The sequence below is a fragment of the Seriola aureovittata genome, chromosome 24 (genome assembly GCF_021018895.1).
Source record: "Seriola aureovittata isolate HTS-2021-v1 ecotype China chromosome 24, ASM2101889v1, whole genome shotgun sequence".
Taxonomy (NCBI): Eukaryota; Metazoa; Chordata; class Actinopteri; order Carangiformes; family Carangidae; genus Seriola; species Seriola aureovittata.
Window position 1 is genome coordinate 12,077,193 of NC_079387.1, and position 70,113 is coordinate 12,147,305.

At 44.1% G+C, this 70,113-nt stretch overlaps 6 protein-coding genes across 23 annotated transcripts in view; 4 read left to right on the forward strand and 2 right to left on the reverse strand.

The window, feature by feature from the left end:
* The first annotated feature begins 1,062 nt into the window (after nt 1–1,062).
* Nucleotides 1,063–7,293, forward strand: tmtops2a (teleost multiple tissue opsin 2a). The gene is made up of 4 exons (XM_056371023.1): nt 1,063–1,877; nt 3,293–3,618; nt 4,682–4,915; nt 6,771–7,293. The coding sequence occupies exons 1-4, from the start codon at nt 1,514–1,516 to the stop codon at nt 7,008–7,010; spliced, it is 1,164 nt and encodes a 387-aa protein (XP_056226998.1). The 5' UTR covers nt 1,063–1,513; the 3' UTR covers nt 7,011–7,293.
* st6gal2b (ST6 beta-galactosamide alpha-2,6-sialyltranferase 2b) lies at nt 5,495–10,851 on the reverse strand. Its single transcript, XM_056371022.1, has 6 exons — nt 10,722–10,851; nt 9,664–10,295; nt 9,300–9,397; nt 8,305–8,406; nt 7,841–8,015; nt 5,495–6,562 (listed from the first exon to the last, which is right to left on the reverse strand). The coding sequence occupies exons 1-6, from the start codon at nt 10,724–10,726 to the stop codon at nt 6,315–6,317; spliced, it is 1,260 nt and encodes a 419-aa protein (XP_056226997.1). The 5' UTR covers nt 10,727–10,851; the 3' UTR covers nt 5,495–6,314.
* On the forward strand, nt 10,781–40,340 carry mlpha (melanophilin a). Of its 5 annotated transcripts, XM_056371018.1 has the most exons (16): nt 24,724–24,935; nt 25,315–25,919; nt 26,540–26,653; nt 27,824–28,045; nt 28,282–28,394; nt 29,544–29,588; nt 29,756–29,814; nt 29,896–29,985; nt 30,181–30,283; nt 31,902–32,095; nt 33,508–33,588; nt 33,663–33,887; nt 39,431–39,592; nt 39,702–39,758; nt 39,910–39,955; nt 40,161–40,340. In XM_056371018.1, exons 3-16 carry the CDS (start codon nt 26,544–26,546, stop codon nt 40,196–40,198), a joined length of 1,545 nt encoding a protein of 514 aa, XP_056226993.1. In that variant the 5' UTR covers nt 24,724–24,935; nt 25,315–25,919; nt 26,540–26,543; the 3' UTR covers nt 40,199–40,340. The 5 variants fall into 5 exon arrangements, with proteins under 5 accessions (XP_056226995.1, XP_056226996.1, XP_056226993.1 ...); XM_056371020.1 differs by lacking the exons at nt 24,724–24,935; nt 25,315–25,919 and adding an exon at nt 10,781–10,913; XM_056371021.1 differs by lacking the exon at nt 25,315–25,919 and having other exon boundaries at nt 24,722–24,935; nt 30,184–30,283.
* On the forward strand, nt 14,388–16,001 carry trim63a (tripartite motif containing 63a). Its single transcript, XM_056371025.1, has one exon. It carries the CDS (start codon nt 14,440–14,442, stop codon nt 15,448–15,450), a length of 1,011 nt encoding a protein of 336 aa, XP_056227000.1. The 5' UTR covers nt 14,388–14,439; the 3' UTR covers nt 15,451–16,001.
* A 3,470-nt stretch (nt 40,341–43,810) lies between the features above and the next one.
* Nucleotides 43,811–65,621, forward strand: lrrfip1b (leucine rich repeat (in FLII) interacting protein 1b). Of its 13 annotated transcripts, XM_056371015.1 has the most exons (19): nt 43,811–44,720; nt 48,047–48,133; nt 49,742–49,759; nt 50,034–50,081; nt 52,001–52,045; nt 52,777–52,872; nt 54,085–54,162; nt 55,690–55,725; nt 56,703–56,828; nt 57,221–57,391; nt 57,503–57,595; nt 57,868–57,960; nt 58,454–58,546; nt 58,659–58,797; nt 62,862–62,911; nt 62,999–63,116; nt 63,318–63,397; nt 63,698–63,802; nt 64,051–65,621. In XM_056371015.1, the coding sequence occupies exons 1-19, from the start codon at nt 44,631–44,633 to the stop codon at nt 64,159–64,161; spliced, it is 1,677 nt and encodes a 558-aa protein (XP_056226990.1). In that variant the 5' UTR covers nt 43,811–44,630; the 3' UTR covers nt 64,162–65,621. The 13 variants fall into 13 exon arrangements, with proteins under 13 accessions (XP_056226990.1, XP_056226991.1, XP_056226979.1 ...); XM_056371016.1 differs by lacking the exons at nt 57,868–57,960; nt 58,454–58,546; XM_056371004.1 differs by lacking the exons at nt 62,862–62,911; nt 62,999–63,116; nt 63,318–63,397; nt 63,698–63,802; nt 64,051–65,621 and adding an exon at nt 59,665–62,855 and having other exon boundaries at nt 43,811–44,257; nt 44,399–44,720.
* Nucleotides 65,622–67,296: 1,675 nt separating this feature from the next.
* ackr3b (atypical chemokine receptor 3b) overlaps nt 67,297–70,113 on the reverse strand; it is a 4,832-nt gene continuing 2,015 nt past the window's right edge. The window contains exon 2 of one of the 2 annotated variants that reach the window (XM_056370150.1): nt 67,297–69,799. In XM_056370150.1, the coding sequence (XP_056226125.1) occupies nt 68,701–69,783 (1,083 nt within the window). In that variant the 5' untranslated portion in view covers nt 69,784–69,799 and the 3' untranslated portion in view covers nt 67,297–68,700. Of the gene's footprint in view, nt 69,879–70,113 lie in introns of both variants that reach the window. The other variant, XM_056370149.1, reaches the window with a different exon arrangement.

The following is a 70,113-nucleotide window of genomic DNA, read 5'->3' on the forward strand; positions in this document are numbered from 1 at the left end:
TTCACTGACTGTCATGTTTTTGTTCAGACGAAGACTCCTGAGGTCTCCGTAAGGATGTGAGGTCAAAGGTCAAAGCTCTCTCTACCTGAGCACAGGTGAATCAGAGTGACGACACCTGGGCGACGGATCGAGCTGCGGATTTCCTCGTCATGAAGAGTGTCGCTCTTAGTTTCGCCCTTTTTTTAAACAGAGTTCTGAGCTGACCGACTCACTACAGGTCCACTAACTGCACTAACTGAAGTCAGTCAGAACTTCACAAAAGGCCTGAAATAAGAGGCGGCTGATGTGATGACAGCTTGTGTCTGTCCTCGTACTTTAGTCTGGGTCAGTTCACAGCTCTCAGGTCACAAACACTGACCTTTATAAATATATGAATTAGAGGACGGACATTTGTTCTCATCACATCACCCTGCTCTTATTTCAGGTCTTTTTTAAAGGGAGTTCTGAACTGACCCAAAACTCATCTACAAAACATGAAGATAACTGATTTAAAGTCAGCTGATCTGACAGGAAGGTTCACTCCTCCACATCTTTCTTTCCTTCCTCCCTTCCTTGCTTCCTTGTATATTTACAGGCCTTTAACAGCAGGTGGGTGACCCCATACAAACTGACCTTTGACCTCCTGGTACATGTCATAGGTTTTCTCTGACAGATCCCTGGGACCTTCAGATGGCTGCAAGAAAAGGAAAATTCATTTGTGAAAATCAAAGATTGTTCGTTAGCAGTGGTTTGGAGCTGCTAGCGCTTTCAGGACTAGCTTAGCATCCTCACCACTGACACACTGATGTGCTGTTACATGATCAAATATAAATCATTCATAAAAACAAAGTGATAAATGTGAACATACTGTTTTATAATTAAAATGAATAAAAGTCAACAAGGAAAAATAAAATTAAAATGTCAAAAGTGCTGAAACATTATGAAGTTAAATTTTTCTTTATTAGTTCTAATGTGAAATATTGTGTTAAATCCGGGATTAAGTCATTTATTCTGACATATATATATATATATATATATATATATACTGTGTGTGTGTGTGTGTGTGGGGGGGGCACTGGATAAATTCCCGCTCCTCCTACAGTGTGGAGTATTTAAAGCGGCGCAGCGGAGCGGCGCGTCAGTCCATCTGGACGCAGAGGAGACAGAAAGATCTGGTCTGAGTTCAGAGAGGGGTGGGGGAGGGACAGAGGAACCGGATCAGGATCTTCCGCTCATCACAATCTCACCGGATTATTCGCTCACACTTTAATTTCTCGCGCCGCCGGTGCCGCTGCTGCGGCGGAGGATGGAGCAGAGCGCGGCGGGCGGACTCCTCCGCAGCGCGCCGGCGCGTCGCTGCAGGACGCCTCTCCTACAGTAGGTGCAGTCCGAGTCCAGGACCATCAGCATGTGAAGTCCGCTCAGCTTCATTTTGTCTTTCTTTTCTTCAAAGAGAGTTTGGCGCGCTGCGCGTAAAGCCCGAGCAGAACTCTTTGACGCACAGCTGGAGCAGCGCGACCGACGTCGCGGCGACATGTTCTCGGAGGTGAGCGACATCAACCTAACGTCCAACCTGAGCGAGCCGCTGGCCTCTCTGGAACAGGACTGGAGCGACACGCCGCACGTGCGGCTGTCGCGCAGCGGTCACCGCGTGGTGTCGGTGTTTCTTGGCTCCATCATGGTGTTCGGCTTCCTCAACAACCTGCTGGTCCTGGTTCTGTTCTGCAAGTTCAAGACTCTGCGAACTCCCGTCAACATGCTGCTGCTCAACATTAGCGTCAGCGACATGCTGGTCTGCGTCTGCGGCACGACGCTCAGCTTCGCCTCCAGCCTGAGGACGCGCTGGTTGTACGGCCGACACGGCTGCATGTGGTACGGCTTCATCAACTCCTGCTTCGGTGAGTCCTGCTGACCCGGTCTATAGGTCTCTGGTCTCTGGACTCTTGTCTCTGGCCTCTGGATTCTTGTCTCTGGTCTATAGGTCTCTGGTCTCTTGTCTCTGGTCTCTGGATTCTTGTCTCTGGTCTATAGGTCTCTGGTCTCTTGTCTCTGGACTCTGGACTCTGGACTCTTGTTCTGGTCTATAGGTCTCTGGACTTTTGTCTCTGGGCTCTGGACTCTTGTGTCTGGACTCTGGATTCTTGTCTCTTATCTCTGGTCTCTGGGCTCTGGACTCTGGATTCTTGTCTCTTATCTCTGATCTCTGGTCTCTGGGCTCTGGACTCTTGTTCTGGTCTATAGGTCTTTGGACTTTTGCCTCTGGACTCTGGACTCTTGTCTCTGGTCTCTGGACTCTGGGCTGTGGACTCTTGTTCTGGTCTGTAGGTCTCGGGTCTCTTGTCTCGGGTCTCTTGTCTCTGGTCTGTAGATCTCTGGTCTCTTGTCTCGGGTTTCTAGACTCTTGTCTCTGGACTTTTGTCTCAGGTCTATAAGTCTCTAGTCTGTAGGTCTCTGGACTCTGGATTCTTGTCTCTGATCTCTGGTCTCTGGGCTCTGGACTCTTGTTCTGGTCTATAGGTCTCTGGACTTTTGTCTCTGGACTCTTATCTCTGGTCTCTGGACTCTGGATTCTTGTCTCTGATCTCTGGGTTCTGGACTCTTGTTCTGGTCTCTGGGCTCTGAACTCTTGTTCTGGTCTGTAGGTCTCGGGTCTCTGGACTGTTGTCTCTGGTCTCTTGTCTCTGGTCTCTTGTCTCTGGTCTCTAGACTCTTGTCTCTGGACTCTGGACTCTTGTCTCTGGACTCTGAACTCTTGTGTCTGGACTCTTGTCTCTTGTCTCTAGAGTCTTGTCTCTGGACTCTGGACTCTTGTCTCTGGTCTCTTGTCTCTGGTCTCTAGACTCTTGTCTCTGGACTCTGAACTCTTGTGTCTGGACTCTTGTCTCTTGTCTCTAGAGTCTTGTCTCTGGACTCTTGTCTCTGGACTCTGGACATGCAGAGTGAGGTGTGTTTAGTGGTAAAGGTCTGAAAAGGTCCTGAGGTCCTGGTCCTGAGACCAGGTGCTGATTCTTGAGAGCTGCTGGAATGAATCCGGTCTGTGATGAGACCTGATGAGACCTGACGGAGGATTTAAAGGTCAGAGAACAAAGTCCAGGATCAACAGACCTGAACAGGATCAGGATCAGCTGACTGAACCAGTAAACCGGTTCACACTAAACCAGGGTCCTGCAGAGACCGAACCTTTCCTCGAGTCATCCCTGTGTCTGATTTGACTGTAGTTTTGTCTCTTTGTGTCTCTTTGTCTCTCGTGTCTTGACTCGTGTTTTGGTTGGATCTTTGTGGACTGAGAACACTTCCTGTTTCCTGTCTCCAGGTATCGTGTCTTTGATCTCTCTGTCCGTCCTGTCCTACGACCGCTACAGCACCCTGATGGTGTACAACAAGCGGGCCCCGGACTATAGGCGGCCCCTGCTGGCAGTGGGGGGGTCGTGGCTGTACTCGGTGGTGTGGACGGTGCCCCCCCTGCTGGGCTGGAGCAGCTACGGTCTGGAGGGGGCGGGGACCAGCTGCTCGGTGACGTGGACGGAGAGGACGTCTCGCTCTCACTCCTACATCGTCTGTCTGTTCGTCTTCTGCCTCGGCTTGCCCGTCCTCGTCATGGTGTACTGCTATGGACGCCTGCTCCACGCCGTCAAACAGGTGGGTCCATGAATTCATTAATAAATAATAATCAATCAATAACTTATGATTTCTTCAGGTGCAGATAAAATCATTAGAAGTCACTCATGTGTCTTTAACTCCAGTGGGTGGATGTCACTGGATTCAAACCTCAGCTCCACAGTTCAGAGGTCAGTCGGCTGATCTGACTTCCTGTCTCCTTCAGAATAAGACACAGTTTGACCTGTGTGACAGTAGTGTCTTAGCTTTGGTGAATCAATCACTTATCTTCATGTGTCAAACAGATCAAAGTCTTTTCATATAAAATCATCATTAATATTTGAACATAAATCAGGTTGTTTTTTTTTTTATTAAAAAGACTTATGTATTCATTTATTTTCACTTTTATTCATCAAATTTGATTAAATTACTTTTTTTTAACTTTTATTTCATGTTATTTTTATCTTAGTTTTCTGTTTATACTTTTTCTCAACTATTTTCTGTGATTTCTAATCAGTCACATGTTTCTTTTTTCTGAGTGGGTTGTAAACACACAGCTGTGGTGAACATCATCAACCTGACGGGTCAGTGAAGCGTCCAGTCACATGATCAAACTCACATTCCTCAGATTCAAGAGCTGCAGAGACGTGGGAACCTGGACCTGGACCTGGACCTGGACTTTGCTGGTTCTCATTAGCTTTAGAAGTGATTTCAGTGAATGAGGTTAATGAGTTTAATTAATGAACAGTCACTCAACAGGTTTACATCTGACGTCACAACTGAAACATTAGCATTAAATATGTTACGTTTTTTATTCATGCCCTGTGTTTTGTCTGTCAGGACGTCTGATTGGTTCTGCCCTGTGTTTTGTCTGTCAGGACGTCTGATTGGTTCTGCCCTGTGTCTTGTCTGTCAGGACGTCTGATTGGTTCTGCCCTGTGTCTTGTCTGTCAGGACGTCTGATTGGTTCTGCCCTGTGTTTTGTCTGTCAGGACGTCTGATTGTTCTGCCCTGTGTCTTGTCTGTCAGGACGTCTGATTGGTTCTGCCCTGTGTCTTGTCTGTCAGGACGTCTGATTGGTCCTGCCCTGTGTTTTGTCTGTCAGGTGGGTCGTATCAGGCGGACGGCGGCTCGTCGCAGAGAGTTTCACATTCTGTTCATGGTCATCACCACGGTGGTGTGTTACCTGCTCTGCTGGATGCCGTACGGCGTTGTCGCTATGATGGCCACCTTCGGCCGGCCGGGACTCATCAGCCCCGTCGCCAGTGTCATCCCGTCGATCCTCGCCAAGAGCAGCACCGTCATCAACCCCGTCATCTACATACTCATGAACAAACAGGTGAGCTGTCTCAGGTGGAAGATTCTCAGACAATCGCAGGAAACTGATGGTTTGTCTTAAAGTGACAGGTCGGTTTATTCGGGGTTAGTTCAGCTCACAGAGGCTGAGTGATGAGCTGCTGTAAAAACATGTTTTATATAGAAACTCATGAGATTATAACTGAGTGATAATAACAAAACTATTTAAAAAAATTTCAAAACAAAATGGAAAAAATACAGTTGAGAAAAAAAAATAGCCTAAATAATGTTTTTGTGAACAAATGTGCTGTGGTGTAAAATCCAGTCAGCAGTGTATTTATTCTATTTATTATTTTATTATTATTTTTATTTTTATTATTAATTATTATTTAAGTCTCAAATCAAACGTTTCTAAACACTGAAAATAAGGGGTAAAGAAAGTTTTTGAAATAGGCTTCCTCTCTGGAGAAGGAAATACATGTTGTACTTTCTCCATCAGCCTGTAATGTCCATTTATTTATCAGTTGTTTTCTGTTGCTGTGTTTCTAAGGTAAGCTAATTAATTAGCCTGGCGAGCTAACATAGTTGCTAAGGTGAACAAACAGGTGTAACGAGACTCACGCAGCTGTTACAAACTGCTAGTTTTAATTAGTTTGAGTAGAAAACACTGAGCTTTTTATCCAGACATTATAACACTGAACACCGCAGCTGCCCGCTCTCGACAGGAACCTTTTACATCGTTAGAATAAGTGCAGACTGATCTGAATCACCGTGGCAACATGAAAATCAGATATGATCTGTGTTTGACTGTTCTTCTGTTAATTAACCAACTCAGACAAGTCTCTGCAGCGTGTCAGCCGTCTGACCCTCGTTCTCACCCAGGACAGGTTTTGGCAGCGCATCAAGTCTTCCTCCATACGGGGCCTCAGTGTCTGTCTACAGCAGCGTCCTGTCACAGCTGACCGGTCCCACTAAGAGACACGTCCACGAGATCCTTTCAGTCCGCCTTAATCAACGTGAGAAACCACGTCCGTCATTCACACGGCGGTGAACGCATCGTCTGATTGAAGCCTGTCTGGAGGTCAAGTCGAAACCTGAACCCTGAACCCTGAACCCTGAACCCGGGTTAGAAGAAGTTTGTTTAAAACAAGGCAGAAAGTTTAAAAAATCCTGTTAAATTCTTTTTTTTAAGTCTGAACAAAATGATCGATCGATTATCGGTAACCTTCTGTCAATAAGCTTCACATTGAATAAACTAAACATAATTAACACAATCAGCTCCATGAACCAGTGTCTAATATTGCTTCTTTAGGTTAAAACTACATCGCCATGGAAACTAGTCATTATCCTGTTGGAGGCTAAATGTCCCAGCGGCTCCTGAAGGCAGCATGAGGCAGGTTCACTGAACCTCTGAGAAAAGTCGTCTCTCTGTCAGATCTGGATCACGTCCCACACTGGACAGAGCTGAAGCCCCTCAGGGTGACCCGCCCCCTCCTCCTCAGCTCGCCCCCCCCCCCCTCGTTGAGCCTCTGGATCAGGAGCTTCTCGTACAGCAGGGGGTGGTACGCCCCCAGAGTGCAGGCGGCATCATGGTAGCGCTCGTGGTAGTGACAGAGATCTGTGCGACGCAAAGACGGGATGAACTCGTAAACGCTGACCTCACGACACAGTGACATCATCAGCAGAATCCCTGACACACAGGAACAAACACAAACATCAGGAAGTAGAATCAGTAGAAAAGTATTATTATTATTATTATTGTTATTATTGCTATTATTGTTATTATTATGAATGTTATTATTATTATTAACATTGTTATTATTAATATCATTATTAGTAATAATAGTAATATGAACCCTAACCCTAACCCTAACATGAGTCGTGTCTGTGCTCCTCAGTTCTATCGCTGCTTCCTGATCCTGCTCCACTGTAAACACCACCTGACGGAGAACGGACACTCCTCCCTCCCCTCAAAGACCACCATGGTCCAGCTCCACCGCCGAGTCTGTGACGGCAGCCCCCTCGGCCTCTGCCCCGCCCCCGCTGTCACCAGACCCTGTGCGGTGGAGGCGGAGGGAACCAGCTCCGTGGCGTCCGACAAAACGGACCCGGCCGAGCCCCCTGACGTCTCCTCATGAAGACAATTAAAGATGGACTGAAAGCTAAGGGGCATGGCCAACAGACTCCCCCACCCCCTGTGGTGTCATGTGACACGGTAGCCCCGCCTGCTGGAAACCTGTGACTGATGTGCGCTCGATGTGACTTTGAATGTCGGTGAAGTGATGTCACGCCGGAGAAGCTGGAGGCGGAGCCTGGACAGAAGTACAGAGGCCCAGCGGAACCAATGATCAGTCAGTTTAATGAAAACATCAGCTGTAAACACAAACAATTAAAGTTTGAATTAAAAATCAAAGTCCCACATGTTGATGCAGAGTGAATATTTTAACATGTTATTATAATTAATTATTTATTCAAACAAACAAGTTAATGAGTTTAATGAGAACTAAAGTATTTTAGTGTTATAGAAATGATTGAAAGCTGACATCACAGCTGATATCACAGTGATCATAGCTGACATCACAGTGACATCACAGCACTCTACACAGTTTTGTATTAAGGGTCATTGACACAGAAACAGCTGATGACAAGGCCACACCCCCTCTGTGTGTGCTGTAATCTGAGTTTCTGGGATATGGTTAAGTGCATGTTAATCCCTCCCAATGTCTATAAACACACAGGCTCCGCCCACAGGTGTGTTGTCACAGTGCAATACGCAGCGTTCAGGTGACAGTGACCTTCCAACTTTTTATCTAAACAACAAAGACTGAGATGAGACTTGGACTGGACTTAGGACCGGATCAGATCCTGGTCTGGATTACTGACAGGAGAACTGATGAAGCGTGTTCAGGTTCTGAGATTCTAGAACGACGCCTGGTGGCCTCTTGTGGTCACAATGTGTTGCTGGTACCTATGAACCCAGATGAGGGGGGGTTGGGTTGGATGGGTTCCTCTGTGTTGTTCTGAATCAGGTCCCACAGAGTCCAGATGAACTCTGGGTGGAGGATGTAGAATGGCTGCTCAGGTCGGACGCGCCGGCGTTCCACATAGGCAGAGAACAGATCGAAGTCCGGCTTCTGGAACCACTGAACACACACACACACACACACACACACACACACACACACACACACACACACACACACACACACACCCCTGTGTTTCCTGTATGTTTCCTCTTGATGACAAACATCAGACGTGAATCTAATAAACATTGAAATTGAGTGATTCGGTTTTTATTTTAACTATTAGCAGATTAATAATATATAATCAATAATGATATTCCTCCTCCTCAGCAGCTGAGGTCGTATCACCCCCCCCCCCCCCCCCCCCACGTGTGGGGAGAACTGTTCTTTTGATGGTTGGGAGGAAAACCTGGGTGAGGTTGGCTGAGTACGGAGCCGGATCCCAGACCACCAGAGTCATGTCCTGGTACAACGAGCTGCTGCTGAAGTTGTGTCTGGGCCGAGCCACGATCTGAGGACAGAGACAGAGACACAGAGACAGAGGGAGAGAGAGACAGAGACAGAGAGAGAGAGACACAGAGAGAGAGAGAGACAGAGAGAGAGAGAGACACAGAGACAGAGAGACAGAGTCAGACAGAGAGCGAGACAGAGAGAGAGACACAGAGAGAGAAAGACACAGAGAGAGAGAGAGAGAGACACAGAGACAGAGAGACAGAGTCAGACAGAGAGCGAGACAGAGAGAGAGAAAGAGACAGAGAGAGAGAGAGACAGAGAGAGACAGAGACAGAGACACAGAGAGAGAGACAGAGACAGAGAGAGAGAGAGACAGAGAGAGAGAGAGACAGAGACAGAGACACAGAGACAGAGAGAGAGAGAGAGAGACACAGAGACAGAGAGAGAGAGAGACAGAGACACAGAGACACAGAGACAGAGAGAGACAGAGAGAGAGAGAGAGACAGAGACACAGAGACAGAGAGAGAGAGACACAGAGAGAGAGAGAGAGAGACACAGAGACAGAGAGAGAGAGAGAGAGAGAGAGAGAGAGACAGAGACACAGAGACAGAGAGAGACAGAGAGAGAGAGAGACAGAGACACAGAGACAGAGAGAGAGAGACACAGAGAGAGAGAGAGACAGAGTCAGACAGAGAGCGAGACAGAGACCAGGTCCATCACAGAGACAGGTAATGAACACATGAGTCAGAGGACGACAGGTTTCATACCTGATGAAACAAAACAAAGAGGAATGAAAGAAAGGATTTAAAAATAAAAAAACAATGAAAGAAGAAAAAAGAAGAAAAAAATGGACAGGTGAAAAACGGAAAGAGAAAAGAAAAAACAGAAGAAGAAAAGAGAGAAAGAGAAACTGGGTGATGTTCAGTTGAGGTTGGTGGGCGGAGTTTGTACCTGAGAGTTGATGATGCGGATAGTCGTCTTGTTGCCCACGTCCCTCTCGAAGCCTTTGGTGGGGGCGGCATTGAACCGAAGAACTGCATCATGGGAATCTGAGTCCAACAGGAAAAGGACAGTTTGATTAAAGTTTGATTGTCTTTATTTACTTGTCACACCTGAGCCTCACCTGTCTCACCTGAGCCTCGCCTGAGCCTCACCTTCTCGCTGCCACAGAACAGTCCAGTTCTGCTTCAGCAGAATTCATAAGAACCGAAAAACTAATTCTCTTCATCCACCAGCAGAGGGCAGCACCGCCCCGCCCACTGCTCTATGTGGTCTCACTGGTCCCCCTCACTGCTGCTCCTGTATGTGGTCTTACCGATCTCAACCCCCAGCGATGAGTTCAGGAGCGCTCCAGCTGAAGTCACCACGGCACAGCTCTGATACTGAGATCTCCAGAGCTCCTGCAGGGTCAGTGAAGGCACCAGTCGGTCCCAGCCCAGACCGGAGAACGGCTCCTCGGTCCCGTCCAGAGTCCGGATCCTGGTCCTCTGCTTCAGATCACAGTAGAGCTGTAGGGTGGACCTGCGGGCCCCTCTGGGGCCCTGGTACACCACTTGGTGTTTGTTGGAGCTCAGCTGGACCTTCAGAACCTTCTGGAGCCGAGGACTGAGCATCCCCGCAGTCAGGTTCCCGGTCCACAGTCTCTGCAGGATCTCCAGAGACCGCCTCCTGTAGTAGTCCCTAGACCTGGACCTGAAGTCATTCCTCCTCCTCCTCCAGTCCAATGACGGTCCAGCAGGTCTCAAAGACCAACCAAGGGTCCTGGTCCCTCCCTGTATAACAGAAGCCAGGTGGCGGGTTTCAGTTCTGATGAGTCCAGACTCCGCTGCAGACCTGGTCTGAGGTGCTGAGGTCGATCTGAGGTCCAGGATGTGACACAGCAGGGACAGGAAGAGGAGTAGCCAGACCAGCAGGACCACTAGGGTCCACTTAGTCCAGGACTTCATACTGGATTATGGGGGGGGGGGGGGGGCAGAGACAACAGGACTTAACTCTCAGCTCAAAGGTCCACTTATTAATTTTTTTTCTGGAGCTTTCAACCACACACTCACTGCAGAACAAACAAACAAACAAACCTGATGAGAGTTTGAAATCTCCTCTGTCCCTGAATGTTAACGAGCTTCACCTCATTAACAGTCTGACAGAGTCCAGGTCTGAGTCTGGTTACCAGGCAACGACACAAACCCTCTGAGTCTAAACAACGACATGAAGTAAATAAAGCTTGAATAATAGCTCTCTTACTGAGGCCATTACGTCACATCACTGCGTCATTACAGAATCATCATATTATCACTAAGTGACTGAGCAGCACAACGTTAGTCAACAAACACTGATTGATAACTGATCAATAACCATGATCATCAGCAGTCTTACCTCATCAAACAGGAGCTGCCTCCCGGTACGAAACACCGAGGAACACCGAGTAAACCCGAGTAAACCCGAGTGAAGACGTAGCAGCCGACAGGTTCCAGGTGGATGTCATGGACGGACTGAGGGACGAGGACACAACGCCGCCACTCGGAGCGGTGGACAGTCGCAGTATTGCAGTGAAGAAGAAGTCGCTCTGTGAGTTTTAATCTCAGTAAATGTATTCATAGCTTTCTTAGTGACGTCGTTGCTGTGCACGAGCACTGCGCGCGGCTGCGTGGTGTCCCTCCCACCAGACCCTGAGAGGAAGACAGACACTCTGTAACACAGTTAAACATTCATATTATATAAACATTTACATAAATATAAAATAAATATGAATATAAACATTAATAAATATTAATGTTCATATAAATATAAACATCAGTCATTCTGAGTTTCTATGATGTTTCTGTCTGTCATTAAATATAAAAGTTTTACATCAACAGGCAGCTGTTTAAGTCTATTATTGTTATTATTATTATTATTAGAATACTTGTTGATATAATTTGTCCTCTGTGCTGTGTGAACATTAACAACACATTGTTCCCCCTCCCTTAGACCCCCCCAGTTAAAAACTCCCAGAACCCCCGGTCCAGACTCCTGGTCCAGGTCCTGGTTTAGGGTCTGGAGGAGGACCAGGTCCAGGTTCAGTGGTACCTCATGTTTCAGTGCTGATGTTGCCTCAGGTGAAGTGTGACACTTGGTGGATGAAGAGTGGAACAGTGTCTCTGAGTCAGCCTGTGGTCATGTGACTGAACACGGAGAGTCTGGCTTTGATGAGGTCGTTCTTTAGTCTGAATCCAACAGGTCACATGACCCTCCTGTGGAGCTCCAGGAGGCCCCCAACATCATGTTTACCCTGATGGACTCTTTATGTTTGTACTTTTGATTCGACTCAAATTTGTAGTAGAGTTCCACTGTGTTCACTGTGTTTTTACTTCCTGTCTTTGTCTTGTGTTTCCCTCCTTGTTGATTGTCTGTCCTGCCCTCACATTTCACCTGTGTTCAATCACCTGAGCCTCCTGCTGTGTTTAGTCTCTGTCAGTCTGTTGTTCTCCTCTGGAAATCCACTTTGTTCTCCAGTTGTTCAACTTGTTGCTCTGATGTTGCTGAACATGTTGCTGACCATGTTGCTTTGATGTTGCTCTGATGTTGCTGAACATGTTGCTGAACATGTTGCTGAACATGTTGCTGAACATGTTGCTGAACATGTTGCTCTGATGTTGTTGAACATGTTGCTTTGATGTTGCTGAACATGTTGCTTTGATGTTGCTTTGATGTTGCTGAACTTGTTGCTGAACATGTTGCTCTGATGTTGCTGAACATGTTGCTGAACATGTTGCTGAACATGTTGCTGAACATGTTGCTCTGATGTTGTTGAACATGTTGCTTTGATGTTGCTGAACATGTTGCTCTGATGTTGCTGAACATGTTGCTGAACATGTTGCTGAACATGTTGCTTTGATGTTGCTTTGATGTTGCTGAACTTGTTGCTGAACATGTTGCTCTGATGTTGCTGAACATGTTGCTCTGATGTTGCTGAACATGTTGCTGAACATGTTGCTGAACATGTTGCTCTGATGTTGCTGAACATGTTGCTGAACATGTTGCTGAACATGTTGCTGAACATGTTGCTGAACATGTTGCTCTGATGTTGTTGAACATGTTGCTTTGATGTTGCTGAACATGTTGCTGAACATGTTGCTGAACATGTTGCTTTGATGTTGCTTTGATGTTGCTGAACTTGTTGCTGAACATGTTGCTCTGATGTTGCTGAACATGTTGCTCTGATGTTGCTGAACATGTTGCTCTGATGTTGCTGAACATGTTGCTCTGATGTTGCTGAACATGTTGCTGAACATGTTGCTTTGATGTTGCTTTGATGTTGCTGAACATGTTGCTGAACATGTTGCTCTGATGTTGCTGAACATGTTGCTCTGATGTTGCTGAACATGTTGCTGAACATGTTGCTGAACATGTTGCTGAACATGTTGCTTTGATGTTGCTTTGATGTTGCTGAACTTGTTGCTGAACATGTTGCTCTGATGTTGCTGAACATGTTGCTGAACATGTTGCTCTGATGTTGCTGAACATGTTGCTCTGATGTTGCTGAACATGTTGCTGAACATGTTGCTTTGATGTTGCTGAACATGTTGCTGAACATGTTGCTTTGATGTTGCTTTGATGTTGCTGAACATGTTGCTTTGATGTTGCTGAACATGTTGCTGAACATGTTGCTTTGATGTTGCTGAACATGTTGCTGAGCATGTTGCTCTGATGTTGCTGAACATGTTGCTGAACATGTTGCTGAACATGTTGCTGAACATGTTGCTGAACATGTTGCTTTGATGTTGCTGAACATGTTGCTTTGATGTTGCTTTGGTGTTGCTGAACATGTTGCTCTGATGTTGCTGAACATGTTGCTTTGATGTTGCTGAACATGTTGCTGAACATGTTGCTTTGATGTTGCTGAACATGTTGCTGACCATGTTGCTCTGATGTTGCTGAACATGTTGCTGAACATGTTGCTCTGATGTTGCTGAACATGTTGTTGAACATGTTGCTCTGATGTTGTTGAACATGTTGCTGAACATGTTGCTCTGATGTTGCTGAACATGTTGCTCTGATGTTGCTGAACATGTTGCTCTGATGTTGCTGAACATGTTGCTGAACATGTTGCTCTGATGTTGCTGAACATGTTGCTGAACATGTTGCTGAACATGTTGCTCTGATGTTGCTGAACATGTTGCTGAACATGTTGCTGAACATGTTGCTGAACATGTTGCTGAACATGTTGCTGAACAGTGGAAACTCTCTCAGTTTTCCATGAAGATGTTACACAAGCTGCTGTTCAGGCAGCACATGACTGACTGTTTACTGCACACACTGCTGCTGTTGTGTAACACACACACATTAAAACAGACACATGGGCAACATTTGGGGTCAAAGGTTGAGGTGAGTCTCAGATCAGCTGTAACACTGTGTTTGAATCATTGACTTCAACAGACAGGATGCTCTGTGTTCAGTGTGAACATCAGATAAATGAGCAGGACACAGATCAGTCATGAAACGATGGATGTGACGGGAAGTTTGGTAAATTCTCATTCATACTTTTTAATGTTCCCTTGTTTTGGTTTTTAATGCTCTGTGTTGTTTGTATGTTTTGTTTTTTGTTTGTGTGTTCTGTTTGTTTGTTTTTTTTACTTTTGTTTTTGTTTATCTATTCTGTAGACTGTATAAAGGCTTTATGGATACAATGATAAAACTATGAAAATGATAACATGATAATAAAAAGACAGGAAGTGTTAATGTTTCATTCTGACTTTCAGGTGAATGAATGAGGAGACACATCTTCTATGTGTAAACAAACTTCATGCAACATGTTGTTGTTGGAAGTCTGCAGTCTGACGGGGAGGGGGGGGGTTGTTCTCACGGAAAAGGCCAGGCGGTGTTGGGTTGGGTGGGTGGGGGGTGGGGGGTGGGGGTGTTTGACCCTCAGTAAGGCATGTGCAGCAGCAGGAGGGGCTGCTGGGAGTCTATTTTCTCCGAATCACTTTGACAAACAGCCGGCAGGGGAGGGGGGTGGGGGTGCTCCTTCCCCGGGGTATAAAGGCTGGGGGGCTTCAGGCGCCGGCAGATTGACATACAGCACAGAGAAGACAGCCAGTTGAAGACAGAGACGATGGACATTCAGACAGGTCAGGTTGTTCGTCCAGTCAGCGCCATGGAGAGTCTGGAGAAGCAGCTGAGTTGTCCCATCTGCCTGGACATGTTCACCAAGCCCGTGGTCATCCTACCCTGCCAGCACAACCTGTGCCGCAGCTGCGCCAACGACCTCTACGAGTCCAGGAACCCCTACCACTTCTCAGGGGGGACCTTCCGATGCCCAACCTGCCGCTTCGAGGTAGTCCTGGACCGTCACGGCGTGTACGGGCTGCAGAGGAACCTGCTGGTTGAGAACATCATCGACATGTACAAGCAGCAGCAGGAGAGCAGGGAGGGCGGCGGCGAAGACCCCCCCCTGAAAGACAAAGACACCAAGGAGCCCAAGTGTAAGGAGCACGAGGACGAACGCATCAACATCTACTGCGTCACCTGCCAGACGCCCACCTGTTCCATGTGCAAGGTGTTCGGCCAGCACAAGGACTGCGAGGTATCGCCGTTGCACACTGTCTACCAAAGCCAGAAGAGCGAGCTGAGGGCCGCCGTGGAGCTGCTGGCCTCTGCAAACAGCTGCGTCCAGGCCGTCATGTCCCAGATGGACGATACCTGCAAGCTGATCCAGGACAACGGGGAGCTGCAGAGGAGGCGGCTGGGCGAGAGCTTCGACCTGCTCTACGCTATCCTGGAGGAGAGGAAGGGACAGCTGCTGGAGCGCATCAGCCAGGAGGAGCGGGACAAGATGGCCGCCCTCAGAGCACTCGGCGAGCAGTACAAGCAGCAGCTGCAGCTCAGCAGCCAGCTGCAGGAGAAGCTGCAGCAGAGCATGCAGGGCAGCGGCGCCGCACAGTTTCTCCTCACCGCCAAACAGCTGCAGCAGGAAGCCCAGCAGGCAGCCGGAGCGGCCCAGCTGCAGCGGCCCGAGCCGGGCTACGAGAGCATGGAGCACCTGGGCCTGGACACGGAGGAAGTGGAAGCCCTGCTCGCCCACATGGACTTCAGACACCACCACGACGAGGAAGACCAGGAGTAAAAACAGTAAGGAGAGCCTTTTATCAGACTTTCATGTCAGAGGAAGACCAGGAGGCTGACAGAAAGTAAAGACAGTAAGAAGGCAAACAGTGTGTTTTTACTCTCATCCAGAGTCCTGGTCTTCCTCCGACAGTCTGGAAGACCATGAGCCTGATCGAGAGTAAACGCAGTAAGAAGGGACTTTATTGGACTTATCCTGATCAGATGAAGACCAAAACACCAACAGAGCAAAACCACTTGGGAGGAAGACCAGGAGTGGAAACAGAGAGTGACAACAGTAAGGGAAGACTTGGAGCGGTGCAATCTTTAAAGTTTTTTACTGGTACAAAATGAAACATTTTGTATTTGACTTTTTATACTTTTCTATCATGAATGTTTTTCTCTCGTCATTCGAGTCCAGATAAAGTCTGGACTGAGAACAGTTTTTATTTTTCCTTTTGCCTCTTTGTGAAACTGAAAACTTGAACTGCAAACTGCACTGGATTTCAGACTCTGGTATAACTTTGAAATGTCTTTTGAGATGGTGTGAATAAAGTTTGATTTGATTGTTAACCCTGTGTTGTCCTTGTCATTTCTCTGGGACTCTCCACACAACATAAAATAAAAACACGTCATAAACAACAAGAAGAAAAAAAAAATGAAGATAAAAATAAAAACGTAACATAAAGAAAAAAGACGTAAAGAAACTGGACATTTTGTCTGTGACGCTGTAACTTTGAAAAGTCTTTTCAGGGTGTGAATTAAGTTTTATTTTGGTTCTCAGGGACTCTCCCAGCCTCAAACAGAGCCTGTATTTAGCAGTGCACATGTTTTCCTATATTTACTGGGGTCAGTGAACGCCTCCTGGCCTTGTTTAGTCGTCTGTGTAAATGGAGGCTATTTATACTGAGTGCTGAGAGGACGGGAATAGATGTGATGAACAGGGCTCTTTTTTTTGGAGGGGGGGTAGGGGGTGGTCATGTTTCTGACCCTGCTGGACTGAGGCATGCTGGGAAACAGACATGGGCTGTTCTCAGGGCTGTTGGTGGATATGAGGAGGATGAAGAGGTCGACCTGAATCACATCATGTCACACTCACTGTGTGAAGAGGGTATGAGGAGTCATCAGTGCCATGACATGTTCCAGTCAGCTGATCAGTCCTCACACCTGGGTCACCTTTGTGTGTGAGACGAGATCCTGGACTCAGGTTGGATCAGAAACCAGATCCAGAGTCTCAGTCTTTAAATAGACCCAGGGACAAAGGAGAGAAGAAAGTGTATCCTGGTGCTGAGCTCGACCTCTGACCTCCGCAACAGCTGATTGACCATGATGAACCTGCACACAGATTCAGTCCAGAAACTGGTTCACCTGGTTTGTTGTGGTGTCTCATGTCCAGTCCTGTTTGGTCTCGTTTCAACCCTCTGTCTCCTGTCTGTCTTTGTTTTCTGTAGTTTCATTTTGACAGTCAGAACTGGTGGCCATTTTGTTTTCAGGTTGTCTGTCTGTCTCATTCTCATGGACATGATATCTCAGTGACACCTTGAAAGAACTTCTTCACATTTGGCACAAATGTTCACTTGGGCTCAAGGAGGAACTGATGAGATTTTGGTGCTCAAAGGTCAAGCTTTGATTTATATTTGAGTGATTTTCTATGACTCTGGATAAACAGGATGTGACCTGAAAGTGGTCTGAGTGGAGGAGGAGGTTCTGGACTCGTGTCTTCTCTTCATCTCCTCAGATGTTTTCAGTCACGTTGTGTTCAAGGTTGTCGTGTGTTTTCAGTCACTGTCGTGTCTCAGCTTATTTCATGTGAAGTTAAATCTGCTGCACATGTTTCTGTGAGTCTCCTGTTTCAGACATCAGACATAAATACTGGTGTGCCCCCCCCCCCCCCCCGCCCTCCCTCAGCTGCTGCTGCTGGTGGGATGTTCACATACTGAGAAACATGAAGGAGACTCAGAGGATCATGTTGACTCTGTCAGACAATGAACACAGTGTGTTATCTTCATCATCATCATCATCATTATCATCATCATCATCATCATCATCATCATCATTATCATCATCATCATCATCATCACAGTCATATTCAGACGCTGTGGACTGACAGGAAATTAATCTGGATCTTTCTGATTGGATGTTGAGTCTGCTTCTTCACAAACAGACTTTCAAAATAAAAGTCAGGACTGAAGATCACAAAGACCAGCTCTCTTCTTCCACTGACTGTCAGTGTCCTGCAGTGAAGTGGACAGTGAGACATTCACTGACCAGCATGAGTCACAGTGTGACAGTTGGACTGAGAGTCTAAAATAGACGTGACTGATAAAAGAGATTAGAGCAGCAGCTGGACTGAAGTGGGTCACACGGACGATGAGGACAAGGAGCAGAAGCTGGGGGCGGGGGGGGGGGGTATTAAATAGATGAAGATTTATTTAAAGCAGCAGGAGGCTCTGAACTGATCAACATGTTTATTTATGAGTCTGAAGTCATGAGATTAACTGAGGGACCTGGACCTGATCCACTTGATGCACCTGAGACTGGACCTGGTCCTGACTCAGATCTCGTCTTAAATGAATCTGGACTCACTTTTAAACAGTTTTTAGTTTATTTTACATGTTTTCTTGATAAAACCTTTTAGTCAGACTGTAATGCACACTGTGTTACTGTGTGTGTTACTGTGTGTGTTACTGTGTTACTGTGTGTGTTACTGTGTGTGTTACTGTGTGTGTTACTGTGTTACTGTGTGTGTTACTGTGTGTGTTACTGTGTGTGTTACTGTGTTACTGTGTTACTGTGTGTGTTACTGTGTTACTGTGTGTGTTACTGTGTGTGTTACTGTGTGTGTTACTGTGTTACTGTGTGTGTCACTGTGTGTGTTACTGTGTTACTGTGTGTGTTACTGTGTGTGTTACTGTGTTACTGTGTGTGTTACTGTGTGTGTTACTGTGTGTGTTACTGTGTTACTGTGTGTGTTACTGTGTGTGTTACTGTGTTACTGTGTGTGTTACTGTGTGTGTTACTGTGTGTGTTACTGTGTGTGTTACTGTGTTACTGTGTTACTGTGTGTGTTACTGTGTTACTGTGTGTGTTACTGTGTGTGTTACTGTGTGTGTTACTGTGTTACTGTGTGTGTCACTGTGTGTGTTACTGTGTTACTGTGTGTGTTACTGTGTGTGTTACTGTGTTACTGTGTGTGTTACTGTGTGTGTTACTGTGTGTGTTACTGTGTGTGTTACTGTGTTACTGTGTGTGTTACTGTGTTACTGTGTGTGTTACTGTGTGTGTTACTGTGTGTGTTACTGTGTGTGTTACTGTGTTACTGTGTGTGTTACTGTGTGTGTTACTGTGTTACTGTGTGTGTTACTGTGTGTGTTACTGTGTGTGTTACTGTGTGTGTTACTGTGTGTGTTACTGTGTTACTGTGTGTGTTACTGTGTGTGTTACTGTGTGTGTTACTGTGTGTGTTACTGTGTGTGTTACTGTGTGTGTTACTGTGTTACTGTGTGTGTTACTGTGTTACTGTGTGTGTTACTGTGTGTGTTACTGTGTGTGTTACTGTGTGTGTTACTGTGTGTGTTACTGTGTGTGTTACTGTGTGTGTTACTGTGTTACTGTGTGTGTTACTGTGTTACTGTGTGTGTTACTGTGTGTGTTACTGTGTGTGTTACTGTGTGTGTTACTGTGTTACTGTGTGTGTTACTGTGTGTGTTACTGTGTGTGTTACTGTGTGTGTTACTGTGTTACTGTGTGTGTGTTACTGTGTGTGTTACTGTGTTACTGTGTGTGTTACTGTGTGTGTTACTGTGTGTGTTACTGTGTTACTGTGTGTGTTACTGTGTGTGTTACTGTGTGTGTTACTGTGTGTGTTACTGTGTTACTGTGTGTGTTACTGTGTTACTGTGTGTGTTACTGTGTGTGTTACTGTGTGTGTTACTGTGTGTGTTACTGTGTTACTGTGTGTGTTACTGTGTGTGTTACTGTGTTACTGTGTGTGTTACTGTGTGTGTTACTGTGTGTGTTACTGTGTTACTGTGTGTGTTACTGTGTGTGTTACTGTGTTACTGTGTGTGTTACTGTGTGTGTTACTGTGTTACTGTGTGTGTTACTGTGTGTGTTACTGTGTGTGTTACTGTGTGTGTTACTGTGTGTGTTACTGTGTTACTGTGTGTGTTACTGTGTGTGTTACTGTGTGTGTTACTGTGTGTGTTACTGTGTTACTGTGTGTGTTACTGTGTGTGTTACTGTGTGTGTTACTGTGTTACTGTGTGTGTTACTGTGTGTGTTACTGTGTGTGTTACTGTGTGTGTGTTACTGTGTGTGTTACTGTGTGTGTTACTGTGTGTGTTACTGTGTGTGTGTTACTGTGTGTGTTACTGTGTGTGTTACTGTGTGTGTTACTGTGTTACTGTGTGTGTTACTGTGTTACTGTTTGTGTTACTGTGTGTGTTACTGTGTTACTGTGTGTGTTACTGTGTGTGTTACTGTGTGTGTTACTGTGTTACTGTGTGTGTTACTGTGTGTGTTACTGTGTTACTGTGTGTGTTACTGTGTGTGTTACTGTGTGTGTTACTGTGTGTGTTACTGTGTTACTGTGTGTGTTACTGTGTGTGTTACTGTGTTACTGTGTGTGTTACTGTGTGTGTTACTGTGTGTGTTACTGTGTTACTGTGTGTGTTACTGTGTGTGTTACTGTGTGTGTTACTGTGTTACTGTGTGTGTTACTGTGTGTGTTACTGTGTTACTGTGTGTGTTACTGTGTGTGTTACTGTGTGTGTGTTACTGTGTGTGTTACTGTGTTACTGTGTTGTTACTGTGTGTGTTACTGTGTGTGTTACTGTGTTACTGTGTGTGTTACTGTGTGTGTTACTGTGTGTGTTACTGTGTGTGTTACTGTGTTACTCTGTGTGTTACTGTGTGTGTTACTGTGTGTGTTACTGTGTTACTGTGTGTGTTAGTGTGTGTGTTACTGTGTGTGTTACTGTGTTACTGTGTGTGTTACTGTGTGTGTTACTGTGTTACTGTGTGTGTTACTGTGTGTGTTACTGTGTGTGTTACTGTGTTTGTTACTGTGTTACTGTGTAACTGTGTGTGTTACTGTGTGTGTTACTGTGTTACTGTGTGTGTTACTGTGTTACTGTGTGTGTTACTGTGTTACTGTGTTACTGTGTTACTGTGTGTGTTACTGTGTGTGTTACTGTGTTACTGTGTTACTGTGTGTGTAACTGTGTGTGTTACTGTGTGTGTTACTGTGTTACTGTGTTACTGTGTGTGTTACTGTGTTACTGTGTTACTGTGTTACTGTGTTACTGTGTGTGTTACTGTGTTAATGTGTGTGTTACTGTGTTACTGTGTTAATGTGTGTGTTACTGTGTTACTGTGTAACTGTGTGTGTTACTGTGTTACTGTGTTACTGTGTGTGTTACTGTGTTACTGTGTGTGTTACTGTGTTACTGTGTGTGTTACTGTGTGTGTTACTGTGTGTGTTACTGTGTTACTGTGTGTGTTACTGTGTTACTGTGTGTGTTACTGTGTGTGTTACTGTGTTACTGTGTGTGTTACTGTGTTACTGTGTGTGTTACTGTGTGTGTTACTGTGTTACTGTGTTACTGTGTGTGTTACTGTGTTACTGTGTTACTGTGCAACTGTGTGTGTTACTGTGTTACTGTGTTACTGTGTGTTACTGTGTTACTGTGTAACTGTGTGTGTTACTGTGTTACTGTGTTACTGTGTTACTGTGTGTGTTACTGTGTTACTGTGTTACTGTGTTACTGTGTGTGTTACTGTGTTACTGTGTTACTGTGTTACTGTGTGTGTTACTGTGTTACTGTGTTACTGTGTTACTGTGTTACTGTGTGTTACTGTGTTACTGTGTAACTGTGTGTGTTACTGTGTTACTGTGTTACTGTGTGTGTTACTGTGTTACTGTGTTACTGTGTGTTACTGTGTTACTGTGTAACTGTGTGTGTTACTGTGTTACTGTGTTACTGTGTGTGTTACTGTGTTACTGTGTTACTGTGTTACTGTGTGTGTTACTGTGTTACTGTGTGTTACTGTGTGTGTTACTGTGTTACTGTGTAACTGTGTGTGTTACTGTGTTACTGTGTTACTGTGTGTGTTACTGTGTTACTGTGTGTGTTACTGTGTTACTGTGTGTGTTACTGTGTTACTGTGTTACTGTGTGTTACTGTGTTACTGTGTAACTGTGTGTGTTACTGTGTTACTGTGTTACTGTGTAACTGTGTTACTGTGTGTGTTACTGTGTTACTGTGTAACTGTGTGTGTTACTGTGTTACTGTGTTACTGTGTGTGTTACTGTGTTACTGTGTGTGTTACTGTGTTACTGTGTGTGTTACTGTGTTACTGTGTGTGTTACTGTGTTACTGTGTAACTGTGTGTGTTACTGTGTAACTGTGTTACTGTGTGTGTAACTGTGTGTGTTACTGTGTGTTACTGTGTGTGTTACTGTGTGTGTTACTGTGTTACTGTGTGTGTTACTGAGTGTGTTACTGAGTGTGTTACTGAGTGTGTCACTGTGTGTGTTACTGTGTGTTACTGTGTGTGTAACTGTGTGTGTTACTGTGTGTGTTACTGTGTGTGTTACTGTGTTACTGTGTGTGTTACTGAGTGTGTTACTGAGTGTGTTACTGAGTGTGTCACTGTGTGTGTTACTGTGTGTGTGTGTTACTGTGTGTGTTACTGTGTGTGTTACTGTGTGTGTTACTGTGTTACTGAGTGTGTTACTGTGTGTGTTACTGAGTGTGTTACTGAGTGTGTCACTGTGTGTGTTACTGTGTGTGTGTGTTACTGTGTGTGTCACTGTGTGTGTTACTGAGTGTGTCAATGTGTGTGTTACTGAGTGTGTCACTGTGTGTGTGTGTCACTGTGTGTGTGTTACTGAGTGTGTTACTGAGTGTGTCACTGTGTGTGTGTTACTGAGTGTGTTACTGAGTGTGTCACTGTGTGTGTCACTGTGTGTGTGTTACTGAGTGTGTCACTGTGTGTGTCACTGTGTGTGTTACTGAGTGTGTTACTGAGTGTGTCACTGTGTGTGTTACTGTGTGTGTGTGTGTGTGTGTTGTGTGTGTGTTACTGAGTGTGTGTGTGTGTCACTCAGTGTGTTACTGTGTGTGTGTGTGTGTGTGTTGTGTGTGTGTGTCACTCAGTGTGTTACTGTGTGTGTGTGTGTTGTGTGTGTGTTACTGAGTGTGTGTGTGTCACTCAGTGTGTTACTGTGTGTGTGTGTGTGTTGTGTGTGTGTGTCACTCAGTGTGTTACTGTGTGTGTGTATGTGTGTTACTGTGTTACTGTGTAACTGTGTGTGTTACTGTGTTACTGTGTTACTGTGTAACTGTGTTACTGTGTGTGTTACTGTGTTACTGTGTTACTGTGTTACTGTGTAACTGTGTTACTGTGTTACTGTGTAACTGTGTTACTGTGTGTGTTACTGTGTTACTGTGTTACTGTGTTACTGTGTAACTGTGTGTGTTACTGTGTTACTGTGTTACTGTGTTACTGTGTGTGTTACTGTGTTACTGTGTTACTGTGTGTTACTGTGTTACTGTGTGTGTTACTGTGTTACTGTGTGTTACTGTGTTACTGTGTGTGTTACTGTGTTACTGTGTTACTGTGTTACTGTGTTACTGTGTGTGTTACTGTGTTACTGTGTGTTACTGTGTGTGTTACTGTGTTACTGTGTAACTGTGTGTGTTACTGTGTTACTGTGTTACTGTGTGTGTTACTGTGTTACTGTGTGTGTTACTGTGTTACTGTGTGTGTTACTGTGTTACTGTGTAACTGTGTGTGTTACTGTGTAACTGTGTGTGTAACTGTGTGTGTTACTGTGTGTGTTACTGTGTGTGTTACTGTGTTACTGTGTGTGTTACTGAGTGTGTTACTGAGTGTGTTACTGAGTGTGTCACTGTGTGTGTTACTGTGTGTGTGTGTTACTGTGTGTGTTACTGTGTGTGTTACTGTGTGTGTTACTGTGTTACTGAGTGTGTTACTGTGTGTGTTACTGAGTGTGTTACTGAGTGTGTCACTGTGTGTGTTACTGTGTGTGTGTGTTACTGTGTGTGTCACTGTGTGTGTTACTGAGTGTGTCAATGTGTGTGTTACTGAGTGTGTCACTGTGTGTGTGTCACTGTGTGTGTGTTACTGAGTGTGTTACTGAGTGTGTCACTGTGTGTGTGTTACTGAGTGTGTTACTGAGTGTGTCACTGTGTGTGTCACTGTGTGTGTGTTACTGAGTGTGTCACTGTGTGTGTCACTGTGTGTGTTACTGAGTGTGTTACTGAGTGTGTCACTGTGTGTGTTACTGTGTGTGTGTGTGTGTGTGTTGTGTGTGTGTTACTGAGTGTGTGTGTGTGTCACTCAGTGTGTTACTGTGTGTGTGTGTTGTGTGTTGTGTGTGTGTGTCACTCAGTGTGTTACTGTGTGTGTGTGTGTGTTGTGTGTGTGTTACTGAGTGTGTGTGTGTCACTCAGTGTGTTACTGTGTGTGTGTGTGTGTTGTGTGTGTGTGTCACTCAGTGTGTTACTGTGTGTGTGTATGTGTGTTGTGTGTGTGTTGCTGAGTGTGTGTGTGTTACTGTGTGTGTGTGTGTGTGTTGTGTGTGTTTGTGTGTGTGTTGTGTGTGTGTTGCTGAGTGTGTGTGTGTTACTGTGTGTGTGTGTTGTGTGTGTGTGTCACTCAGTGTGCTACTGTGTGTGTGTGTTGTGTGTGTGCTGCTGAGTGTGTGTGTTACTGTGTGTGTCACTCAGTGTGTTACTGTGTGTGTGTGTGTGTGTGTGTGTGTTGTGTGTGTGTTGCTGAGTGTGTTTGTTACTGTGTGTGTGTGTGTTACTGTGTGTGTGTGTGTGTGTGTGTGTTGTGTGTGTGTTGCTGAGTGTGTTTGTTACTGTGTGTGTCACTCAGTGTGTTACTGTGTGTGTGTGTTGTGTGTGTGTGTCACTCAGTGTGTTACTGTGTGTGTGTGTTGTGTGTGTGTGTCACTCAGTGTGTTACTGTGTGTGTGTGTTGTGTGTGTGCTGCTGAGTGTGTGTGTTACTGTGTGTGTCACTCAGTGTGTTACTGTGTGTGTGTGTGTGTGTGTGTGTGTGTTGTGTGTGTGTTGCTGAGTGTGTTTGTTACTGTGTGTGTGTGTGTTACTGTGTGTGTGTGTGTGTGTGTTGTGTGTGTGTTGCTGAGTGTGTTTGTTACTGTGTGTGTCACTCAGTGTGTTACTGTGTGTGTGTGTGGTGTGTGTGTTGTGTGTGTGTGTCACTCAGTGTGTTACTGTGTGTGTGTGTGTGTGTGTTGTGTGTGTGTGTCACTCAGTGTGTTACTGTGTGTGTGTGTGTGTGTTGTGTGTGTGTTGCTGAGTGTGTGTGTGTTACTGTGTGTGTGTGTGTCATGGCCTGCAGCAGTGTGTGCTTGTTGTCAGGAGGACAGTCATCATGTGATCAGCTGATTCTCTCAGTTGAAGCTCAGACGTCTCTTCACTTCAGCCCGGAGCCTCAGAGGAAAACGGTCAGTTCATCTCTCTGCTCTTTAATCTCATTTATTAACTAATGACTTTAAACTGGAGTCACACGTAGTTTAAACTCAATCAAGTCACAGTCAAACCTTTGTCTGTCTTTAATGGTCTAACAGCTGAAATGTGACTTGATATGTTGATCAACTTGTTCTTATTTAATATTTTACTTTTAATTGTTTAATCTGTCAAATGTAAACGAACATCTCAAATACTCAGAGTTAATCAGCTGCTCAGTGAATTAAACCAGTGTATGTTTGTTCAAACAGATTAAATAATCAGTGAAAATCTGAGTGTAAAGAAAACGTCTTCATGTGAGTAAAAGTCTTTTATTTTGAAGGTGTCAATCAGCTGATTGATGGTGTGTTTTTAAAGTTTTAAACATCAGAGACGATAGAAACGATCATCATCAGGGTGTGGTGACCCACTGCAACTGACTCACTCAAACCGCAGCACTGCTAACATGAACATTAACCTAAGACCTGAACCTGGACCTGGAACTGGAACTGGACCGGGACTGGGATCTGGACCTGGACCTTAACCGGGACGGGGACCTGGACTTGAACCTGGACCTGGACCTGGACCGGGACCTGGGCCTGTGGTTCCTAACAGATGAAAGCTGTTCATCTTTTCAGACTTTCCTCTTTTCTTTTCTAAAGATCATCGACTCATTTCACTCCTCAGGACTCACTGGTGACATCACATGATGATATCATCTGTCTTTATTGAACTGGACTGTGGTGTTGGACCTGTGACAGTTCAAATGATGACATTGATGATGACATCACTGATTTGAAATCTTCAAAACACGACAGTTTGTTCAATAACTCCTGCAGCTTCTGACTTCTCCCATAATGGACCTGGACAGTCTTCCATTAGAGCTTCCTGCTGGTCAATGGACTTAGATGGATGGTAGACATTTGTAGTCTGATGACATCACTATGACATCACCTGGACACCGATGACATCATAGTAGATTAGTGACGTATTTCTCTCTTATTTCTTGACATTACAACATTTTTCCTCAAAGCTTCATTTTTATTATAATTTATTATTTTTTATTATTTTTACAACTAAAACTAAAACTCATAATTTACATTATTATATTATTTATATGATGTTTGGCTGCATTTAGTTTTAATAAAGGAACAACAGTAGAACCCTGAGGAACCCCAGCAACTGTTTTCATGGTGATGATGGTGATGATGGTGATGATGATGATGATGATGGTGATGATGGTGATGATGATGATGATGGTGATGATGATGATGGTGATGATGATGATGATGATGATGATGATGGTGATGATGATGATGATGATGATGATGATGGTGATGATGATGATGGTGATGATGATGATGATGATGATGGTGATGATGATGATGATGATGATGATGATGATGATGATGGTGATGATGATGGTGATGATGATGATGATGGTGATGATGATGGTGATGATGATGATGATGGTGATGATGGTGATGATGATGATGATGATGATGATGATGGTGATGATGATGATGATGGTGATGATGATGGTGATGATGATGATGATGATGATGACGATAACGATGACCTGACTGTGTTTGTGATTTTTCAGCGTCATGGAGAGAAAACTGGATCTTACCCGTCTGACGGACGAAGAAGCGAAACACGTGTGGGAGGTGATTCAACGAGACTTTAACCTCCGCAAGAAGGAGGAGGAGAGACTTGGGTACGTTTATCCATTCATCCATTCATCTGTTCATCTCTTCATTTCTTCATTTCTTCATCTCTTCATCTTCGTCATTCATACTCCGTGGTTCATATTCCACTGTGTTTTCAAACATTTGCATTTTATTCGTCTTTGAAAAGAAAAGACTCTGGATCAATTTAATGTAGTTTAATATATTTACACACAGTAATACACATTGTTACACTTCACTACACATTATTACAATTTACTACACACTATTACACTTTAATACACATTATTACACTTTAATACACATTAATACAGATGTAATAACGTTGTATGAGATGATTGGTTCAAACACAGTGGAGTCTTGTCTCTGGGGCTAAATCATGTGATGGAGCCGTGTTAATGAAGGAGCTCGTCTTCAGCTCACCTGTACAGGTGTGTCTGTCTGAACTCAGCTCTTGAATCTTCTGGTTCATGTAAAGGTCGAAGGAATGTGAGCGTGAAAGACGTTGTTGTTGTCGCAGTTGATCATGGCTCAGTCACACGGACGAGAGTCTGCAGCAGAAAACAGGAAGCTCACAAAGACTCCCTGTGTTTCCACTAAAGACTCCAGCTCCCATCAGCCCCGGGGGCAAACTCATAGACAGCTGGAAGAGTCTGGGTCTAAGAACGAATCAGTCAAATCATCACTTGGTTTGAAGTGATGTGAGATTTCTACTGACACTGAACAGAAAAACTCATCAGTGTGAAACAGAAGTCCATGTTAATGTTTGAACGATTCGTCAGATGTTGTTTGAAGTTTGTTTCACTTTTTAAATTCACTTTAATTCATGATGTCAGAACATCCAGAGTCTTTATGAGGACGGCTGTTTGACTTCTGTCTTTGTCCGTTTCTGAGGTTTTGAATAAAGTTTAGTGAGAGCTGTGAATGTGTGTGACTGCCTGCAGCAGTGTGATCATGTGATGCATGTGGAGAACAACAGACCCTCACAGTTTAATGATGGAGTCACATGAAGCTCTGAGAACACACTGTTCATTCACTTACAGCTGCTGCCACATCTGCTTTGAGAGAGAACTTTTCAGGAACACGTCCAGTCACTGTTAAAACTTTATTTATAATGTGTGACGGCACGTCTGTGAGGAATCCGTGGAGCTTTATCTCAGTCCACTTCCTGACCAACCTGTCCCCCGTTGTTGTTTCAGTGACCTGAAGACGAAGATCGAGAAGGAGGACACGAAGCGCGAGCTGCTGGGCTCTGAGAGCAGAGTGTCCGACTCTCTGTGTATCCGCTGCCTGCAGCCCTTCAAGTTCCTGGTCAACAGCAAGCGTCAGTGTCTGGACTGTCACATGTTCACCTGCAAGTCCTGCAGCCGCTACAACAAGAAGGAGCACGGCTGGGTGTGTGACAACTGTCGCATGACCAGGTGAGACTGGGACAAGTGGTGGGGGGTGAGCCTGAGGCCAGTTTTGGGGGGGGGGGCAGGTGAGACTCGGACAGGTAAGGGGGGGGCAGATACATCTCTCTCAGACTAATACACATTGTTGTTGTCGTTGTGTTGCTGTTGTTGTTGTGTTGTTTGTTGTTGTTGTTGTGGTGTTGTTGTTGTTGTTGTTGTTGTTGTTGTTGTTGTGTTGTTGTTGTGTTGTTGTTTACATACAGAGTGTTGAAGATGGGGACTCTGGGTTGGTACCATGACAATGTCAGAAACCGATTCAAACGCTTTGGCAGCGCCAAAGTCATGAGGTCACTGTACAAGAGGCTGAATGGAGACGGTGAGTCATCATCACACCTGTCACCTGTAGATGATTTAAAAAGCTCAGTGATGAATGTTATTTCCAGGTGAGTGATGCACCTGTTGAAGGAACATGAGATGAACATGAACGTTAGCAACAGACAGTAAATAAAGTCTGAATGAATATTTCTTTTTTTGGGGCTTTTTGTGCCTTTAATGGACAGGACAGTAGAGAGACAGGACAGTAGAGAGACAGGACAGTAGAGAGACAGGACAGTAGAGAGACAGGACAGAGAGACAGGACAGTAGAGAGACAGGACAGAGAGACAGGACAGTAGAGAGACAGGACAGAGAGACAGGACAGAGAGACAGGACAGTAGAGAGACAGGACAGAGAGACAGGACAGTAGAGAGACAGGACAGTAGAGAGACAGGACAGAGAGACAGGACAGTAGAGAGACAGGACAGAGAGACAGGACAGTAGAGAGACAGGACAGAGAGACAGGACAGAGAGACAGGACAGAGAGACAGGACAGAGAGACAGGACAGTAGAGAGACAGGACAGAGAGACAGGACAGTAGAGAGACAGGACAGAGAGACAGGACAGAGAGACAGGACAGAGAGACAGGACAGTAGAGAGACAGGACAGAGAGACAGGACAGTAGAGAGACAGGACAGAGAGACAGGACAGAGAGACAGGACAGAGAGACAGGACAGTAGAGAGACAGGACAGTAGAGAGACAGGACAGTAGAGAGACAGGACAGTAGAGAGACAGGACAGAGAGACAGGACAGAGAGACAGGACAGTAGAGAGACAGGACAGAGAGACAGGACAGAGAGACAGGACAGTAGAGAGACAGGACAGAGAGACAGGACAGTAGAGAGACAGGACAGAGAGACAGGACAGAGAGACAGGACAGTAGAGAGACAGGACAGAGAGACAGGACAGAGAGACAGGACAGAGAGACAGGACAGTAGAGAGACAGGAAATGGGGAGGCAGGGAGGGGGAATGACACGCAGCAAAGGGCCGTCTGATGCGGGAGTCGAACCCGGGGCCGACTGCGGCGAGGACTGTGGCCTCTACACATGGGGCTCCTGCTCAGACCACTGAGCTACACGACGCCCTGAATGAATATTCCTAATAAATGAGTGAAAACATGTAACTGAAGCAGGTGTGTGTTTTGATCAGGTGGTCGTGACGATGACACTCAGAGTATGCCGGACGTCCACAAGTGTGAGTCAACAATAAAACACCAACAACAACAAACAGCTGAATGTGTCTGTTGTTTAAACTCAGATGATAAACAAAAACAAAAACACAGCCTGAGTCTTTTGTCACTATGTTTAGACAAATGAAGATTGTTGTTTAAATGTGAAGTCAGTTTTGTTTTGTACCTGCAGACATGTTCAACGGGAACGAGGACGACCATGGCGACGCCGAGGCTCAGCGCTACAAAGTGGTAAATACCTAAACAGATGTCAAAACAGATGTTTGCATGTGAATTAAGCAGGTTTTAATGAAGTTCCTGTTGTGATTTCAGATGAGGAAGAGTAAACGTCTGCTGTCTGTCCATCCCATGGACTTTGACTCAGAGGATTATTTCCCTCACTCACGACGACAGTCTGTCCAGGTACATCACACACCTGTCACACAGTCTGACTCTCATACACTGGTCTCAGACCAAACATACTTAAAGTTTAACAAACTCAACTTCAGGTCATGAGGTCATACAGGTTAAAGCTACACTCTCCCACTCACCTGGTGTCCCTCACCTGGTGTCCCTCACCTGGTGTCCCTCACCTGGTGTCCCATGTGTCTGTTGCAGCAGCCGCAGGAGGATCGATATTATAGGAATGACGTGGACTATGACGCTTACAACCACCGTGTTAACCGCAGGAAGAGTCTGGACCGCTACGCCATGAGACCTGGTTAGTATACACATTACTGCAGTACACACAGTACACAGTACCTGTACACAGAGTACACAGAGTACACAGAATACCTATATACAATGAGAGTATTAGCTGACTCTCTTCCTGTCGGTCTCTGACTCCAGTGTGTTTTATTGGAGCGCACTCTGCTGTCTGCTGGAGGAACTACAGGTGTATTCAACCTGTTTAACCTCAGAGAACCAATCAGGATCAGGGTCAGAGGCCTGTACTATGAAGCAAGTTCAACATATCCAGGATAACTTTTAGTTTTCTGGCTTGACTGAACCTAACAACCTAACCTAACCTATCACCTGGCTCAGTTAACCCTGGGTTTACCTGTCCGGTTACAAGCGCGTTCATGTGAAAGAGGCAGAGTTGTTAATTATAAGCAGCATCGTCAGAACCATGAATGAAGTTCTTAATATGATATGAGAACGACTGAAATGAAAAAATATTATTTCCATGTCTAAGTATAATTTCTATTAAAGTCAGACTAAAATATATTGTAAATAAGTGCATGAATTATCATCACTTTTGAGTATTTTCACTCTTCAGTCTGATGATGAACAAACTGTTATGAACATGTGATGCAGTGAAAACAGTTAATGTCAGACTGTTTCTGCTGCAGAGAGGAGAGGAAGAGGAGAGGAAGAAAAGAGGAGGGAGAGAAAAGAGGAAAGGAGTAGTTGATGTCTAATGAGTCAGTCTGACTGAAATGTTCATTATAATGATGAGATAATTAACAGTGTGAGACTAATTGTTCTAATCAAAGACATCAGAGGTTCAGGTTTCTCTCCAGTCGTGTCACAGTCTCCTCATGTTGTTCTGAGCTCAGTGATGAAGAGGAGAGTAAAAGCTTCATCACTGGCAGGAATCCTCCATTAAAGAATCTGTGTTCAGGTGAAATGAAGCTCTAACAGTTATTATATTTTATTTAGTGATAAACTCTGTAAATTCTTTAGAAGCTTTGTTTTAAAAACAGAGTGACACATGGAAAGACTCAAACAGGAAATCTGTTCCACTGATTTATATTTTATATCCACTGCTCGTTATTATTGATCACTTTATTGTGAACTGTTTTGTCCCTGTCAGGATACTGTAGGAATGATGACTCAGATTTTACAGTGATCTGATTGGTCAGTAGTTGGGCTGTTGACAGGTTTTTATCTGATCCTCTGAAGTTAACCTGCGCTGGAGCAGGTGAGGAGTTCAGTGTAAGTTACCATGGTGATTTACGTCGTAGGACTGAAGACCCAGAGTTAAACCTTAAGTTACCTGATGACCGCAAATCCTGCTTTGTAGTGCAGGCCTCAGGGTCAGGGTCAGGGTCAGGGTCAGGGTCAGGGTCAATGTCTGAAATGTAGCAACAGACATGAGGAATATTTCTGTATCTGTATCTGATGAAACAATACATTATTATTATCATTATTATAATTATTATCATTAATATTAATAATACTTCCATATGTGTTTTTACTTTATTTCAACTGTTGATTTTCGTTTTATTTTATGTAGAATTTGTTTCATTTGTAAGATTTTATTCATCTTTACATACTGACCTTCACGTACTCACCTGTACATACTCACCTGTACATATCCACCTGTGTGTAATCAGATGACTATGGAGACAGCAGGATGGTCCGGACTCGCTCTCTGTCTAAGATCAGTTCGTCGGTTGCTCGGCAACAGTACGTCGACACCTCTGATGAGGAGGAGTACCAGAGACACCCCCCCATGTATCAACAACCCCCCCACCGCCGTAAAAACAGCAGAGCCTCCTCCCAGGAGAACCTCGGACAAGGCCCGCCTGTAAGAGACATTGACCAATCACAATCCACCATGGTCTCTGTTTTTACTGATGACGGAACACAAACACAAACACACACAGACACAAACACAAACACACACAGACACAAACACAAACACACACAGACACAAACACAAACACAAACACAAACACACATAGACACAAACACAAACACACACAGACACAAACACACACAAACACAAACACAAACACAAACACACATAGACACAAACACAAACACACACAGACACAAACACAAACACAAACACAAACACACACAGACACAGACACAGACAAACACAGACACAAACACAGACACAGACACAGAAAAACACAGACACAAATAAACAAACACAGACATAGACATAGACACAAACACACACAGACACAAACACAAACACAAACACACATAGACACAAACACAAACACACACAGACACAAACACACACAAACACAAACACAAACACACATAGACACAAACACAAACACACACAGACACAGACAAACACAGACACAAACACAGACACAGACAAACACAGACACAAATAAACAAACACAGACATAGACATAGACATAGACACAAACACAAACACAAACACAAACACAGACACAGAAAAACACAGACACAAATAAACAAACACAGACATAGACATAGACACAAACACAAACACACACAGACACGGACACAAACACACACAGACACGGACACAAACACAAACACAGACACAGACACAGACACAAATAAACAAATACAGACATAGACACAAACACAAACACACACAGATACGGACACAAACACACACGGACACAAACACAATCAAAAACACACATAGACACAAACACAAACACACACAGACACAGACACAAATAAACAAACACAGACATAGACATAGACATAGACACAGACACAAACACAAACACAGACACAGACACAGAAAAACACAGACATAGACACAAACACAAACACAAACACAAACACACACAGACACGGACACAAACACAAACACAAACACAAACAGACACGGACACAAACACAAACACAAACACAAACACACACAGACACAAACACAGTCAAAAACACACACAGACACAAACACAGACACAGACAAACACAGACACAAATAAACAGACATAGACATAGACACAGACACAAACACAGACAGACACAGACACAGACACAGACAAACACAGACACAAATAAACAGACATAGACATAGACACAGACACAAACACAGACACACACAGACACAGACACAGACAAACACAGACACAAATAAACAGACATAGACATAGACACAGACACAAACACAAACACAGACACAAACACAGACACAAACACAGACGCAAACAGGACATTTAGATTTAGACCTGGCGGACGTCTCTGAATCATCCCCTTTATTTCTTCTGCTCTTAGATCAACGAGCTGAACAAACGCATGTCAGCCATCGAGAGTCTGCTGAGCCGCCTGGAGGAGAAGATGACGCCTGCTGATGAGGTGAGACAGTGTCCTCTGTCTGCCCTGAGCTTCATGTCCTCTGTCTGTCCTTCATGTCCTCTGTCTGTCTCCAGGAGTCCACTCCGTCCAATCAGAACGAGGAGGAGAAGCTGAGGAGGAAGCTCAGTGAGTTGGCGGGAAACCTGAGTGATAAGGGTCTGTCCTCGGAGGACGAGAAGAAGTCTTTCTCTCTGGGTAAAGGTCTGGCTGGAGTCCGGGGTCCGGTGGTCACTCTGGACTCTCTGAAAGACAAAGACCTGAGCTCGTCCAGCGACGAGATGCCGACTGAGGCCCAGAAGGTAGGACCGGGTCAGAACCGCTGTCTCATCAACTGTACTGAGTCCTGGTTTGCTGAGGACCTGAACCTGGTTCTGAGACCAGGTCTCAGACTCTCTGTCTGATCTTGCCGCTTCTTCATGTTTTGTAAATGTCCAGGTTCCTGTTTGTGATGAATTCACAGCATGGCTCAGCTTCCCCCCGACAACAGGTCACACACACCACTACTGTGTGATATATACAATAATAATATACAATGATAATATATAATATACTGTATACAACAATAATGTACAATATATACAACAGATCATAGAATAATAATAACAATAGTAATAATAATAATAAACAATAATAATTTAAAATGTTCATATTCAGGACAAAGAGCTCCAACATAAAATTCTACCAACAGAGATGTTATCAGAAAAGATTATTATTATCATTATTATTATTATTATTATTATTATTATTGAAACGTTAATAACTGATGTGATCATAACAAGATCTGATATCATGGTCAATACTGATCCTGTGGCTCTGAGCTCTGTAGAGTCTCAAAGAGTCTGGATCAGTCCGGATCTGGACTGAAGTAGATTCAGACTGCATGACTGCCTCCTGACTAACAGACTGTCAGCAGCTGCCTGCCTGGACCCCAGAGACCAGAGACCAGGGACAAGAGACAAGGGACAAGGGACAAGAGACAAGTGACCAGAGACAAGAGACAAGAGACAAGGGACAAGGGACCAGAGACCAGAGACCAGAGACCAGAGACCAGAGACAAGGGACCAGAGACCAGAGACCAGAGACCAGAGACAAGGGACAAGGGACAAGTGACCAGAGACAAGAGACAAGGGACCAGAGACCAGAGACCAGGGACAAGGGACAAGTGACCAGAGACAAGAGACAAGAGACAAGAGACAAGAGACAAGGGACCAGAGACCAGAGACCAGGGACAAGGGACCAGAGACCAGAGACCAGAGACCAGAGACAAGGGACCAGAGACCAGAGACCAGAGACCAGAGACCAGAGACAAGGGACAAGAGACAAGAGACAAGAGACAAGAGACAAGAGACAAGGGACCAGAGACCAGAGACCAGAGACCAGAGACCAGAGACAAGGGACAAGGGACAAGTGACCAGAGACAAGAGACAATGACCAGAGACCAGAGACAAGAGACAAGGGACAAGGGACCAGAGACAAGTGACCAGAGACCAGAGACAAGAGACAAGTGACCAGAGACAAGAGACAATGACCAGAGACCAGAGACAAGAGACAAGGGACAAGGGACCAGAGACAAGTGACCAGAGACCAGAGACAAGAGACAAGGGACCAGAGACCAGAGACCAGAGACGAGTGACCAGAGACAAGAGACAAGGGACCAGAGACCAGAGACAAGAGACCAGAGACCAGAGACAGGAGACCAGAGACCAGAGACAGGAGACAAGTGACCAGACACCAGAGACCAGGGACAAGAGACAAGAGACAAGGGACCAGAGACAAGAGACAAGAGACAAGAGACAAGGGACAAGGGACCAGAGACCAGAGACCAGGGACAAGGGACCAGAGACCAGAGACCAGGGACAAGGGACAAGTGACCAGAGACAAGAGACAAGAGACAAGGGACCAGAGACCAGAGACCAGAGACCAGAGACCAGAGACAAGGGACCAGAGACCAGAGACCAGAGACAAGGGACAAGGGACAAGTGACCAGAGACAAGAGACAAGGGACCAGAGACCAGAGACCAGGGACAAGGGACAAGTGACCAGAGACAAGAGACAAGAGACAAGGGACCAGAGACCAGAGACCAGGGACAAGGGACCAGAGACCAGAGACCAGAGACCAGAGACCAGAGACAAGGGACCAGAGACCAGAGACCAGAGACCAGAGACCAGAGACAAGGGACAAGGGACAAGGGACAAGTGACCAGAGACAAGAGACAAGAGACAAGAGACAAGAGACAAGGGACCAGAGACCAGAGACCAGGGACAAGGGACCAGAGACCAGAGACCAGAGACAAGGGACAAGGGACAAGGGACAAGGGACCAGAGACCAGAGACCAGAGACAAGAGACAAGAGACAAGAGACAAGGGACCAGAGACCAGAGACAATGACCAGAGACCAGAGACAAGAGACAAGGGACAAGGGACAAGGGACAAGGGACCAGAGACAAGTGACCAGAGACCAGAGACAAGAGACAAGAGACAAGAGACAAGGGACCAGAGACCAGAGACAAGTGACCAGAGACCAGAGACAAGAGACAAGAGACAAGAGACAAGGGACCAGAGACCAGAGACCAGAGACAAGAGACAAGGGACAAGGGACCGGAGACCAGAGACAAGGGACAAGGGACAAGAGACAAGTGACCAGAGACAAGAGACAAGAGACAAGGGACAAGGGACCAGAGACCAGAGACCAGAGACCAGAGACAAGGCACCAGAGACCAGAGACCAGAGACAAGGGACAAGGAACAAGTGACCAGAGACAAGAGACAAGAGACAAGGGACCAGAGACCAGAGACCAGGGACAAGGGACAAGTGACCAGAGACCAGAGACAAGTGACCAGAGACAGAGACCAGAGACAAGAGACAAGAGACAAGAGACCAGAGACCAGAGACAAGAGACAAGAGACAAGAGACAAGAGACAAGGGACCAGAGACCAGAGACCAGAGACAAGAGACAAGGGACAAGGGACCGGAGACCAGAGACAAGGGACAAGGGACAAGAGACAAGTGACCAGAGACAAGAGACAAGAGACAAGGGACAAGGGACCAGAGACCAGAGACCAGAGACCAGAGACCAGAGACAAGGCACCAGAGACCAGAGACCAGAGACAAGGGACAAGGAACAAGTGACCAGAGACAAGAGACAAGAGACAAGGGACCAGAGACCAGAGACCAGGGACAAGGGACAAGTGACCAGAGACAAGAGACAAGAGACAAGAGACAAGAGACAAGAGACAAGGACCAGAGACCAGAGACCAGGGACAAGGGACCAGAGACCAGAGACCAGAGACAAGGGACCAGAGATCAGAGACAAGGGACAAGGGACAAGTGACCAGAGACAAGAGACAAGAGACAAGAGACAAGGGACCAGAGACCAGAGACCAGAGACGAGTGACCAGAGACAAGAGACAAGAGACAAGAGACAAGGGACCAGAGACCAGAGACAAGAGACCAGAGACCAGAGACAGGAGACAAGTGACCAGACACCAGAGACCAGGGACAAGAGACAAGAGACAAGGGACCAGATACCAGAGACAAGAGACAAGGGACCAGAGACAGGAGACAAGTGACCAGATACCAGAGACAAGGGACCAGAGACCGAGACCAGAGACCAGAGACAAGAGACAAGGGACAAGGGACCAGAGACCAGAGACAAGAGACAAGAGACAAGGGACCAGAGACAAGAGACCAAAGACAAGAGACAAGAGACAAGGGACCAGAGACAAGAGACAAGAGACAAGAGACAAGGGACCAGAGACCAGAGACCAGAGACAAGGGACAAGGGACAAGGGACCAGACACCAGAGACAAGTGACCAGAGACCAGAGACAAGAGACAAGAGACAAGGGACCAGAGACAAGAGACCAGAGACAAGAGACCAGAGACCAGGGACAAGAGACAAGAGACAAGGGACCAGAGACCAGAGACAAGAGACCAGAGACCAGAGACCAGGGACAAGAGACAAGAGACAAGGGACCAGAGACCAGAGACAAGAGACCAGAGACCAGAGACAGGAGACAAGTGACCAGACACCAGAGACCAGAGACAAGAGACAAGAAACAAGAGACAAGAGACAAGGGACCAGATACCAGAGACAAGTGACCAGATACCAGAGACAAGAGACAAGGGACCAGATACCAGAGACAAGAGACAAGGGACCAGATACCAGAGACAAGAGACAAGAGACAAGGGACCAGAGACCAGAGACAAGAGACCAGACACTAGAGAGGAGACAGGTGAGGACCCCCCTGGACTAATGAGTGTAGTCCAGACCAGATTAGCATGCTAACTTCTGATTAGGGTGTTCACTAATGCGCTAGCTATTCATGTGATTCCACAGAACAAACAGCAGAGGTCAGTGTTGTTAACAAGCTGTAGTTACATTAACATCTTGAAATGGGGGGGTCTGCAGCTGGTGCTCTAAGAAAAACAATGTTACATGACCACAGCAGCAAATAATAATTTTTATTAGAACAAAGATAAACTGATTATAAAGTAAAGGAGGAATGTAATGCTGAGGTCAATGACCTATGAAGGTCACCAGAGGTCAGAAACAAACTACCTCCATATCGGAAGTAAAACTTCAGGTGTGAAGATCATCTGCTGAAACTTTCAGCTTCAGACATAAAATGCAATTGTTTTCTCTCTCTGATCCACCATTAGTTTTCCCCTTAGTTTGGTCACTAAGGTATTTTACCGTTCAATACTTCAGTAAACATTTCAACACTTAAGGTGTTTTGACCCCCAGTGGCTCTCCTGTTCTCATTAGATGGACATTGGTTTCTAAATGTGAATCTGGATCTGTGTCCACCACTAATAATATATAATGTATAATATATAATATATAATATATAATATACAGTGTGTACTACAATAATAATAATAATAATAATAATACAGTATGTAGTACAATAATTTATATATATATATATATATATATATTTAAAATATTTACAATGAACCATGTGTTCATTGCAGCTGCTGATTGATCACTACATGTCAATAATAAACTTTTTATAAGTAATGACATCACTGAAGCTCTGCTGCCGTAGAGACCTTGAAGGCAGCACTGAGCACTGACCCTGAGCCCCCACCCTCACACCTTCCACCCCGTCCAGACTCCAGGCCGGCAGCTGCTGCAGGACCAGGTTATGTGTTCCAGCTGCTAACATCTGTCCTCCTCATGGCTTTCAGAGATCGACAGCCGCCGCCCTCTGTGACCTCACCACTGAGGTCCTGAGAACCATTAATGCCACAGAAAAGGCGCTGGTCGAGCTCGGCCTATCAGAGCCCAGCGAGCGCTCACACTCTGTGGGCTCTGACCTAAAGCAAGCTGATGATGCTTTCAGGGAACTTGAGGAAAATGTAAGCTTCAAACATCAACTGCACGCCCCCCCCCCCCCATCTCTTTGTCTGAAGGTCATACTAAGGCCACCCCCCACCCCCCCACCCCCCGCCTCGTCTGAAGCATGACAAATGTCTGGACTGGCTTGACACCCCCCCTCCCCCGGCTCACCACAGGGCTGGGTATCTGAAACATACTGCCTGGTTCTGGTTCCATCAGAGTCCAGCTGGAGTTCTGGTCCTGGTCTTATCAGATCTGCAGACCCTCACTAGTTACTGAAGAGGTCATGACGTGCAGGTCATTTTCCCATGATGCAACAGCCGCACAATACAAACTGTTTTCAAAGCCGGGTCAGAACCAGTGACCTGGATCAGCTGAGTGGATTCTGGTCTTAGTTAGTCCACTAGAGAACCAGTGTGTGATACTCAGCCCTGTCACCATCACTGTCAGCGGTCTGCAGGTGTGTCACACAGGTGAGTCTGTCCTCTCACCTGTCCAGGTGTACATCGCCGCCGGTCAGTCCTACGAACTGGAGTCCAAGCTTCGTAAACTGGAGCAGAGCGCCAAGAACCGCTTCGGAGGGACCACGGACTCAGAGCTGTCGGAGCTGGAGGACGTGGTGGCGCTGACGGCCGCCAGAGTCCAGAGCGCTGAGAGCGAGGTGGGTCCGGTCCAGACCCACACCTAGACCACAGAATCTGTCTCTTCTTCTGTGCTTGAGTCTCAGCAAGTTTAGATTTGGTTAATGAATCACGGTTTGTGTTTTCCAGGTGTCTGACATCGAGAGTAAGATCGCTGCTCTGAGCGCCACTGGCTCCAAGAAGAAGGTCTGATTTTAATCACAATAATAACCTTATAATATAACCTTTATTTGATCTATTATATATGATTATTGTTTTTCTATAATCACATGAGAAGGTTTGTGGCAGGAAATGATGCCGTGTTCAGTCAGTTTGAACCTGTGACGTGTCTCCGCAGGTCGGTGGATCTCATCAGAGGAAGAAGTCAACACAGGATTTCACCAGTAAGACCCCAACACCGCCTGACTCCGCCCCTCCGCTTTGTTTATGTTTGTCTTCAACAGCTGTTTATGTTTATTATAAAATGTATCAAGTTTCATCAATGTGATTAAAGTGATTTTATTTATTTAGATGAATCGCTGCAGGTTTTAATACATGACTTCATTTAATTATTATATTTAATATTTAATGTGATTTATTCTGTTCTAGAAACTAACGGAGCTCAGTGGAAATCAAACATGTACTAAACCAGAAAAGCACCAGAGAACCAGAGAACCAACCGGAGAACCAGAGAACCAACCAGAGAACCAAAGAACCAACCACAGAACCAATCAGAGAACCAGAGAACCAACTGGAGAACCAGAGAACCAACCAGAGAACCAAAGAACCAATCAGAGAACCACCCAGAGAACCAACCAGAGAACCAGAGAACCAACCAGAGAACCAAAGAACCAATCAGAGAACCACCCAGAGAACCAACCAGAGAACCAAAGAACCAATCAGAGAACCACCCAGAGAACCAACCAGAGAACCAACCAGAGAACCAAAGAACCAATCAGAGAACCACCCAGAGAACCAACCAGAGAACCAAAGAACCAACCACAGAACCAATCAGAGAACCAACCAGAGAACCAAAAAACCAACCACAGAACCAATCAGAGAACCAGAGAACCAACTGGAGAACCAGAGAACCAACCAGAGAACCAAAGAACCAATCAGAGAACCACCCAGAGAACCAACCAGAGAACCAGAGAACCAACCAGAGAACCAAAGAACCAATCAGAGAACCACCCAGAGAACCAACCAGAGAACCAAAGAACCAATCAGAGAACCACCCAGAGAACCAAAGAACCAATCAGAGAACCACCCAGAGAACCAACCAGAGAACCAGAGAACCAACCAGAGAACCAAAGAACCAATCAGAGAACCACCCAGAGAACCACCCAGAGAACCAACCAGAGAACCAAAGAACCAATCAGAGAACCACCCAGAGAACCACCCAGAGAACCAACCAGAGAACCAGAGAACCAACCGGAGAACCAGAGAACCAACCAGAGAACCAAAGAACCAACCACAGAACCAATCAGAGAACCAGAGAACCAACTGGAGAACCAGAGAACCAACCAGAGAACCAAAGAACCAATCAGAGAACCACCCAGAGAACCAACCAGAGAACCAGAGAACCAACCAGAGAACCAAAGAACCAATCAGAGAACCACCCAGAGAACCAACCAGAGAACCAAAGAACCAATCAGAGAACCACCCAGAGAACCAACCAGAGAACCAAAGAACCAATCAGAGAACCACCCAGAGAACCAACCAGAGAACCAACCAGAGAACCAAAGAACCAATCAGAGAACCACCCAGAGAACCAACCAGAGAACCAAAGAACCAACCACAGAACCAATCAGAGAACCAGAGAACCAACCGGAGAACCAGAGAACCAACCAGAGAACCAAAGAACCAACCACAGAACCAATCAGAGAACCAGAGAACCAACTGGAGAACCAGAGAACCAACCAGAGAACCAACCAGAGAACCAGAGAACCAACCAGAGAACCAAAGAACCAATCAGAGAACCACCCAGAGAACCAACCAGAGAACCAAAGAACCAATCAGAGAACCACCCAGAGAACCAAAGAACCAATCAGAGAACCACCCAGAGAACCAACCAGAGAACCAGAGAACCAACCAGAGAACCAAAGAACCAATTAGAGAACCACCCAGAGAACCAACCAGAGAACCAAAGAACCAATCAGAGAACCACCCAGAAAACCACCCAGAGAACCACCCAGAGAACCAACCAGAGAACCAGACAAAAACAACCTGAGACCAACAGAAACATGTTGTGACCTTTAATTGTGTAAAACCTTAGAACAGACTGTAGAACTTTAAAAACATGAAGCACAGAACAGAGGCCACAATCCATCATCTCTAAAATGTTTAATGAACCTGTTGTAAAACAACAACAACAACAACAACAACAACAACAACAATAATACAGGTCTCGAAAAAACACACAGCTCACTAAAACAAGTCAGCTAACTAAGATTTTCTGGTGCTTTCAACCATCCCACCTGGCGAGAGAAGAGTTAACTTAAAACATATTGATCAATATTTCTTTAGAAACACAAACATCATTTACAGAAGTTAGTTTATGTTCTACAGTTTCCGATGTTTCCTCAAAGAGTCAAAGATTTATTATAATTCATTTGTCACATTAACAATCACACACAAGAAGACATTTTTTAAATAGAAAACATTTAGAAAAAATTGAAAATAGATAAAAGAAGAGCAAAAGTATAAAGAGTAAAATGACAAGATAAAAGATAAATAGGATAAATGTAAACAGCATAAAAATTAAATATAAAATTTCACACAAACATTTTATCAACCAATAAAAAAAACTATTAAAAATCACAGTCTTAACTTTACTAGAAGTTGCTGTATATGGAGGAGCAGGGACATCACAGGAAAATTAATAAAGCATTTCCTTAATTTCATATTTTAATAGACATTAAAAACAGGAATTACAAAAAGAATTTATAAATAAATGATTAATTAATAAATAAATACTTCGGATTTAAAAATGGATTTACAAAAACAGCATACAACATTCATGAAATAAACTATTTATATTGGGGGGATTTATTAATTCATGAATACATAATAGAATTTGAAAAACTATTTGAAAAGGCATTTTAAAAATAAATAACTCCATAGCTTTATGTGAGTTTTCTCTGACAACAAACATGGCGGCAGCAGGTGATGATGATGATGATGGCCATCGTCCTCTTCATCCTCTCCTGATGGACTGAGAACATGTAGCTCCTTTAAACAAAAATAAAACTACAAAAGTTTAAACTGAGAAACTCTATATTTTAAACACATATGACATTAAATAAGAATATTAATAAAAATAAATATTAGAATAAAACAAAAGGAAATCTGAGTTAAATGAGTGAAAGAATTTTATCTGTTCCTGTAAAAGTCTGTGAAATTTAATCAACAATCAGCAGAAACTAATTAGAAACATTTTCCTAGTGTCGTTTCTAATTGCTGAATAAATAAACATTGATAATGATTGACTGACAGTCAGTATGATTGATCAGTATTAACAATCTGTGATGTTTGGAAATATTGTTTAGGAGATTTAAATGTTTAGTTTCTTTGATTTATTGATTATAGATTAAAGTCAATACTGTATTGATTATAATAAGAACATGTGATAAGTGTTGCCCTCTGTCTATCAGTTTTTGGCTTCTGATCAATAAACTATAAAATCAGCTGTGTGATTATCAGTTATTGATACTGAGGTATTGACCCTCTAACGTACAAACATATAGCTTTATGCAATGTTTGTATGATTTATTATCAACTACATGTAATTATATACAATGTTATATTTCAACATTATATTATAGTTAGTTATGAGATTATATATATATTGTTTTTTGTTATATTTCAACAATTTAATTTTTATTTATTTATGCCATATACATTCAATTAATTAAAATATTATTTACATAAAATATACTCATTATTACTATTATTGTTGATATTTTTTGTAACAGTTTTAATAACTAAATCTTTAAAAATTCTTATTTATAAATACCTTAACATGTAACAACTGAACTTTTTCCATAAACTAAAATAATGTTTAAAAGAACAAAACAATTCTTCGAGTATCCTCGTTTTATTTTGAAAACCTTAACTTCCTCTGTGTATGTAAATGTGTATAACTTGACGCTGTGAACATCCTTCCCACCACAATAAAAGCTTCCTCCCTCCGCTGTACACTGTGGTGTGTCATATCGGGATGTGTTTACGGACCGGTACCGGCCCACCTGCGGCCCACCTGACACCGTCGCTGCTGTGTACTTCAGGGACCTGCGGGGAAGAAGACCCGCGTCTTTCCAACGAGCTTCAAATGTTCGCAGCGGCTGCTGACAATAGCGGATTAACGAGTTTACCGGCGGTTTTAACGACGCTGCGGTGACTGGTTTCTCCTCACTGGCGGATGTAAACGGCGGCAACAGGCAACCGCAGCAACGACCGGTGTTTTTAACGTGTTTTCCCCTCCGGTTTTCCGGTAGTGACTTTGACAGCTAGCTAACGGTAGCTAGCGAAAACAGGATGAACAACGGCGGCAGCTCGGCCCGCGGCTGCTCTGGACGCCCTCTGGCCGCCGAATAGCGTCAGGAAAACGTCTGTTTTAATCCCAGAGAGCTTCATTTAGTATTTTCCCGGGTCTGAACATCGAGTCCCGTCGGTCTGGACTACAGGAGACCTTTGTGTATTATTCGGTATGTGTATAAATACCTGCTGAGCGATGTAGACTTCAGGATCCAGAACCGGGAGGAGCTGACCACCGGATAGCTTCGGTAAAACACCGGGTTTTAAACTGAAACGTATTTATTTTTTATTTTTCTTACTCTGCCTATCAGGTTTGTTTGTTCTGGATCAAAGGAGACCTCGGTGGTTAATTCGGCACTCAGCCCAAACGATGAGGACTTGAGTACCTGACAAGACCAGGATCCAGAACCGAGAGCAGCTGACCGCCAGATATCATCCGAGGATTCCGGCTTCAACAGTCGAACAGCTTCACTGAGTTTCCCGTCTCTTTTGAACGTGACGCGTGTCGGACTGACGGAGACCTCTGGGACAGTTCCCCCGACGATGGGCACTCAGGGACCGGGCAGGAAAAGGATCCCGAACCGGGAGAAGCTGACCGCCGAGGATGATGCCCTCAACCAGATCGCACGGGAGGTGAGGCTCCTTATCGATCTTATTGTATTGATTTAATATGAGTGAGAATTCATCACAGCAGTAGAGGTCAGATCAGTCACAGTCATACTGCGGAACAACCCGCAGTTCAGTGATCTTACAGCGGCGGAACATTCATATATAATCCGGTGATGTTTTCACAGACACTTCCGGACTCACCTGTTCGGGCCCGGGACCCCACGGCCACCCCGCCCCCCCCTAAATAGATAATACATACATATTAAATGAGAAGTAAAAAGTTCGAAAATCAAAGTTATAATTTGTAACTTTTCCACATCAAAAAGTCTAAACGTTTTCTCCAGTTCTATGTCACATTTTGAAGCTTCACCTTTTTCACTGAATATTTGCATTGTATAGAGTTTTTTATTTATTTCTTATTCAGACATCTGGATATTAATTTACCAGAGAAAGCAGCAGCTCGTCCTGTGTTCATTGAGCTGTGTTAGAGAAACACGGAATTTAACATGAACATGTTTTATTCACTTTTACTGGTTTTAATCAGCTGATCTGTTTGTTGTGGAGAGGAGAATTCAGCTCCAATAAAAACCTCCTGAACCACTGGTGGTGAAGACAACAACTCCCATGATCCCTCCCTATATTGTTTCAAAATGATAATAATAATAATAATAATAATAATAATAATAATAAAATGCAAACATTTATGAAATTAAAATGATTTTTTGAAAATAAAAGAATAAATTTACAAAATAAAAGAAATATAACTTTTTATTTCATCAAATTTTATTTAATTATTAATTATTAAAAGTTTTTTTCATACAATCTTTTTGTTAAGTGTTTTACATTGTATTTTTTATATGTTACAGTATTATAAATAATTCTTTTGATAAACAGTCAAATGAGTAAAGTAGAAAATAATGACATAATAATAACAATAACATGACCTCTTCCTGAGGTTGTTGACTAATAAAATAAAAGCACAACATAATGTTTGTAAACGTGACCCAGAGTCAGAGCTGGTCCTCTGTATTGCTCTAACAATGATGATGATGATGATGATGATGATGATGATGGTCATTAATCAGACGTCTCTGCTCTTGAAACAGAAGAGTCTTTATGTTCAGGCCGAATCTGTGCTGCAGCCATTGTTGTGGTCGACCTACATACGGAAGCTGGAATGTGAAGCTCTTCTTCTTCTGTGGTTACTGATGTAGTGAGACTCAAGAGACAGGAAGTGATGTCAGAGTGATGTTACAGTCTCTCTGTTAATCTGGTCAAAATCATTTCCTCATCAGTTTCACTCAGTGACTCGAAATAATAATGAAAACCTGAAACATCTGTCTACCACAGTCCAGATATGTTTACACCTGAACCTGAGAGGATCTGAGGTGGATCCGCTGAGTACAGAGTCTAGTCACTGTGTATTATTATTATTATTAGTATTATTATTGTTACTGTTGATGATGATGAGTGAAGTCTATGAGGGAAAATGAATTGAAATGATTTTAACATGAATGATAATGACAGGTGAAAAAGTGTCAGATGATGATGTTAGAAAAGGCTCGTTATCACAGAAGGATGGAAACACTGTCTGAAACCGCGTTAATGAATTAATTATCTGGAGAAATGTACTTATTTATTCTGTGAATGGAGGAATTGAAACGTCATGAGAGGATCTGCTGCTTGACTTTAGGTTTCTGTCTGATTATAGTTTAAAGGTCAATCATTGACAGTTCAGCTCTGACCTCTGACCTCAGGCCTGTCTTTAAAGTCTCAATGTTGAGCTGTTGAAGGGTTCAGGTGAGATCTGCAGGTAAAACAGCTGATCTCAGTTTCCTTCAGCTGGTGAACAAACTGACTTCAAACTGGTTCGGTCACATTGAACCAGTGAAACCAGTTTGATGGAAACAGAGATGTGGATGACAAGATCAAACACACAGAAACAACCACGACAAGACAAGTTATAACCAGAACACACACAACAAACATGTACACAATATTATATCAACAAACAAACAAAATGTAAAGCTCAAACAAACCTAAATTTACTTTGACAATAAATAAAATAATAATAATAAAGAAACAAAGAGACACAAACCTAAAGAAAATTCAAACAAACAGAAGTAGAATATAAATAAATGTAATATAAAAACAATATTAACGGATTAAATAAAGTCATTTTTAAATGGAGTCTGGTGTGTGTTTGAGTGACCTCCATCCTTTAATCCTGAGCAGCAGCACAAACATTAATCTGCACAGATCTCTACATCATCTGGATCAGACCACCAGTCAGTTTATACACAGTTTATTTTAACACAGCTCTCTATGAGCTTGTGTGTGTGTGTGTGTGTGTGTGTGTATATATATATATATATATATATATGTGTGTGTGTGTGTATGTAGGCCTTAATATGTTAAATAAATGTTTTGATTAAAGAAAAAATGAAGAACAAAAATATATTAATAAAATAATTTGGTGACTTTTGAGACAAACAGTTACAAATAAAAATGTACAATATATTTGTATGTATTTATGTGTTTTTATATCTGTATTTATAAACAAACAAATAAAATACATTTAGAGGAGTTTTAACAATAAAAGCAGGAAAAATAGTTTTTAAAAAATGTTTATATAATTATTTTCTTGGTGAAAATGTGTACATTTTAACTGGACATTAAATAAACTTGTAAAGACTGAATGTGCGCAGGTGAGCACAGGTGTGTCATCAGCAAGTATTCAGGTGTCAGGGTGTGTTGTTGTCATGGTGATGGAGGGAGTGTCTCAGGTGGATGGTCCACATTCCTCCTGTGTGAACAGAGAGACATGCCCCCTGCTGGAGGAAACTCCGACTGAACTCACCTGAGAAACCAGACACAGAAACTTATTTTCCATTTTTACTTCTTTTTTTTTCCTAGAAAATATTATTTATTTTTAAGTTTTTTTAAAAACATTTGAAAATATGTATAAAAAAGAGAAAAAAAGGATAATTAAGTCCATGAATATTAAAAAATACAAAATAAAACTAAAACGATTTTCATTAGTTTCTAAATAATCTGTAAACACAGAGGATCAGTGAAGTGTGGGTGTCTGTTTGTGTGTGGGGGGTGGAGGGTCTGTGTGAAACAATGACAGTCCATGATGAGATCAATGCGCATTGATCAGATTAGGAATAGGCTGCACTGGACTTTTATTTTGTTAATTTTCTTTCATGTTTCATATCAAAATGTAGAGAAAATATTCATTATTATTAACAGCAGTTTTTCTTTTTCTGTGAAGCACCACCTATAAGGGTTAAAGAATGCTGAGTGATTATTGGTGATGATCAACGACGTGTTGATGTGTGTGTCAGGCGGAGGCGAGGCTGGCGGCGAAGCGAGCAGCGAGGGCCGAGGCCCGGGAGATCAGGATGAAGGAGCTGGAGAGACAACAGAAGGAGGTCAGTGGGCTTTTATTCTGAAATATGGTTCCTCATTACAGAAGCTGCAGCTGTTGTCATAACAACAAGTCCTTAAACCCAAACCAGTGAGCCGGATCAGGACTGAGGACTGGTCAGGACTTCCTGTGTATGTCATGATCTCTGATGTCCCTTCACAATAAAGGTCCAGGCTGCAGAACTCCAATGACAGACAGGAGCATTGTAGGAATTGTAGTTCCAGAAGAAGAAAGATAAAGAATAATATTAAGAGTTTTGTAGTTTTACAGGTGAAGAGTTTGTCGACACCTCAACATGAGAAAACCTGAGCAGCTCCAGGTGCTTTTACCTGACCCTGGGGTCAAAAGTCACACTGTGTGTGAGGTAATAGTGAGTGTGAATCAGCTTTAATCATGAGTCACAGTCAGTCAGCTGCTGGTTTACTGATGTTTGGATCTTATGATGTCTGCTCCCAGTGTGGTGAGTAACTTTATTTAAACTATCTTTATTAACATTTCACCAGCTCAGACTGAATATAACTGATGCTGCTGCAGCCTGATCATTTAAGTTATTTTATATCAACAGTTTAAATTTTTCACAATAATCAATTTAGTTTGATTTTATATGGAGAAACTGTCTCATTACCATTTCTCCGTAAAACAATTAACTTTCCTTCTTGTAACAACAACCTCTCATTACAGCAAAGTTAAATTAACAGTAATCTGTCAGTGTTACGTTTCCTTATGAAATAAAACATAAACAACAACAATAATGAAATTAAGATAATTGGCCTCTAGTAAAGCCTTTTTAATGACAGCACTCATTTTACATTTTTCTCCATAATATTTACAATATTTACATATATATATATATATATATATATTTATTGATAATGAAACAAGTGAAATTACTGATATGACTTTGTAGCTCTGAAACTAAAAGTAGTTACAGTTTATAGTTATTACAATTTGTAGTTCTTACAGTAATTAGTTTGTAGTTATTATGGTTTGTAGTTATAACAGTTTATAGGTATTACAGTTATAGTTATTAGTTTAGTTATTACAGTTTAGTTATTACAGTTTATAGTAAAACTGTTCGCAGTTATTACAGTTTGTAGTTATTACAGTGTAGTTATTACAACTTGTAGTTATAACAGTTTATAGTAAACCGTTTGTAGTTATTACAGTTTAGTTATTACAACTTGTAGCTATTACAGTTTATAGTAAAACCGTTTGAAGTTATTACAGTTTAGTTATTACAACTTGTAGTTATAACAGTTTATAGTAAACCGTTTGAAGTTATTACAGTTTAGTTATTACAACTTGTAGCTATTACAGTTTATAGTAAACCGTTTGAAGTTATTACAGTTTAGTTATTACAACTTGTAGTTATTACAGTTTATAGTAAACCGTTTGAAGTTATTACAGTTTAGTTATTACAGTTATTACAGTTTAGTTATTACAGTTTGTAGTTATTACAGTTGAATGTGTTAAATATGATTTGTGTGTAAGTGTAAACAGAGATGACCAACCATGAGCTGCAGTCTGTTTATTCATGTGTTCATCACTGACTTGTGACCTCTGACCTGTGACCTCCTGTCTCTCCTCTTGTTGCTCCTCCCGCCTCCTGTAGCTGTTCCACAGCCACAAGGTACGACTAACTCCTCCATTCCACCTTAAATACTCACTGTGTTACTGCTCTGGGTGCTCCAGCCAGGTGGGGTTTACTCTGATCTCTGAGGTCAGTTTACCTGATGCATTAAGCCCCACCTGCCTGCCGCGGCCAGAAGATGAAAACAAACACACCTGAAGTTTTCATGCTTTTATCTTTTTCATCTTGTTCTTTCATTTTAACTTTTCCTTTTTACTCCCCCTACCCCTCTCTTTCTCTACCCCCCCCCCCCCCCCCCCCCCCCCCCCCGCAGAAGTATTATGGTCTGGATAATAAGTGGGGTCACATTGAGCAGTGGATGGTAGGACTCTGTAGCAGCTGTCTGACCCATGAGAACCTTGTATCTCCAAAAGTCATTCCAGTGTTAAACATGTAACAGCCATAGTAACAAACTGTGACATTATATAGTGTAGTTTATTATAGATATAGATAGAATAGGTTAGGTTTGTCAAAAAAATCAATACTCAGATACTAACCATAGTAAAATTGAGTGACTTTAAATCAGATACTCATTTGCAACAGCATCGATACAACAGTTCTGTCTTCACCTCCTCCAGTTGACCGCAGCTTCATACAGCAGCAGACAGACAGACAGACAGACAGACAGGCACACAGCCCCTCCCCCCACTAGCAGCTGAACACATGAACGCTAGTTGACGTTCACAACACTGAGCTGGTGTCGTCAGCATAAAGCTAAATTAACATGGCGAGTGCTGCTGCTGAAGGAACTTCACAACCTGTTTTAGTACAAAATGAAAAAAGCAAAAGCTAGCGGCTAGTGGCTATGGCTAATAATAAAACGACACATTAATGTGGGAGCAAGGCAGCAAATGTTATCAGTCCTGCCCATCTCTAACGTTAATAACACAATTAATTGTGTCTGAAAAGTGTTATATTTCTCTTAAAGTCCCAGATTGAAGCTGAAAAAAGGTCGACCAGCAACTCGACAGAAACAGCGTCAGCCTACCTTCCCAACTCTGTTTGATCAGCAACGAAAATATGGTGCCACCAGAAGCACAGAAACTAAACAGGGCTGTAGCTGAATACATTTGCATGTCATATATATACACACCTTACAGTACGGCTACTGTTGTTTTTTTCCCACTACCTCAGACAACCTAAAAGTTGTGTTGTCGTTGATGTTATTGTTTGTATTGTTTCTAATCTTTAAAAAAGGGTTAGGGTCATTTTTTTTCTCCCGATGGTATCGAAAATGGAATCGAGCATCAAGTATTTTCCTTGGTATCGTATCGAGTTTGAAGTTGTAGTATCATGGCAACCCTAAAATAGACAGAATATAAGAGAATAGAACAGATATAGATTTAGTTTATAATACAGCACAATGTAATATATATCTTCATATACGTATTATCATCTAAAATAATGTAGAACCAAACCTCATGTTATGTTACCTCATTTAACAAAAACATTCACAGTGTCATAATAACATTATAACATTATAATACAGGATCATACTAATAATCAAATGTCACATTATTATTAAGAACAAAACCCATCTGTCAATCAGACCATCTGACCCAGTTTAACCAGTTTACCCAGTAACACATCTCAAAGCTCCATTTAAACTCCATGTAAAACAGGAGGAGTTGTGAGGTTGTCATGTGTCATGTCAGCAGGATGTTTGTTGTTGTTGTTGTTGTTGTTGTTCTGCGCTCAGACAGACTCCCACTGGGATTAACAGCTGGTTTAATCCATGTCTGAGATCTGATCACAGTTCATCACAGTCCGCTTTACTGCCTGTTTACTCTTTTGTTTACTACCTGTTTACTGTTTAATTTACAGCATGTTTACTGACTGTTTACTGCCTGTTTACTCTTTGGTTTACTACCTGTTTACTGTTTAATTTACAGCCTGTTTACTCTTTTTTATACTGCCTGTTTACTGTTTAATTTACAGCCTGTTTACAGCCTGTTTATGTGACTGTAGTTTTATATGCAGGAGTGATTTGTCCCTGCTCTCTGACTGTCAGGTTTCCTCTGTACCCAGCAGCCTTTGTGCTTTTCTCTGACATTAGACAGTCGTCATCAGTAACTGTCCTTCTTCTTCTTCTTCATTTTCTTCTGCTTCTTCTTCCTCTTCTTCTTCTTCTTCTTCTTCTCTGACATGAGACAGTCGTCATCAGTTGCTGTCTATCTTCTTCTTCTGCAGTCTGAACTCTTTAACCTCTTCCTGTTGTTTTTCTTCTTCGTGGCGTTTCAGGAGGACAGTGAGCGGTACTCCCGTCTCTCGAGGAGACACGCTTCGGTCTGTACCTTCTACTTCCTGTTTGCTTCAGTCTCTTAGCTCCTCTTCCTGTGCTTCTTGTGTCAGTCTCACCTGTGATTACAGGTGTGCTCTCTGTGATGAGAACACACCTGCAGTTACCACCAGTGACCACAGGTGTCACCACATCAGCCCCCTCCTGTAAATCTGACCTCAGTCGAGTTAACGTACTGAAGGTTAAATACAGAGCAAAAACCTGCTGACCCTGGATCAGGATCTGGGTCTGGATCAGGATCAGGGTCTGCATCAGGATCTGGGTCTGGATCTGGATCAGGGTCTGTATCTGGATCAGGGTCTGTATCAGGGTCTGGGTCTTGGTCTGGGTCTGGGTCTGGGTCTTGATCAGGATCCAGATCTGGATCAGGATCAGGATCTGGATCTGGATCAGGGTCTGGATCAGGGTCTGGATCAGGATCTGGGTCTGTATCAGGGTCTGGGTCTTGGTCTGGGTCTGGGTCTGGGTCTTGATCAGGATCAGGATCCGGATCCGGATCTGGATCTGGATCTGGATCTGGATCTGGATCTGGATCAGGGTCTGGATCAGGGTCTGGATCAGGATCTGGGTCTGGATCAGGATCAGGATCTGGATCAGGGTCTGGATCAGGGTCTGGATCAGGATCTGGATCAGGGTCTGGATCAGGATCTGGATCAGGCTCTGGATCAGGTTCTGAGGATGTGGACCTGGTCTCTGATGTTGTGTGGTGTGTTTTCAGATCTCAGATGATGAGGAGAGGATGTCTGTGGGGAGCCGTGGCAGCCTCAGGGTGAGTCCACATCACCACGTGGATTTGGTCTCAGTCAGCAGACCGGTTGGTTAATGTCTTTTATTCATGAAAACATATAGAAGTTAATTAACCACAGGACAGAGCAGATTATTAATTAACATCAGCTGACACGGATTTAATCGTTTAAACTGAACAGATGAAATACTGTGCAGAGACAGGTGAGAGGAGGGAAACTCAACCTCTGACCTCTGACCCCAGAGTCTGAGGAGACCAGGTGTTTAACCTCTGTGAGCTCGTTACCATGGCCACTGATGTCACCTGGTTGGTTAGAGCTCTGACTGTAATGAAGCAGTGGAGGGATGGTGTCCTCACCTGTCAGTCACAGGTGCAGTTTCCCTCCACTCACCTGAGACTGAGAACCTGCACAGACCTCTAGAGACCACTCCCCTGAAGCTGTTACATAACTTTAATGGTAAAATAATAAAGTTAATAAAGTTTTATAGCTGTTCAACTGTTTTATTTGATGCTGGTGAATTAAACAAGCTGAAGTGTGTAGATGTGTATAATAATATAATATATATAATGTGGTGTAATATTATAATAATAATAATAATAATAATAATAATATACGGCAGGTTGTCAGGCTGTGGTTCAGTCACTGCTCACTGCAGTGGGAGGATAACAGGCCAAAGGGTTAACACACACAGATCATCAGACTGCACCTGATCAATAATCAATAACAGCTGGAGTTCATATCAGGCTCCTGTTAACTGAAGATAAGAAACAGATGATGAAATATGAAAATCACTCGTTGTGAATCAGGGGGAGAGAGATAAAAATATGACTGATGAATTGTTACCTTGGTAACCTCTGTTACCAGCTGTGACAGGCAGTACAGTCTTAAATGGAGTCTGGTTGCTCTCACCTGTAGCCCTCAGTGATGTTCTCTGAAGCTCCTCGCACTCTCCGCCACAGGGTCAGTCTCTGACATCATGTCCTGTCTTTGTTGTAGTCAGTAGATCAATAGATGAAAACTGACAGACGTAGATCAATAAGTAGATGGATGGAGTAAAGTGCAGTAGGTAAAACAGTGTCACATCTGTATCAATCAGTCCATTTGACAACTGTTTATTATTGATTATTAGTTCATAAAATGTCCAGAGTGACACCTGTTTGCTTTGTACAACCGAAAAATAAGGGTTAGGGTTCTAATCACTTACCCATAAGTTTCTGATTAATCTTTTCAACTAATCAACTAATATCTGCCCCCCCCCCCCCCCCTCCCTCCACCCCCAGCCTTCAGACTACAGTGGGTTTCTGGGCTCCAGCTCTCGAGCTTCCTCTAGGGCCAGTTCTGCTCGTGCAAGCCCAGTGGTGAGCTCTTATCTCTGGGTGTCTGTGTGTCCGTCTGCCCCTCTCCTCTCTGGTTCTCCTCTGGTTCTCCTCTGGTTCTCTTCTAGTTCTCCTCTCTGGTTCTCCTCTGGTTCTCCTCTCTGGTCTCCTCTGGTTCTCTTCTAGTTCTCCTCTCTGGTTCTCCTCTGGTTCTCCTCTGGTTCTCCTCTGGTTCTCCTCTGGTTCTCCTCTCTGGTTCTCCTCTCTAGTTCTCTTCTCTGGTCTCCTCTGGTTCTCCTCTGGTTCTCTTCTAGTTCTCCTCTCTAGTTCTCCTCTCTGGTTCTCCTCTCTAGTTCTCCTCTCTAGTTCTCCTCTCTGGTTCTCCTCTCTGGTTCTCCTCTCTGGTCTCCTCTGGTTCTCTTCTAGTTCTCCTCTCTGGTTCTCCTCTCTAGTTCTCCTCTCTGGTTCTCCTCTCTGGTCTCCTCTGGTTCTCCTCTGGTTCTCCTCTCTAGTTCTCCTCTCTGGTCTCCTCTGGTTCTCCTCTGGTTCTCTTCTAGTTCTCCTCTCTGGTTCTCCTCTCTGGTTCTCCTCTCTGGTTCTCCTCTAGTTCTCCACTCTGGTTCTCCACTCTGGTTCTCCTCTCTGGTTCTCCTCTAGTTCTCCACTCTGGTTCTCCTCTCTAGTTCTCCTCTCTGGTCTCCTCTGGTTCTCCTCTCTGGTCTCCTCTGGTTCTCCTCTCTAGTTCTCCTCTCTGGTCTCCTCTGGTTCTCCTCTGGTTCTCTTCTAGTTCTCCTCTCTGGTTCTCCTCTCTGGTTCTCCTCTCTGGTTCTCCTCTAGTTCTCCTCTCTGGTTCTCCTCTCTGGTCTCCTCTGGTTCTCCTCTGGTTCTCCTCTCTAGTTCTCCTCTCTGGTTCTCCTCTGGTTCTCTTCTAGTTCTCCTCTCTGGTCTCCTCTGGTTCTCCTCTGGTTCTCTTCTAGTTCTCCTCTCTGGTTCTCCTCTCTGGTTCTCCTCTCTGGTTCTCCTCTAGTTCTCCTCTCTGGTTCTCCTCTCTGGTCTCCTCTGGTTCTCCTCTGGTTCTCCTCTCTAGTTCTCCTCTCTGGTTCTCCTCTGGTTGTCCTCTGGTTCTCTTCTAGTTCTCCTCTCTGGTCTCCTCTGGTTCTCCTCTGGTTCTCCTCTGGTTCTCCTCTCTGGTTCTCCTCTCTGGTCTCCTCTGGTTCTCCTCTGGTTCTCTTCTAGTTCTCCTCTCTGGTTCTCCTCTCTGGTTCTCCTCTAGTTCTCCTCTCTGGTTCTCCTCTCTGGTCTCCTCTGGTTCTCCTCTGGTTCTCCTCTCTAGTTCTCCTCTCTGGTCTCCACTGGTTCTCCTCTGGTTCTCTTCTAGTTCTCCTCTCTGGTTCTCCTCTCTGGTTCTCCTCTCTGGTTCTCCTCTTTAACTCTTCTTTTCAAACAATAAAGTTTGTTAGAATCCATTTAAACCACATCCTCACAGTTTCTGTTAGTAGCAGGGTTACCATGGTAACAAAGCATCAATCAAGCGTGTGTGTGTGTGTGTGTGTGTGTGTGTGTGTCCAGGTGGAGGAGAGACCTGACAGAGATTTCCTGGATAAAGTAAGTTCATTTAAATAGTTGTTTTGATTAAAATGTTATGTTGTTAATTTTGTAAAGTTACTGTTCAATCTGTGAATTGGTTCATTTAGTTTTGTAAATACATTTTTTTAATTCAAATTATTTCTGTAATCCAGTGAATTTGATTTGAACTTAGTTTTTGTAAAATGTATTTAATTTATTTTAAGGTTAGGATTATTTTGTCATTTAATTTAAATTCAATTTCATTTAAACTCTTAATTTAATTTAAACTTTTGTAAGATTTGTTGATTTTGATGATTCTGCAATTTTATGTGATGAAGATGGTGTGATGATGATGATGTGATGAAGATGGTGTGATGACGATGATGTGATGAAGATGGTGTGATGATGATGGTGTGATGATGATGAAGATGGTGTGATGATGATGATGTGATGAAGATGGTGTGATGACGATGATGTGATGAAGATGGTGTGATGATGATGGTGTGATGATGATGAAGATGGTGTGATGAAGATGGTGTTATGACGATGTGATGAAGATGGTGCGATGATGATGATGTGATGAAGATGGTGTAATGATGATGATGTGATGAAAATGGTGTGATGATGATGATGTGATGAAGATGGTGTGATGACGATGATGTGATGAAGATTGTGTGATGATGATGATGTGATGAAGATGGTGTGATGAAGATGGTGTGATGACAATGGTGTGATGACGATGTAATGATGATGATGTGATGAAGATGGTGTGATGAAGATGGTGTGATGACGATGATGTGATGACGATGATGTGATGAAGATTGTGTGATGATGATGGTGTTATGACGATGTGATGAAGATGGTGCGATGATGATGATGTGATGAAGATGGTGTGATGACGATGATGTGATGAAGATGGTGTGATGAAGATGGTGTGATGATGATGATGTGATGAAGATGAAGATGGTGTGATGAAGATGGTGTGATGATGAAGATGCCGCTACTCTTCCTTTCAGGGCTCGAGGACGGCCTCGACTCTGTCGGCCGCCACATTGGCGTCTCTGGGCGGAGCTTCATCTCGCAGAGGAAGCTGTGACACGTCGTTCTCTGTGGAAACAGAGGCGTCCATCAGAGAAATCAAGGTGCTCATTACAATTATTATGATACAATTATTATAATTATTATAATGAATGAATCTAATTATTAGAATGAATAACTCTAATTATTATAATCAATAACTAATTATTATAATAAACTGGACCAAGTGATGAACTCTGTGACATTCAACATCACGGTGAATTAAATGAATATTTGAAACATAAAATGTTAAATAAATATGAAAGCAGTTGATCATACTAATAATTAATTAATATAATAGATATGATTATATTCTTGTATATTATTATATAATAAAATATTATATATACAAGAAATAAAAATAATAATAATTATATTTATCATCAGGACTCCTTGGTTGGTCTAATGAATTAAATGAATTATTAATAATTAATAATAATTATGTCTGTGTGTTCAGGACTCCCTGGTGGAGGCGGAGGACAGGTACCGTAAAGCGATGGTCTCTAACGCTCAGCTTCACAACGACAAGTCGACTCTGATGTATCAGGTGGACACTCTGAGGGAGGAGCTTAGCGACATGGAGGAGGAGCTGTGGGAGGCTCGACGACACTGTGACCACACCACAAAGGTCAGAGGTCACAGAACACACTTTCGCAATAAAAGCTTTGTTTCATGAAGGACAGTGGATCAATATTTTCTGTATCACATGATATTGATAATTATTCTGTGTGTGCGTCAGGAGTTGGAGCGGGAACGTCAGGCTCACAAGGTTCTTCAGTTCCAGTTCAAAGAGATGAAAGAGACTTTGAAACAGATGGAGGAGCTGCTGACGGTCAGTCACACACACACACACACACACACACACACACACACACACACACACACACACTCTCTCTCTCTCTCTCTCTCTCTCTCTCTCTCTCTCTCTCTCTCAGATAAATAAAAACACAGATTCATCCTCCTCCTCTTCCTCTTCTTCCTCTTCCTCCTCTTCCTTTTCCTCTTGAGTATATATGTCATGGCCTTCCTTATGGTCATGAGACATGGACAGGAGGTGTATTATCAACACTCTGTCTCTGAACGTGTGTCCTCCTCGGTGGACAGGAGGTGTCGGAGCTGCGTGTGAAGAGCAGCAGTTACTGTCAGGAGGTGTGTGATCTGCAGGAAGCTCTGCAGTGGAAGGAGAAAAAGATCTCGGTACGACACATTCACTCTTCACAACATCTCCAGAGGCACAGTCATCTTCACAGGACGTTTCTGATCAACCTTAATATTAATATATTAACGGAGTCTGAGCTGAGCTTCATGGAACTTGAGCTCTGTGTTAAACTATGCATTATACACACATTATGTCATTGTACAAGTTTACATCTTAAATAGCAGGCGCTCCAGACAAACACGAGACAGAAAACACTAAGTCCCATTATAAAACGGTCCAACACAAACCTGATCAGCCTCCGATCAATCTCTTCAATCAGAACATTCAGCTTGTCAATTCAAAATTGAAAAAATATCATTTTTAAATATGAAGTCAAGAGTTGTGCCTCTGAGAAATGTTTCTGAGACTGAAACTCCTCGACTTCTCTAATATTTCAGAATATTTCCACTTTCCTTTCCTTCACTAACTCCACCTGTCCTTTCTTCCTTTCCTCTTTACATCCTTCCTTCCTTCCCTTGCCGCCTCGGTCAGGCGTTAGAGAGGCAGAGGGAAATCTCCGACATGGTTCAGATGGAACGAGAACGACTCAGACAGGAAGTGATCCGACTGCGTGATTTACTGAAGGTATTCAGAGGAGGATGTCGGAGGATGTCATCAGATCACGGATCAAACTGATCAATGAGACTGACTGGAGCTCATGACCTGATCAATTATATGATGATTTCCTCTCCAACAGAAACACGCCGTCATTGTCTCACCTGATGTCTCCACCAACGGGGAGGCGGGACAGGGCGAGGTTGAGAGTGATGTCGGTGAACAATCTGACTCCCGATTGGCTGAGGAGCCGCTTCGTGGCGGAAGAGAGAGCATGCTGGGTAAGAACTGGTTCAACCTGAGACACAGCTTTAATTTCACTGAATCATCTGGTTATTGTATTACAGTGGAAATCCTCTGTCAACAGGAAATCTAAAAATAGATAGAAAATAAAAACAAAAAAACTTGTGACTTTTAGATTTAAATTGAAATAAGACACTTTTAATTTACTGCATCAAGTTTATGAGATTCAGATTGATGAATTATTAGTCAGCTGTGTAAGACATTTTAATCTAGATGGACTTTATTCATCATTTTGACTTTTTATAATCAAAATTATTTACAAAGTAAAAATTATATTTTATGTTTTATGTGAAGACTTTTTCAGAATTCAGACTTTTTAAAATCCAGAGTTAATTATGAATTACCGCAGTTGTGATTCACTGCGTTAAAGAATCGTGAGATAATAAATGAATAAGAAAAGGAGTGAACTACGGAGTTTAGATTTTAAAGAAAAGTGAACATTTTCAGATACCAATGTAAAAAAACAGTTTTCTAATATTTAATCTATATTTTTCTGACACAACATAAACACAGTGATTTAAAACAAGAAGAAATCAAGTTTGATAAATGTTTCATGTCAGTTTTACTAACGTCTGTGTCTCACTGTGGGATAAAGTGCATGATGTGCATGTTTGAATGTGTCTAACTAATGCACGAGTCTTTTTTTAATGATGAAAAGGTGAAATCATTTTCCTGCTCAGGTTGGATTTTACCTGCTAACTCGTCGTCTGGAACAGGAACTCATCTCTGTGATTCATCTCTCACTGAGGCGTCTCGGGTTGATTCCCAGCATCTTTACTCTTTGATTTTATCTATAACCAGTGAATTCTGTTTGGTCCTCCAATGTCTTCTTCATGATCTTTCAGGGAAAGCTGTTGAGCGGCAGCCAGCAGAGGGCAGCAAACATCCGCAGGACGACATGAAGAACAACACCTGGAGCATTTCTAAATGCTCCCAGTCACTGAGTGTGGTCTCCACCGGTGAACAAACCAAACACTCCACTTTAAAACAAGTGAAGGGGACAGACAAACTGAGCAGAGACACACGTGACAGAGCAAATAAACATCCAGGTAGAAACAAACGTGCAAGTAAACCACCACAGAAATGTAGAACCAGGCAGGATGGGGATGTGAGGACGGTACAAACGAAACAAACCACACCAGGAGCTGGAGCAGCCCGGTTCATGATGGAAGATCAAGCTTTGAAAAGCAGAACCAAAGCTGACAAAAGCCCCAAAGGGAGAGATGTGAGAGCGGATACATCTGCAGTGTCACTCCAGGATGTCCATGTGATGGAAATCAGGCGCTCCTTCGATGACAAAACCTACAACATTCAAACCAATCTGACAGGAACTCAACCTGAAGGTCAGGCCACATGTGAGCAGGTGGTTTCACCTGTTCACAGAGCTTCACCTGAAAAAGTCCTTAAATCAAGACTTGTCCCACCTCGACCCATAAAAGACATGATCCTTGACAACAAGGCGATTGTGTTGAGTCTCTTTGCTGCTGGGAAACAAAACTCTCTGACTCTCAACAAACAAAAACCAGGAGGCGGAAATGTGACTTCTGCTTCTGAAGGACATTTCACACTCAAGTGTTTGTCTGTTGATCAAAGTTTCCAGAAAGATGGAAAAACAAGCAGAGATGGAGAATGTTCACACAGCAAACTAGTAGCTGATATTTCAGCTTTGTGCATAAAGGAAAATAAAATAAAGGAGATTAATCCGTCAACATCAGCAGACAGCTTCAACGAAGATGAATGTGTGGAGAAGGTGTCAGAGGTTGATGGACAAAGTCTTGAAAATGAAGATACAAAATCTTTCACAGATTTGTCAGAGAATGAGACGCTTGTATTCACAGGTCCGACTTCTCAAAGTTTTAAACACCAACAACACACAGTGTCTGAGGATTGGAGGAGAACCCTACATGAAGCCAAGGCCTCTGAAACCAAACTGGAAACCTCTGAGCGTGATGCATTTCTACCAGCAGAGATGGCGATCACTGGAGGAAGACTGAATAAACTTGAAGTCAAGAAGCAAAGGATTCATGACGAAGAAGCCGCTCAGCTTCAGGAAGACATTTCCTCAGAACGTTCCAAATGTAAAGACCCAACAAAACCACTCAGGTCTTCAGCTGTGTCACCATTTGTCCCCAGTGAGCTGTTGAAGGAAAAGACTGTTCAGACCATCCTCAGAGGGTTTGCTGAAAATCAAAGTTTTGTGGCTGAGATCTCGAGAATCGTTCCAGAAATCCCAGAATCTCCGAACCTGTGGATTTCAGAACTGGAGGACACACTGAAGAAGGTCGCAGGAAATGTACTGAATCAGCAGGATGGAGCTGACCAAGCATCACTGAGCCAAAAGAAACACACCTCAAAGAGTGAGCTGCCTGTGAAGGACTTACCTGAAGGAGCGAGAACCCCAGAAGATCCTGAAGACGTGGGAGCAAGTGCACCAACCCTAAAAGACAGTTCAGTCCCAGGGGCGCTGGAAGTACCATTTCTGGAGGGACAAACTTACCATGTTTTTGTGGTCTCATCTATTTCCAGAAGTAAAGTTTGTGAAGACATCGAGGATCTCAGAGAGGAACATGACCGAGCAGCGACAGGAAAGAACTTCACGGTCGTATCTAGCACATGTCACTCGGAGCTGGAAGTGGTTGAGTCATTGCTAGAGGAAAAGTCTGCGGAGAATTCAGAGGAAAACCAAAGTGAACATGATTCAGAGATGACAAGCTGCTCTGAGGATTTTGTTTTTGTTGAGTCCTACTTTGCTGAACCTGTAAAGACCAGAGCAGTGGAGTCTGCTTCAGACCAGCCTTCGGTAGGTGAATCGACCAATCCAAAGAAACTAGAAGGGATCGATGTTGTTGACAGTCATGTGGCAGAAGTCGATGATCAAACACATGAGCAAAGACAGATCGTTGGTCCAAGTCAAAGTTGCCTAGTGTTTCCTGTGGAAGATCCAAAGGACACGCAACTCAAGAGACATGGACCAATATGGAGGAACTCTCCTGTTGATCAAAGTTCAAAGATCAGACGGCTCATAGAGATAACTGCAGCTGAAATCAAGGCCATGGCTGTTCCGGAGCTGACACTGATGAGCTTAGAGAAGGGGAGGGTGGTAGACGATCGACGGAGCAAAGTGTCACATGGATCAGACGCTGATGACGTGGAGGAGACGTCGGTGGAAAACATGGACAGCTGCGAAGAGGCTGACGAGGACGCATAAGAACGTCAACCAGCCTCAACGCCAAGCAGCATGAGGTACCTGAACGGATTCAGTTTGGACAACAGGAAAGACGAGCACAAACCTGACTGCAAGATTTCATAGATTCACCAGAAACTTTTATTGATCAATGAGTGTTAATAAAGTTCTACAAACATGCAAATGAAATAAGATGATGATAAGATTTAAACAAAACATCTTTTCTTTGAACGTCAAACAAACAAATAAAATGATGTTAGTTGAATCATGTGATTGTTGGCAGTTCATTTGTATTGTGTGTATATGTATGTGTGTGTGTGTGTTTGTATATATATATATGTGTGTGTGTGTGTGTGTGTGTGTGTGTGTGTGTGTGTGTGTGAAACCAACTCTAAGCTTGTACAATGGTAAGCAGTTTTATTCATGTCCCTCGTATGTTTTAGTTTATTATTCTGTTTCTTTAGTATTTGTTGAAATGATGATGGTCAAGCCACTGAATGAAATAACAATAACACAATATATTAACTTTAATATTTGTGTGTAATTTATATTCCTGAAATGAATTCATCTTAAAGCTTCATTAAGTAATTTATCAACAACACGTCCATATGCAGAAAGCATCCAAATTAAAGTTTCTTATCTTATAAATTAATCGTCATTACTATTATTATCAATTCATCCTCAGATTATTCTCAATTGATTTTGTGCATATTAAAGTTGGTTGGTTTGTTACTGTCACATCCTGCTCGGATTTTTATTTTTATTTATTTGAATTTAGAATTTATTCATAATGTAAATATAATATACATTTCAATACAGTATAAATATAATATTACGTTATTTGTTGTTGTGTTTCAGAGATGCGGCTGAAGAAAGTGTTTGAGGAGAGAGAGAGTTTACAGGATCAGGTGACACAAGTTAACTATATATGTAAATACCTTTAAACATATGAAACTATAATTTATTAAATGAATTGTTCCTGTGTTTGTGTACAGGTGAGGCTGCTGAAGTCTCAGCTGGATCAGAGACAGAAGAATGGGACTGACGGAGTCCAGAATCCAGAGGAGGACGATCTGGAGAATGGGATGGACTCTCATCTTCTGGACCTGCAGAGTGAGACCTCTTCTTTTTTATCTGGATGTCTCATCTTAATCATTTACTATGTCTTTGTTTCAACTTCTTCATCGTTAAACTTTCTCTTCTTTCATCATGTGATCGTTTCAGTGAAATGAGAACATGAAAATCTCTAAATCCGACTTTCTACCTGATAACAATTTTTCTTTTTCCGTGGTATTGTCTCATTTATTTCTATAGGAGATGCCAACAGACAAATCAGTGATCTGAAGTTCAAACTGGTGAAGTCAGAACAGGAAGTCACTGCTCTGGAACAAAACGTAACATATTCTTAATTTACTTTGTCATTTGTTAAAGGTCAGACAATGTGGGTGAAAACAGCATCATCTGCATATACATTTTAGATTCATCTCCATTCAATGTTCTATTTGTTTCTCTTATCACAGTTGGACTGGGTTGTCGCTTGTTTCCATATCTGTCTCTCAATCTCAATTTGTATCACAATAGCTGAATGATCTTTTAAGTCTTTGATAAAGCCCATCAGTAGTTTGGGCTACACAGACAGAAAAGTGTGATGTTGCTAAAAGGTCAGTAACATTCCTCCTGTCCTGTTGTATCAGATCATCCGTCTGGAAGGTCAGGTGACTCGCTACAAGTCGGCGTCGGAGAGTGCTGAGAAGATCGAAGACGAGCTTAAGGTGGAGAAGAGAAAACTGCAGAGAGAGGTAGCCACTCCCCACATATTTATTTTCATGTTTATATACTAAATGTCTGCTTTAAATCCTTCATTTTTATGTTATTTATGAAACTAAAATTTTATTTTTAACATTTTGTATTATTTAATTATTAACTCTTGATTTTCCACTTGTTTGATGAGGTAGTGAAGTATTCAGATCCTTTTAGTCTTGATATTTTTCTGATGTCTTGTGTTTGATGGACACCACCTGTGACGTGTTCCTGTGTCTCACTGCAGCTCCGCTCGGCTCTGGACCGGGTCGACGAGCTGGAGGTCAGTAACAGCCACCTGTCCAAACGCCTGGAGAAGATGAAGGCCAACCGGAGCGCCCTGCTTGCCCAGCAGTGACAGGTCGTCCTCCAGAGAGTCCTGATCCTGCAGTGGACCATCTATGCCATGTTTTCATCTCCACCCTGACAGACAATCAGATCAGAACACAACGTTTTTGGAAGCGCTTGATTTCACTCTACATGCAGCACCAGGCGGGTGGAGTTAACTGAGGCAGGCGAATCCATGAGTCCGTCAGCTGGTCATGTCTGGAGTCTACCGGTGGAGTCACCACACGGGATAGTGTGACCACGGTTAAAGTTTGTCTTTGACGCAGGTGAAGAAATCCTCACCTGAACGCTGTCACAGAATGTAAATATTTCCATGTTGTCGAAGAAGGTCATGTGATGTGATCCACAGCTACCAAATGGACCTTTAGGTGAGGATCAGCCTGATGTGGTAAACCCCACCCGCCTGGCTGTCAGGGTGCATTAGAACAAACACTACATCTGCCGGATCGATATTCAGCTCCTCCATCTGTGACATTGTGTCTCATCGATACTCAGGGCCGCCACCTCCCTCCGAGACTGGACTGCAGAAGAGCGACCGCATCAGACCGGGCCGGACCAGACCAACCTCGAGCGGCAGCAGCTGAGTTCATTTAGTTTAGTTTCTTCATGGTTTCTTGTCTCGTTGGCTCATGTTTCTCTTCTTCAGTGTGTTGTGTGTGAGGAGTTTGTTTCCTGAATGAGACCGTCACATCAGTGGGACTCACTTCATACTGAACACCTGACATGAGTTTAACCAACAAAGAACCAATGCGCAGCCCCCCCCCCCCCCCCCGTTTTATCATCATGTTCAGGTAACAGAAGGGGCGTGGCCATCTGTGTCTACACACCTGAATCAGGAATATTCCAGATAAAGTTTGTTTTTCAGACTTTTCATGGATGTAAAATCACCAGCTTGTAAATGTCTGAATATTCATGTCCGTCATTAATCATCGCTAAATGAATGAATGAACGAACATGTGAAGAGTTTGGCTCCAAAACATGTTGATCCTGTAAAATAGCTTTTATCAATACTTCATTTTACACAGGTAGAAGTGTGTGTGTGTGTGTGTGTTCATGAGGACACATTCAGGTAGAAGTGTGTGTGTCAACAGTTTTGAAATCAAACTCTTCATATAAAAGCAGGTGAAATCTGTAACACTTGTGTCTGAATGTATGAGTTGTTGCTGTGGTGAGCAGCACTGCAAACTTTCACATAGATAACAAGTCAATATCATCAATATCGATCAATAATCAATACAAACTCTTCATCTCCAGGTGGGACTTTGGATTAGTTCATTTTTAATGGTGTGTATGATATGTCATCAGTGAGAGGAGGCGGAGCTGCAGGTGGGACATTCTTCTAACTTCTTTATCCATCCTATTGATTAGGATATGGGTGATCGTATGAGGGTTGTATTGATCAGTGTGACGGGTGTTAATGTCATTGAGGTGACATCTTTGAAGCACTATATTAAACTCATGCAACATTAATTTGTGTTTTTGAATGCATCCAGGTAAAAAAATCAGTTCTTGAAAAGCTTCTCTGTGTCTTTATGGGCTTTGGAAGGATCCTTGAAGAAGTTCCAGGAAGCGTTAGCAGGTGTGTGCTGTCAGTAACTCAAAGTGCAGGATAATGACAGAGTGAGGGTGAGTGAATGAATCCTTTGAACTCTGACACAGACACACACACACATGTTTGTACTTGTATACGTGAGGACCCTCATTCACGTCATACATTCCACAGCCTGAACTCAAACTCTCCCGTCACAAAGAAACAAAGAGACACAGAGAGAGCAGGGGCTCAGTGGGAGCTGGAGGGAGCTGGAGGGAGATGGAGGGAGATGGAGGGAGCTGGAGGGAGATGGAGGGAGATGGAGGGAGATGGAGGGAGATGGAGGGAGATGGAGGGAGCTGGAGGGAGATGGAGGGAGCTGGAGGGAGATGGAGGGAGATGGAGGGAGCTGGAGGGAGATGGGGGAGATGGAGGGAGATGGAGGGGATGGAGGGAGCTGGAGGGAGATGGAGGGAGCTGGAGGGAGCTGGAGGGAGATGGAGGGAGATGGAGGGAGCTGGAGGGAGCTGGAGGGAGATGGAGGGAGATGGAGGGAGATGGAGGGAGCTGGAGGGAGATGGAGGGAGCTGGAGGGAGCTGGAGGGAGATGGAGGGAGCTGGAGGGAGATGGAGGGAGCTGGAGGGAGATGGAGGGAGATGGAGGGAGCTGGAGGGAGATGGAGGGAGATGGAGGGAGATGGAGGGAGCTGGAGGGAGATGGAGGGAGATGGAGGGAGATGGAGGGAGCTGGAGGGAGCTGGAGGGAGATGGAGGGAGCTGGAGGGAGATGGAGGGAGCTGGAGGGAGATGGAGGGAGATGGAGGGAGCTGGAGGGAGCTGGAGGGAGATGGAGGGAGATGGAGGGAGATGGAGGGAGATGGAGGGAGCTGGAGGAGATGGAGGGAGCTGGAGGGAGATGGAGGGAGATGGAGGAGATGGAGGGAGCTGGAGGGAGATGGAGGGAGCTGGAGGGAGCTGGAGGGAGATGGAGGGAGATGGAGGGAGCTGGAGGGAGCTGGAGGGAGATGGAGGGAGATGGAGGGAGATGGAGGGAGCTGGAGGGAGATGGAGGGAGATGGAGGGAGCTGGAGGGAGATGGAGGGAGATGGAGGGAGCTGGAGGGAGCTGGAGGGAGATGGAGGGAGATGGAGGGAGCTGGAGGGAGATGGAGGGAGATGGAGGGAGATGGAGGGAGCTGGAGGGAGATGGAGGGAGATGGAGGGAGATGGAGGGAGCTGGAGGGAGCTGGAGGGAGATGGAGGGAGCTGGAGGGAGATGGAGGGAGCTGGAGGGAGATGGAGGGAGATGGAGGGAGCTGGAGGGAGATGGAGGGAGCTGGAGGGAGATGGAGGGAGCTGGAGGGAGATGGAGGGAGATGGAGGGGATGGAGGGAGCTGGAGGGAGATGGAGGGAGCTGGAGGGAGATGGAGGGAGCTGGAGGGAGATGGAGGGAGATGGAGGAGATGGAGGGAGATGGAGGGAGCTGGAGGGAGCTGGAGGGAGATGGAGGGAGATGGAGGGAGCTGGAGGGAGATGGAGGGAGCTGGAGGGAGATGGAGGGAGATGGAGGGAGATGGAGGGAGATGGAGGGAGATGGAGGGAGCTGGAGGGAGCTGGAGGGAGCTGGAGGGAGCTGGAGGGAGATGGAGGGAGATGGAGGGAGCTGGAGGGAGATGGAGGGAGATGGAGGGAGCTCTTTAATGGATCATCAGAAGAGTTTGGTGAAAAGCCCGAGACTCAGTCTAGAGTCTAAAACAGACAGACTACTTCTGATTGAAGTAGATTTTTTTAGATTTCATATTTTCATTAGCTTTTGTCAGACACAGGGTCCTTGAAGAGTTTCCTGGGGTCCCTTCACTCATCCTCAGGCTCTTCCAGGGTCCATGGGAGGGAAGTGTTCTGGTGGTCCTGAGACACGAGCAGGGATCCTCAGGCAGATAGGTGTTGTTGAGTCCTTGAAGAAGGGTTCAAGGGTCCTTCCAGGTGCACGAGGAGCTACAGCAGGGCCTTGAAGAGCTTTTGGGGACATGTGAAGGGTTTCCAGGGGCCAGTACTGTTGCCATGGTTACCCACAGTTCAATGCTGAGTGCAGATTTTTACTACCCGTCCCTCATGGAAGGCTTTCAGAGGCCCTGAGCTGGTCTGGTTGTCATGGAAACGCAGCTCTGAGTCCAGATTGGGGTCTCTGTGTGTATTTTAAACTCTCTGTAATCCTGCTGGACCCCATTCATTAAAGCATGGGGGGGTGCTTACATCGATCAGAGTCCTCGTCTGATCTCTACATCACACACAAGGTTTCAGAAACATGAAACATTAAAGTTTGTTAATTATAGATTAAATATTTATACATATATTTGTTAATAAGCAGAAGCCCAGCCCCCCCCCCCGCCACTCTGTTACCTCACAGCTCTGTGATTGAGGCCGTCACACCTGCAGCTGATGACCACACACAGGTAAACACAGTCCTGAAGAAGCAGCTGCACAGGTAGACAACGTGTCTCCATGTTTGTCTGAGTCACAGATGAAAAGTGTCAGGACTCAGACTCAGGATGAAGTCATGTTTATGATCCTTGAAAGTCTCAAGGCTCAGTGATGGAGAAATGTATCAATGAATTATCAATAATAATAATAATATTATCATCCTTATTATTAGATTATATTATCATTATTTTTATATGAAGTGTCGTCCTGCCTGCACATCACTGAATGACCTTGATTTTAGCCTTTACCAATTAAACTTCCTGTACATGATTGAGCAAATAGAAAAAACAATCAATTATAAAAGATGATAAAAATATATTCACAGAATATAACATCAAATATTTACATCAGTCTTTGTAATCCAGATCTCCAGGAAGACCAGGATGTAGCAGAATATCACCTGGTCCCACAGGGAGGTACAAGACATCTTCAGATGTCCTTGGTTCAAACTGGGACACTGTCCATCGTGTCCACAGAGTCCTCAGTTCATGAGACATGGACAGACTGGACAGGAGGTTTCTGGGTCTTCACACGAGTTCACATTGGGACGTTGTCCGTCGTCCCCGCCGAGTACTCGCTCTCGGAGGCGTGGACGAGCCTGGCGAGCCCCGTCCTGGTGGAGTACCTGAAGATGAAGGCCTTCATGAGGTCATAGTTGTAGTTCCTGTTGAGAACGTTGTAGAGGACGGGGTTGACGCAGCAGTGGACCAGAGACAGACACTGTGTCAGGTGCAGCGCCACGTCCAGGAAGTTCTCCAGCTGGCAGCTGAAGGGCAGGACATGGAGCAGAGACAGCGTGTCCAGCACAAGAACGGCGTGGAGCGGCAGCCAGCACGCCAGGAACACCACGATGTATGCCAGAATGACACGGCGCTCCCGGTCTGAGCTGGGAGGGACGACCCCCGCCAGCAGCAGGTAGAAGACGGCAATGACGGGGAAGGGGACGGCAAAGCCGAGGATGATGAAGCTGAGCTGGACGCCGACCATCCAGTCTCTCGGGTCGCTGGGTGGATAAACCGGCCGACAGACAGCGCCCTCATGGTGCAATGACTTGACCGCCTGGAGGAAGTAGGTGTCGGGGGCGGAGGCCGCCAGCGCCAGCAGCCAGACCAGAACACAGACCAGCCGCCGCAGTAGCTTCTTCCTGCGGCTGATGGGGAGGTCGGCCAGCAGCCTGATGGAAAGGTAACGATCAACGCTCATGCAGGAGAGGAAGAAGATGCTGCTGAAGAGGTTGACACTGAAGACCAGGTGGGTGAGTTTACAGACGGCCTCGCCGAACGGCCACTGCCCGCCTTGCAGCAGCGACGCCACCCACACTGGCAGCGTGGCCACGACGCACAGGTCGGCCACGGCCAGGTTCAGGATGTACAGATGCGTCTCTTGGCGGTTCCTGTCAGAGCGCAGGTTCACCCAGACCACCGGGGCGTTGGCGGCGACGCCCACCAGGAAGATGAAGACGTAGAGGACAGAGAGGACGTGGAGGAAGGCGCCATGGCCGATTGCGCCTGAACAAAGCACAGTTTCCACGTGGGACAGGTTGTGGTGGTCAGCCGCCGTCAGGTTTAGCTCCTCCCACAGCTCCATGAGCTCGGTGAGGTCATTGGAGGTCAGACTCATGATAAGGATGTTGAACCTGGAGAACAGCAGAAGATCGATCAGTCCCTGCAGCTGTATTGATTATTGATTGCTGATCTCTGGTCCTGTGGAGGTTTCTGAAACAAAGAAGAGTCAGATATTTTTAATTTCACCATCAGGTGATGACCTGTAACCTTTGACCTCAGCCCTCACACTGACACAGTGAGAGGACAGGTGGTTGGACATGAACTCAGACAGTGATGGGACAATAACGTCTCTGTGGTCGTCAATGATCAATAACCTCAGTGTGATCAAAGCTGACAGAGCTGCAGTGTTCACGTCACCGTGACAACATAAATCTACTCCATGTTC

Bases quoted from the DNA above. Each gene is read 5' to 3' on its own strand.
- tmtops2a (XM_056371023.1), top strand. From the start codon at position 1,514: ATGTTCTCGGAGGTGAGCGACATCAACCTAACGTCCAACCTGAGCGAG. The intron at 1,878-3,292 runs GTGAGTCCTGCT...TCCTGTCTCCAG, and splicing joins CTTCATCAACTCCTGCTTCG to GTATCGTGTCTTTGATCTCT. The intron at 3,619-4,681 runs GTGGGTCCATGA...TTTGTCTGTCAG, and splicing joins TGCTCCACGCCGTCAAACAG to GTGGGTCGTATCAGGCGGAC.
- st6gal2b (XM_056371022.1), bottom strand. The intron at 9,398-9,663 runs GTAAGACCACAT...TGTTGGACTCAG, and splicing joins ATCGCTGGGGGTTGAGATCG to ATTCCCATGATGCAGTTCTT. The intron at 8,016-8,304 runs GTTTTCCTCCCA...GTGTGTGTTCAG, and splicing joins ACTCAGCCAACCTCACCCAG to TGGTTCCAGAAGCCGGACTT.
- trim63a (XM_056371025.1), top strand. From the start codon at position 14,440: ATGGACATTCAGACAGGTCAGGTTGTTCGTCCAGTCAGCGCCATGGAG.
- mlpha (XM_056371020.1), top strand. From the start codon at position 26,544: ATGGAGAGAAAACTGGATCTTACCCGTCTGACGGACGAAGAAGCGAAA. The intron at 29,589-29,755 runs GTGAGTCAACAA...TTGTACCTGCAG, and splicing joins TATGCCGGACGTCCACAAGT to ACATGTTCAACGGGAACGAG. The intron at 39,759-39,909 runs GTCTGATTTTAA...GTGTCTCCGCAG, and splicing joins CCACTGGCTCCAAGAAGAAG to GTCGGTGGATCTCATCAGAG.
- lrrfip1b (XM_056371003.1), top strand. From the start codon at position 44,631: ATGGGCACTCAGGGACCGGGCAGGAAAAGGATCCCGAACCGGGAGAAG. The intron at 52,046-52,776 runs GTCTGTACCTTC...GTGTGTTTTCAG, and splicing joins TCTCGAGGAGACACGCTTCG to ATCTCAGATGATGAGGAGAG. The intron at 57,596-57,867 runs GTCAGTCACACA...CTCGGTGGACAG, and splicing joins AGATGGAGGAGCTGCTGACG to GAGGTGTCGGAGCTGCGTGT.